We start from the raw sequence: 72,089 nt of genomic DNA on the forward strand, positions 1-72,089 counted from the left end.
ACCTAATCCCCAAAATTATAATTCCAATTCTACCACTAAGTTATTTCCGCAGCAAATATAAGGTCAGATAACCAGAATTTACACACGAATTTAGAGTTTATAACCAATGAACCAAAGGAAAAAAAAAAATCCAACACAGAAGTAAAAATAATTAAGGCAACAGTCCAATCTGACCCAATCTGTTATATGAGAATTGACAATATCCTGTCAAGGCCAGGCATTCAGCAACAAGAAAGTTATAAATAATTTTTCAGTAATCAATCAATTACAAAATGTATTCCTGGGCTTCCCTGGTGGCGCAGTGGTTGAGAATCCGCCTGCCGATGCAGGAGACACGGGTTCGTGCCCTGGTCCGGGAAGATCCCACATGCCGCGGAGCAACTAAGCCCGTGAGCCATGGCCGCTGGGCCTGCGCGTCCGGAGCCTGTGCTCCGCAGCGCGAGAGGCCACAACAGTGAGAGGCCCGCATACCGCAAAAAAAAAAAAAAAAAAAAAAAAAAAACCAAAAAAAAAAACAAAACCAAAATGTATTCCTGAATGCAATTGATATTCTTAATTTTAATATGATACAGCTTGTATAGCATTATGAGGATACATTTTGCTACCTGTCTTTTTTAAGATTGTAGATCAGATAGTAGTTTTTCACCTGTGTGGTAACAATACAATCTATTACAGGGAACACCAGTCATGATATTAATAAGGTTCTGCAATTTTGTTTTTAACATCAAAGCAATTTCTATGCTTTTGCAATTACTGTGTGACCTCTTAATATGTCCCAGGAAGATTTAAATAATATATAATGATATACAAAATATATATATGTGTGTGTGTGTGTGTGTGTGTGTGTGTGTGTGTGTGTGTATATATATAATAGCAGCTCTACCTTCTGTGAGTACGAATTCTGGATTACTAAGGGGAGTATTTGGAATACTGAGAGGAATAACTGACAATATGGCATGCCCACAGTACAGTTTGTTTTCCTTTTTTAATTTTAAGGACTATTAAGACTTGAAATAAAAATGATTTTCTGGATAGAATTATTTTTAACCCTCTGCCATTCTAACGAGTTTAATCACATATTAATAATGATGTACTGAAAACTTACTGTGTTCCGGAGGTAGAGGGTATCACAACATGTAATTCATTCTGAGAGTGGCAGTCGTGGAATGAAGCAAGCAGTTGCCTTTATCTTGTCATGAATTTGTTGTCTATGATTAGTAAAAAGAAAAATCTAAAATGAAAGAAGATTTCTACTTTATTTTTTAAAGTTAAATAGATTATATTGAATTCCATTAATAGTATAAACACATTTTTGTTAGTCACTTTTTTTTGTTAAAAGAGATGATTTGGAAATTTGGGGGAATTTAACTCTTGTTCCTCTTACCTTTCTTTTTTCTTTTCCTTCCTATCTTTCATTCTTCCTCTTTCTTTCTTTCTTTCTTTCTTTCTTTCTTTCTTTCTTTCTTTCTTTCTTTCTTTCTTTCTTTCTTTCTTTCTTTCTTTCTTTCTTTCTTTCTTTCTTTCTTTCTTTCTTTCTTTCTTTCTTTCTTTCTTTCTTTCTTTCTTCCCTCTCCCTCTCCCTCTCCCTCTCCCTCTCCCTCTCCCTCTCCCTCTCCCTCTCCCTCTCCCTCTCCCTCTCCCTCTCCCTCTCCCTCTCCCTCTCCCTCTCCCTCTCCCTCTCCCTCTCCCTCTCCCTCTCCCTCTCCCTCTCCCTCTCCCTCTCCCTCTCCCTCTCCCTCTCCCTCTCCCTCTCCCTCTCCCTCTCCCTCTCCCTCTCCCTCTCCCTCTCCCTCTCCCTCTCCCTCTCCCTCTCCCTCTCCCTCTCCCTCTCCCTCTCCCTCTCCCTCTCCCTCTCCCTCTCCCTCTCCCTCTCCCTCTCCCTCTCCCTCTCCCTCTCCCTCTCCCTCTCCCTCTCCCTCTCCCTCTCCCTCTCCCTCTCCCTCTCCCTCTCCCTCTCCCTCTCCCTCTCCCTCTCCCTCTCCCTCTCCCTCTCCCTCTCCCTCTCCCTCTCCCTCTCCCTCTCCCTCTCCCTCTCCCTCTCCCTCTCCCTCTCCCTCTCCCTCTCCCTCTCCCTCTCCCTCTCCCTCTCCCTCTCCCTCTCCCTCTCCCTCTCCCTCTCCCTCTCCCTCTCCCTCTCCCTCTCCCTCTCCCTCTCCCTCTCCCTCTCCCTCTCCCTCCCTCTCCCCTTCTCCCTCTCTTTCTCTCTCTCTCTCTCTCTCTTTCTTTCTTTCTTTTCCCTTTATTTTTTGTCATTCTGATGTTTTAAATTGTGTCACAAAGTTCATCTTTTGAAGAATTTCCATACTGCCTCTTTGGGGAGTTAAATAATTATCACCTTTGCATCACTACACAAATTAACCACAATACAACATCGTTTTCTGGGTAACCTTTGCAATTGTAAATGGTGAAATTGTTTTAGCGGCTTGCACACGTCATTAGTCAGAGACATTTTAATTAAATTTAAAGTGATAATTGCCCTTCATGAGCAAATTTAGTGTGTGGGACCTAACAGACAAGTTGAAAAATAGAAACATTGGTTTCGTTTATTTGGGTTTAAATGTACTGAGGTCTTAAATGCTCGTTCAAATCTTCAGAGGAGCTAGAAAGTGTAGAAAAAGTTAATACATGTTGTAGCACAGTTTTTTGTTTTTTGTGTTTTTTTAAAAAAACACACACCTAAAGCATGTTAGGAACATGCTTCCCTTCTTAATGTGAGCCTCGTGCTGGTAAAAAGTGAAAATTGACAACTTTGGGGAAAGAAGTCTCCCATCCAGGGAAGGGTCCCAGATTGACAGTGACAGGGCTAAACTTTACTCCCATCTCACCTCCACCAGTTGGTCGCAGCCAAGCAGGAGCTGGCAGCCTCTGAAATGCCTGCTGAGAATCCACATCCAGTGACCTGTTCAGCTCCTGGCCTCTCTGCAGAGACCACCAGCAGGGAAGAGAATTATTAATTAATTATTAATAATTATTTAATAATAATTAATTAATTTATAATTTATTAATAATAAATAATTAATTATTAATTGATTATTGCCAGTCTGTAACGGGAACCCCCCACCCAGGAGTAGCTGAACTGAGGTCACTTCTTTCACAGCTATTCCATGTCCTGGCTGTGAACAGCTATTAACCAGTGAGGACCTGATGCCAGTAGTGATCAGGTGGGGATTTACGTTACGGACCTGGAAATAAAGGCTCCATAATGAATCCCTGGAGTCATCCAAGTCTCTACGAGTCTTGCTACGGTTCTGAAATGAGATCTTACAAAATCCCTGCAAATTCTTTTTCATTTTACCGGTTGTAGATTGTACTCTCTGTCTGGTCTCCATTTCTCTCTGCATAAGCAATTTTAAGTGTTGCATTTCCAAGTGCCCTTGACTCTGTGCAGGGCTCCTCACACATCACTCATGCCTCATTTTACAGGGTGAGTGGGTAATTAGCATCTTTCACAATTAGCCAGGATTTGCTCTGCTAATTTCATTCCCTGATGAAGGTGCTATAACTTGGCGTGAAACTGTAATATGTTGGGTGATTTATTAATCCTCCACTGATGGGTGGAGATCACATGCCTGTGCCTTTACTGCTGAGAAAGTTAACAGCATCCCTTTGTAAGAGATGGTATTTGAAAAGTGATGCTGGTGTGATTGAATGTGTGAATGTATAATGAAGTCAACCCAGATAGCCCCTTTCTGATTAAATTGTATTAAAATTATGTGGCAGTTCCTTGGAAAGAGATTCTTAAGAAGGAAATATGTGTTCATCTTTTAAGAGTAGCTGTCAGTCACAGTGTGTGTCACTGGGGGGCTATAGAGGAAAAAAATCATACCTGTTTTTTAAGCAACAAGTAGAAGAAACCATACTTATATGAAGGCCCTTTGCCTAAACAAGCTGTAACATAAATTTTAACAACACGGGGAGCAAACTTCTTTAAGAAATCCCCCAATAAAGCAATTTGACATGTATATCATTAGATTTACTGTTATGGGTTTCCCTTATCTTATTTCCACTCTAAGAGTAAGCCTTTGATATTTAAGATGAGAATTCACAATCAATCAAGAAATATTGACTATACTGAAAGCTAGGTTTCTGAGAATACTTTTCCTGTCACTTTTCCTCATTTATCCCAAGTTTCCAAAAGAATATTATTTTTTTTTAAAGTTCTTTTATCCAGGAGAAATCTGGAAGACATCGCCTTAACCAAGTGACTAAAGTTAATATTATCAATGATGGGGAAACTGACATTATGTGCCTCTTGATGAGATGATTTATGAAGAATATTTTATGTAGTATTTTGCTACAGATTAAAGAATCAAATATCAGATACTCATCAGGAAGAAATAATAGAAATCAAAGAACATATTATAAAATAACTTTTCCTAAAGGATTTTGACATAGTCATTAAAAGGGTCAATGTCAGGAAAGAAAAAGAATGGCTTAGGAATGGTGTCCCATTAAAGAAACCGAAGAGATATGAAAACTAACATGTGTGATTTCCTATTGGATCCTTGTTGGGACACATTGCTATAAAATATATTATTGAGACAATTTGGTAACACTTGAATATGGATTTTATATTAGACAATAGTACTACATCAATTTTAAGCTTAATTTTATAAGTGTACTGTGACTATGTAAGATAATGTGTTTGTCCTATGAAGATATATGCTGAAAAAATTAAATCTGCAACTTACTCTCAGATGATTTAGCCAATAAATAAATAAATAAATAATAAATAAGATACATGTATATGTATACACTGTGTGTCTATTAAGAGAAAGTGAAAGAGAGGAAAAGCATGCAAAGGGAATTATAGCAATTATCCTGTAATAACTTATAATGGAGTATAATCTGCAAAAATACTGAATCACTATGCTGTACACCTAAAACTAACACAATATTGTAAATCAACTCTACTTCATTAAAAAAATAAAGTTCAATTATAAAAAGCGTGAACGGGAAATAGATTTTTTGAAATTTTACATGTTGGCCAAAGACTTTTATTTTAACATCACTCTTGATTACAGGTTGGGTGGGTATAGAAGTCTTACTAAGAAATTATTTTTAGGAACTTCCCTGGTGGCGCAATGGTTAAGAATCCACCTGCCAACCCAGGGGACATGGGTTCGAGCCCTGGTGCGGGAAGAGACCACATGCCGTGGAGCAACTGAGCCCGTGCGCCACAACTACTGAAGCCCGCACGCATGAGCCCATGTTCCCGAACAAGAGAAGCCACTGCAACGAGAAGCCCGCACACTGCAACGAAAGCTCGCCGCAACTAGAGAAAGCCCATGCGCAGCAACGAAGACCCAACGCAGGCAAATATAAATGAATAAACAAGTTAATTGAAAAAAACAAATTATTTTCAAACTTTTCCAATATCCCTTCAAGTTCTAAGACACGGAACAACCCAAGCGCCCCTCAACAGATGATCAGATTAAAAAGTGGAATATATATCTATATATCTATATCTATGATGGAATATTACTCAGCCATAGAAAATAATAATATTCTGCCATTTGCAGCAACATGGATGAATATTGTGCTTACAGAAATAAGTCAAAGACAAATATTATACTATATCACTTATATGTGGAATCTAAAAAATATATAAATGAATGTACGTGCAAAACAAAAACAGACACACAGATACAGAAAACAAACTTGTGATTACCTAGGGGAAGAGGAAAGCGGGAAGGGACAAATTTGTGGTATGGGATTAACAAACTACTACACACACATTGAAGGGGTGTTCTGTCTGAAATTTTGTAATAGATAAAAAAGAAATTCCTAAACAAATATTGATGGTTGTTATTCCAAATTAAGCGCAAATGATGCAAATATAATCACAGTATTTATTTCTCTGTATGCTGTTACTCATAGTATGCTATTAAATATCTGAGAACATTATTTATCATAATGATGTAAACAATGGAGAGTGACATTTAAAAAATAATGATAAACTTTTCTGAGGGGATAAGAAGAGGTGAAAGTTATGCATTGTGAAATGATTTCTTGAGTGTAAGCCCTCATCCATTACAGAAAGTTAATAAATAACATCTAAAACTAAATCAAAAGTGGTAATATAAATATAGTATACAGAATATAGAGGTAGTAATAGATCAAACAGTGAAAAGCACGAAGGAGTGGAATTTAGAAGTGGGGAATGGTGGAGCAGGACCTGCTAATTTTCAACAAAAATCTAAATTACTATTTGATCTTTTAGGAACATGTACCTCGATCAGTTGCATAATAGCAAAATTAAAATTAAGTCCACTAAACACAAAAAATTAAAACAAAAATAAATATCAAAAACAATTGAGGACTTATTATGTACAAAGCCCAATACAAGGAAATTTGCATGTATTGTCTCATCTAAAACTGAAAGCAACCTATGAATATTTATTATCCTTTCGTATTCTCTACATATTTCCTGTGAGAAAGGAGAAACTTCATAGTTTAATAACTCACCAAGATCATACAATATGACTGAAATAATTCAAAATTACATCTGTCAGATTTTCAAACCAGTTCTTTTAATAAGTACAAAATGCCACTTGATCCATCTCATTCATTCACTTAATAAATATGTACTTGGACACTTACTATGTTCTAGGTACTAAGTTACACACACTTAGCTAATTGAGGAGTGAAATGAATTATTACAACATCATGTAATTACAATTGTGTTATGTTCTAAGAAGAAAGTACCACAATCCCACACCTAGACATTTTTTTGGGTGGAATCGCACCCTTTGCTTCCTATCCCAGAGAATTCTCTGACAAAAGATGCAGGATGCCACAGAACTCTTCTTACTGCCCATGAATGTGTTATTCAGAAACGTGGGAGAATGGACACAATGTAGGCAAGAACTTTGATCAATAAGAAATGAGTATTTATAAATAAATTTATCCCTGTTTCTTTTCTGTGAAGCACAGTCCTGAGACACAGTTAGTATGGCTGTTCAAAAGCTGGTACCACGAGATGCAGCAGTGTCTGTGTAGCAATGTCTTGCTCAGTAATGAATGCTTACATTGCCTCTTAAGGATCTAGAGCAAAAGTTTATAAATGACAATTTTTTAGTAATATGTGGAGGAAGAAAACTCAGTAAAGGAATCAACAGTGTTAGTGCCAGGAAGAGAACCAGGTAACAGTCATACCAAGAAAGGAAGTAAGTGAAAGTTAAGGAAGTGAATTCCTCATCTGGATAAAATGTAAAGATACTCTTATAATGAGAAAGAAAAAGAAGAGCTAGATGAAAACAGGATCAAAGGAGAGTTTTTAGAAAATAAGAGTAATTAAAATGGGTTTATAGGATGAAAGGAAGAAATCAAAGTAGAGAAAAATGATTGTTGAGATGTCAGAAGAAAACGAGCGGATGGACTTTTCCTAGAGGCAATTGATAAGCCTCAGACAGGGGAAGCCCCTTACTGTCTGAAACACTAAGGAAGGCAGTACTAAGAAGGCAGAGATGGACATAAAGAAGTACAGTTAGAATAGCTCATGCTTGGTAGACATTTTATTTTTTTCTTTTGGATAGTGAAGAAAGATGCTGAACATAGATTTGAAGACAGCTGGTGGGTAATCAGGGACCATCCAGTTTCTCCAGCAGCATGCAGCAACAGGGTATGGAAGAGTGAGGATTGAACCTAAGGTTAGAGTTTTTCAGGATGGGCTGGGCACAGGAGTTGAAAATGCTGGTAGGAAAGTGGTTGAAATTTATCACTAAAGGTAATTGCACGGAAATAAATTGGGATAGACTTTTTTTTGATGTAGCTCCCCTTTGTTGAAAGAGGCAATCTAGGTCTATTTTAAATGCAGACATAATTGACATCGTTTGACGTGATGCCTAGAAGTTGTATGTAATCATGGTATATAGACAGTATGGTGAAAATCAAAACTATTGAGCCAAACATGTGTTGGCCATTGCCCTTTTCTATTAAATATGAACTATTTGGAAGCAAGATGTAATAAGAATCATATAGGACTTTTTTCTATTATTACAAATATGTTTTCATATTATTTTAACATATGTAGATAAATAATTTTTTCCTTCCAGTCCTTCTGACTATCGTGAGAGAGTGTGTATGTGTGTGTAAGCTTGTGTGTATACACATCCATGTGCAGATAGCATTAATTGTGATCTGAAGACTAGTTATGACTTACACATGAGTCACAGGTTCCTAGCCTGCTGGATTGGGAAAGGCAATGCTGCCGCTGCCAGCCTTCCCTGTGACACCAGACGGAGCTCTGGTTACATCTCTGCCTGGCCTATAGTGGCTGAGAGGCAAGAGGAGTTTCTCATTCAAAATGCTCCACAGCTGGAATCTTGTCTGCAGTATCAGCCCATGCCTCTGGGCTCTAATCTTTCGGATTGGACTCTAGAAGGTTGCTTATTCAGTTTTGTAGGCTGTTTAATCAGTAGTTGTTTTGGACATCAAAGACAATGTTCTCTCATTGAAAACAGTATGGAATTATTTCTTCTTCGGTAATTTGCTTGAATCCAATATGTTTATATATATATATATATATATATATATATATATATATATATATATATATATAATATAATCAAAAAGGAGAGGACTTATAAATGACTTTTATTATATGCATTATAGAAAAAATACTTGTTTTAATCTTTTTGAAATAATGAAAATAATTTTTAAAAAATCTCTCTAAAACTCACTTGACTAATATGCAGGAGAAAATTATAGGGTTGAGATTTATCGGTTTTTTTAAATATGAAGAATTAGAAAAACCAATTGCTGTTCTCCTAACTTATAGGTTCTTTTTAGTGAAACGTCTTAGGTTTTATGAGATTTTATTTTGAAAGCAATAGTAAAAATAATATTCACAAACTTCAGTAAAAAAAGCAGGTTTTTCTAATTTCTATGGATTTTATCTTCAAAGTAATTTCTGCTTTGCATTTAATGTATCAAAGAAATTATAACAAGTAATTTGATTTCCATATGCATAAAATTTCTATCAGTAATTTAACAGATCAGGAAAAATATTTTAATGCATGTATGGCCTGATTCTCTTGTTCAGAAAAATAAAATCCAGGGTGAGAAGAATCCTTAACTTTGTTTCAGCTCTGATTTCTAGTCTCAATTGTTCCAGAAACCATATATCTTGAAAATATCATTTAATACATTAAGATTTTCGATTTTTAGTTTTCATGTCTAATGCCTTCTTTCACATCTTCATTACCTCTTCATAGATGACTTCGAAGTTTGATTTCCATCCGTTACTTCATGCCTGATATACATATTCTATTACAAAACTACTCAAGGACTTGACTATCTCACAATTTTAATGTGAGAATCTATGAATTTGAATAATTGATCTAAGGATGATGTCATCACATTCACTCCAAAGAAGGTTCTCCTTCCGATTTTGTACAGTGATGTACTTTCTCATCACTTATTCAGTCTTTCGTGCTGGGAAACATGGAGCTAACTTTGATCCTTTCTTTTCTTTCAACTCTTTTATCTAGTCTGATCTCAAGTCATGATGTATTTTTCTTCACAACATCCCAGGGAAAATAGATCTGGAACTTGAGGAAAATGGTTACGAGTCCATAATTTAAGAGCAGAATAAGGAGAAATAACTGGGTGTTTGGCGAGTGGCATTCTAAAGATCACAAACGTCCTTGGAAGAGGTCAAGGGACCATGGGACATAGTGAAAAAGGCAGAAGTAAGGAATTGGGATCATGCAATGCCATGCTAGTTCAGAGAGAGGAAACTAAACAATATCGGGAATTTTCAGAAGATCAATCTACCTACTATGTAGAAAAGATTGAAGAAAGGAGCAGTCACAGTGATCAGATGTGTATTTAGGAAGACAATGAATGGAATGGTTATGCCCCTTTATCTTGTTGGTATAAATTACAGTAATAGGTTTTCTAATGTTACATCATCTTTACATTTCTAGATTTACTGGGTAATTGTGTTTTCTTAACTACCTAGCATCTGAACCTCTTTATAATATTTGGCCCTCTTACGCTTCTCTAAAGTTTGTATAAAACATTTGCTTGAAGTTTTCATAGAATTTAGCTATATTTTACATTAACGTAGATAGAGGCAAGGTGGGTAATTCACTGAGATAAATTTTTTTTTTTTTTTTTTTCGGTACGCGGGCCTCTCACTGTTGTGGCCTCTCCCGTTGTGGAGCACAGGCTCCGGACGCGCAGGCTCAGCGGCCATGGCTCACGGGCCCGGCCGCTCCGCGGTATGCGGGATCCTCCCGGACTGGGTCACGAACCCGTGTCCCCTGCATTGGTAGGAGGACTCTCAACCACTGAGCCACCAGGGAAGTCCCACTGCATAGCTCTGATATTGTTTAATAATTGCTATGATATACTGGGCTAGTGCTCAGTGTCTTAATATGCTTAGACAAGATTTATTTGAGCTCTAAGAAATGCCTATTATAATGACTTCCCAAGGGTACAGTTGGGTACTATTAGTAGTTTGGTGTCCAGCAAAATAATCTGCAATACTCTCCCTTTCCCAAGACATAGGAGGTTACAAGAATGACATACTGCCCCTATAATGTGTGCCAATATTTAACAGAGTACACACATATCCAGAACATGCCAGAGCACTGCTGAAACCTGGGTCTCCCTGCACCTTCCTTCACTGGTCCACTTCTCATGGCTATAGCTGAGATGAGAGAGAAGTCAAAGGCAAGGCAAATTCAATTTACCTTTCATAATATTATTTTTTCTTCTCTGGGAAAAAAATCCCTTACAGCACTTTGCTAGAGGCAAATCCATACTAAGCACGTGGACCAGTATCTAGAGCTGATTCAACCCAAGGATCCATGGAAACACATATGTCAGTATCTCCAGAGATTAAAATGCCGTATGTCAGAGTTATTCCAGACTTATGTTCTGGAATGGCTTTCTTAGAATTATATACACTTCAGAATTGAAAGAACTATCCAAAGTCACTCAGTTTAACTCTTTGTTTCATGGATGGAAAGACTGAGAACCAGAGTAGCTAAATGACATGCCCTTTGCCAATGGCTACCCATACAGTTTAGAGAAAGAAGAATTTCTTAAAGTCCAATTCTGAATTTAACCAAGTTTATTTTTTCTTTCTTTTCTGCTTCATTTTCCTTCTCTGTAGAAAAGTTGAGAGATCACTGAAAATTACTTTAGAGAAACCCTAAAGCTTTTGCCACCTTTTCTTTTACAAATGTGGGAGACCATATAATCAGCACTTGAATGTTTCTGGTTCTCCTATCCTTTCTGTGACTTCTTACACCAGATGCTGTTCTATTTTTCCTGAGATTATACTTCAGTCTGATTAAGTGTCAGTGTGATCTTGAAGTTATGAGAAGTTTGCTTCTTCATAGAGCTAACAAATATAATACTAATAGGTATGGAGAATAATGCATGAGGAAAAAGATAACGATGACTTCTAAAGAGGTTGCATCCCTAAATTATTCTGAAATAGAATTTTTTTAATGTAAAGTCTTTAAAAATTACCACAATTTATAATCTCATGTCTACTGTAGTACAATGTGATATACTAGCACAGTGAAGCCTCTGACGTAGGTTGGGGATGACTCCCCCCAACACACTCATTCTAGTTCTTTACCAAGTCCAACCCAAGGGAGGTGAGATGCCCTCCAGCCTTCCCTGAAGTAGATCAGTTATATATACACAGCCCCTTTGCTCCGTGGCAGCTTCGCTTCTTTCTGTCTTGGGCAATATTGATAGCTATCAATAAGCCAGAAGGAAGAGGTAGGGTGGGAAATGATAAAGGAAGGAAGCTTAAACTAATAGAAGAAAGAAACTCCCACAATGTAACTTGGGCCAAAGCAGCCATTAACAGTAAAGTATTCACGTCAGTGGAAACACTTTGAACTTCTTAAAATGTTGCAACTGCCAGTTAGTGGTAGGCAGCAAGGATCTGAGTTAATATGCTTTACTGAATGTACGGAACAACAGAACATTAGAGAAAATGCAAAGTTCCAAAATATGCCTGACTCTAATACAGTAATACACACAGTATTTATATAAAAATCTATCTATCTGTATTATACATAATACCTATATGTAATTTCAGGGAAATCATTCACAGTAGACAGATGAGCAAAGTTTGTTTCTAAGGTGGGTGTAATTTTGAGAAAGGTACTCTCAGTTTTCCTTAACTCTGCTCTGTATGTCAAATGGTGTCTGGAAGAAAAGTGAGAAGGAAAATATCAGCTTTGCTAACTTAATGAAGGTTAGTTATCCCTAGACAGAGACATACTTTTGATTGTGATCATTACATTAGACTGTATGAGTAGATAAAAAATAAATCCAAACAGGGGAGGTGTTTCATCAGTAGTCAAACACTACCTGGAATCTTGCATTGGATTCTAGAAAAGAAAATGGAATACAATGGAAAGCCCGGAGCAGTTTTCTAGGCAGCGGTGCCTGAATGGTATGAGGACGTGAAACCATATTGTATGAGAAAGAAAATGGAAGGTTTAGCAAAAGAAACGTAAAATACAGAGACTGTGGAGAAGTCTTTAGATATTTAAAAGTTGGACACCGGAAGGTGATTAAACTTGTTCAATAAAATCTCAGAGTATAGAACCAAGATGTGAATATTTCAGGGAAAGTGATTGAGGCTGATCATGGGGAAGACTATTTTTAGATCTCTTAGATCAGCTATCTAAAAGTGGAATCAGTTACTCCTGGAAGTTGCAGATTTACTGTTATTGAGATTATTCAAGAACAAGTTGGGTAACTCCTTGGTGGGAACATCTTAGAAAGAATTCAAGCATCAAAAGGAGGATGGACTAAAAACAGAGAATGATATCTTTTAATCTTAAGTACTGTTTGCAAAATGAATGAGCATGAAATCTGGACTATTACTCCCTACAAAGAACTGTTTGTGCCTGATTAGTCTATTTATATGCCAAAGCCCAAAGAACATGAAAGATGCATTTTGTACAACCATTGAACTAAACATACTGGAACACTTGTATCTCTAAGATGAATTCTATGGCTAGTATTAGAGCCATTAGCTGTGAATAAATTTAAATATTATATACTCTTCTTTCTGAGCTCATGTGTGTGTGTTAAAAACAGCTAATTAACTATTTTTTGAGTGCCTAATCTGTAGCATGCTTTACTGGGTATTATGGGTATACAGAGATGTATAGATACAGTTTGCTAGCTTAAACTGTTTACCTCACTTCTCTTTTTTCCTTTCCTTTCTCTTTTCTATCTTTACATATTTTTATACTTCAAACATCTTGATATTTATTTTTTTTAATTTTTAAATATTTTCTTTTGCGATACGCGGGCCTCTCACTGTTGTGGCCTCTCCTGTTGTGGAGCACAGGCTCCGGACGCGCAGGCTCAGTGGCCATGGCTCGCGGGCCCAGCCGCTCCGCGGCATGTGGGACCTTCCTGGACTGGGGCACGAACCCGTGTCCCCTGCATCGGCAGGCGGACTCTCAACCACTGCGCCGCCAGGGAAGCCCCAAACATCTTGATTTTTAACTTCACATGACATGACACATAGATTTTAGTCCAAGATTTGTCATTTATTAGCTGTATAATCTTGGTAAAATTACTAATCTCTTTAAGTTTCAGTGTCCATATTTGTGAAAGATAAAAAATAATAGAACCAGCTTCATAGTGCAGACTCAGTGAGATATGGGCATATCTTTCAGCATATAGTAAGTGTTCATTCATTCACTACTAGCTATTATAGTATGGTTCAAACTCACTGTCACATCTACCCTTAGCATCTCTCATTAAACCCTTCTTATTCTGGGTTCATTAGAACCTCCAGTGAACCACTACGCTCTACCTCATTGTTACCACCCACTCTGTTTGGTGGTTATCCTACCTTGTTTTGGAAAAGGATGGGCTTCCCACTTCAGTTTAAACCCCTGCACATCTGTACCTTTACTCTCAACTCTTGCCCTTACATGGGGAGATGGGCAAATCTATAATGTCATAGAATCCTAGGTTGGTAAATACTAGAGTTTATCCAATTGACCCTCTCATTTTAGAGATAAGGAACCCGGGATAATGAAGACAGGTCTGACCTTTTTCAGATAACAGAGCAATTAGTTAATAGGAGCAAGTTAATAGCAGAGTAAAGTACTCCTCTGCTATAGAGTATCCCTAGTTCCAAACAGTTGTGAGTGAATTGAGAGTATGGAGAAAAAAAGGAAGAAGGTCAGAGTTTGATCTTTAGCCCTCAGTGGCATGTAGGACAATGTTTTGAGTATTAAAATGAGTAAATTAAAAGAAACTCACATATTTTTAGTGCCTGTTCTGTTCTGAGCACTAAGATAGTTTCTTTATGTATAGCCCATTATTTGATCCTTAATAACAAAGCCCAAACATATAAACAAACTTTCTCTTCATTTCTTACTTGAGACAATGAAGCTCAAAGAAATTGTATTTGACCAAAGTTAAATACACTAATAAATGGTAGTGCCACAATTTTAACCCACGTTTCTATGAATGTAAAATCTATGCTCTTTGACTGCTTTTATGGCAGTGCTCTCTCTTCCCAATCTTGGCTATTACATAATCCCAGTCATCTAAGGCAAATAAGTCCACTTCTCCTAGGGATGTTCAAGAGCTTAGAATGCATTTGTCTTTGGGAGAAGAGGTGGGTATAGAAATTAACTATGTAGACTGTCACCTCTTGTGGTTCCTAGTCAGTAGGAAGCCTAATTTAAACAACTCCTCATCAGGGTGCTTACCCCTGAGCTTATTCTATAAGAAGTTGGATCTCACCAAGAGAGATGTAGTAAAATTCCCCAAACTCCAGGATATAAGAAAAATTTAATGTCAGAGAGGGCCAAGAGAGTGAGCAAAATAATTTTTTTCTACAAATATTAAGAATTGTTTGAACCTCAGCATTTTCACTGGCAACTTTGGATAACAGGAAACACTGGAGCAATATATTCAATATATTCAATCTGTATGTTTAGTGCACCATCCTTTCAAAGAGCAAAAATTTAGAAGTCATCACTCTGCTTTCAGAAAAACAACACCACCAACCCTCTGGTTTGTGGCACTGCCTAATTTCTGTATTATAAACATTCCTACATGGCCAATTTGAAGGTACCAACATGAAATTGCTGACTGCAGAGTTGAAAGATATATGCACGTTGTCTTTGAGGAGACCACTGCAAGTCCTCGTTTGCATCTGACAGGGTTACATGGATATTTAATATAGGTACATGCATATTTTTATGTGTATGCATAGAAAAAGAAGGTCTGCAAGTATATGCCAAAATTATTTTATCAGTTTGCTCTGGAGAGAAGAGTGGGTTTCAGATTTGTCTGATAGAAGAGAACTTTCCTATTTTATTCTGTATATTTTTGTCTCTTTCTAAAACATTTTATTAACATGTATACACAAAATGTACATATATAATAGATTTATACAGTTCAGTTTTCACAAGCTGAACACACCTATATAGCCACTTACCCAGATCCAGAAACAACGTTATCGACACTACTCATATCTCTGCCAAGCATTATTCCTCAGCACCCCAGGAGTAACCATTATTCTGATTTCTAACAGCATAGATCAGCTTTGCCTGCTTTTGAAATTTACATAAATGGTACAGCATATATTATTCTAGTTAACCCAAATACTCAATGATGTAGACATTATACTTATGAGCTTTGTATTTAGGTTTAAGTATGAATACAGCCATGTCACTAGGGAGAAATGGCTTTTGGTGATTTTAATCTGCCAATCAGTATGATGAGCTCTTTTTAAGACCTTATAAGAGGGCAAGAAATACGTAGCTGTGGAAATACGTTGATTACAGACTGGTGTTCAGCTCTGTTACCTGGGGCCTGAATCAGCACTGCTTCAGACCAGTGCGCAAGAAAGGATATAGGGAAGAAAGCACAAGAGTGAGGGAGAGAGGGAGAGATTCCAATTACTTGCCTACAGGACAGATGGCAGATTCAGTCCCCTGAGGGCTCAAGGAGCACTCTTGCAGGAGATGGCTATACCTGATGCTCAGCTTTCTGAGACAGCACAAGCAGAGATGTAAAGAGGAAAAATGACAGCCTGACTTGGAAGAATAGGAGAGTTCTGGTTCCATGGATAAGTCTCATATCTTTCTGAGATTCCTTTTTTTATTTTTTAACATCTTGATTGGAGTATAATTGATTTACAACGGTGTATTAGTTTCTGCTTTACAACAAAGTGAATCAGTTATACATATACATATATCCCCATATCCCCTCCATCTTGCATCTCCCTCCCTCCCACCCTCCCTATCCGACCCCTCTAGGTGGTCACAAAGCACCAAGCTGATCTCCCTGTGCTCCGCGGCTGCTTCCCACTAGCTATTGATTTTATGTTTGGTAGTGTATATATGTCCATGCCACTCTCTCACTTCGTCACAGCTTACCCTTCCCCCTCCCCATATCCTCAAGTCTATTCTCTAGTAGGTCTGTGTCTTTATTCCCGTCTTACCCCTAGGTTCTTCATGACCTTTTTTTTTTTTCTTAGATTCCATAGATATGTGTTAGCATACGGTGTTTGTTTTTCTCTTTCTGACTTACTTCACTCTGTATGACAGACTCTAGGTCCATCCACCTCACTACAAATAACTCAGTTTCATTTCTTTTCATGGCTGAGTAATATTCCATTGTATATATGTGCCACATCTTCTTTATCCATTCATCTGTCGGTGGACACTTCAGTTGCTTCCATGTCCTGGCTATTGTAAATAGAGCTGCAATGAACATATTGGTACATGACTCTTTTTGAATTATGGTTTACATATTTCTGTGTGGTCTTGCTTATATTTCCGTGCAGTCTTGGTTGTGACTATGAGCTAGTGATATGTCCACAAATATACCCATAATCTGGTAAAGTTCTAATTATTTCTATTGAATCCATACTTCACTTATAATGAAAAGTGAGTACATGAAAACGTTGGAAATCTTAAAGAGGAGGTATTGCAATTCTTGGAATCCCAATGAGAATGCACATGATAATATGATAAAATAATTATGTTTTGATTGTGTCATCATGATTTTTCACAATTTTTGTCTAGAGAGGAATTTCTAATGACTCTCTGTAGACTTAGCCACAGTCCATGAGTGATACTGAGGTATGAGAAAGCTGGTAACTACAACTTCTTTCTATTTGACCCATGTTGGTAGTATTGGAACCTAAGGTTGAGTCATAGAATTGCTTTAGAAGAGATTCTGAAATGATAGGTTAAAAATGGTGTCTTTTCTATCAAAATGATGAAATTTGTTGGTTGAAGGAAAAATATATTCTAGAAATGTCACCCTTCCTTCTACAATTCTCCTCCCCAACCCAAATATAGAAAGGGTGATATACTTCACAAATATCTGTACCAGACCATTGCAGAGCCAATTTTTCAAAATTTGGTATAAGTGTATACCTTAACATACTTATTAGGAGTTTCCCAACTAGAGACATTTTATAAAGCAAAGATATATGCGTATACAATACTTTTTTTGGTTAAGATTATAGCTTTATGATGAATATTGCAGGGAGTTTATTAATTTATTCAGTGACCACTTAATAGCTAAATATAGAGGAATAGTAAAATGATTTAGACATGATTTCTATCCCAAAGAAGTGTGCAGTTTTGTGCCAGAGAAAAACACATAAAGAAATAACTCTGAAAGTAATTATTTTTCTGGTCCAAAATGATGTACGGACATGTTGGTAGGGTAGCACATAGGTGGCAGTGTATAGCTATGCTTCAAAATAAATATATATGCTACAGAAATTTACTAAGGTTTTGTACACTGGAGTTTTAGTTACTCAAGATTTTCTGAGGGTCCCATAAATGTAATGAATTTTTAATCATCAAGTATTTAAAAAAATATTTCTCATGTGGGTGTACTATTTTTGATGCTACAATGAGAAAATTTCCATTTTAGGATGCAGGACATAATCAGAAGTATTTTTATATGCTATAATGATAGAGAGTATAATCCACGCATTATTTCATCTAGAAAACTGTAAAAAACTAGCTTAACAGTGTTTTATTGTATATTATGGAATAAACAAATCCAAAGATGAAGAAGTAGAAAAGCCCTCATAAAAGAAATAACAATCATCATGTGGTCTGAAGAATGAGGAATTTTATGGAATAAAAATGAGAAAGAATACTTTAAAAAATATAACTCAACAAGCACAGTTTTGGATCTATGAATGTCACCAGATGTGAGGTGTTGATGTTAATATTAGGAAAACTAGACCACTGTGAAACTGGACAGGATAAGTATTCTCTACAAATGAGCAATCAGCATGCATAAGAATGAGAGCGACTTTGGAAATTTTCTTTTCTAAAGATAAGCCTGGTGAAGTTGTGCAGTGACACTTTTGTAGGAAACTATTGATATTAAGGCAAGAAGCAAACAACAATTACAGTATAGCAAATCAGGGATGACAAATGTCACAAATTCTGTACTGCTGGCCAAATGAAACAAAGCGAAAAGGGGCTCCAGAAAATTCACCTTGGCATTTAGAACATGTGAATATCCATGGTTCAAACTTGAAAACTAAGGAGTATGATAAATCCAGAGTCTGTCTGGATTCTGAAATCAGAAACCAAAATTGTTAGTAAGGGGAGAAAAATTGTTCTAAGGTTCTAGGACATGAAAATTACAGTTCAGTAGTAATTTTAGAAAACGGGTAAGTGTTGATTGTTAATTACCAAAACTCATGCAAGGTAATTTTAGAAATAGCAAAAAAAGAAAGCCCAAACCTGAACTACAGCTCTGGTAGGAACTATGCGAGAGAAGTAGGCTGAGGTTGTGATTTGGGATCATCTTTTGGGTTTGGGTTAAGATTAGTATTCATGGGCTTCCCTGGTGGCGCAGTGGTTGAGATTCTGCCTGCCGATGCAGGGGACATGGGTTCGTGCCCCGGTCCGGGAAGATCCCACGTGCCGCGGAGCGGCCGGGCCCGTGAGCCATGGCCGCTGAGCCTGCGCGTCCGGAGCCTGTGCTCCTGAACGATAGAGGCCACAACAGTGAGAGGCCCGCGTACCGCAAAGATTAGTATTCATCACTTCGTTATGAAGTCACTTTATTATTTTTATTTTTTGAAACATTATTAAATCATTTATTCAGTAACAACAATCAGCAGATAACAGGAACACACTGCAGATACTCTTTTCCCATTTGGCCTGAATAAGCAGTTTTGCTACACAATGCTATCCTAATGTAGGTTTTTCTGTGGCCAGGGAAAACAGTATTTAAAATAGTCCATCTTTCTAAAATTGAAGTGACTATTCTAAACAGGTATTTAGAAAGGAAGTGGGAACAATTAAGGCTTAATTACTATGAAAAACAAAACAGCACAATTACAAAAGAACACTTAAATAGGAAAATAAGGAAACTATACATTAAAAAATTATACATGTACACACTGTATCAAAATACCTTTTCTATTTTAGTAACCAAATTTTGGAGATTAAAAACAAACTAGTTCAAGCATTTCTAAAGAGAAAAACTTCAGCTTTATATTTATTAAAAACAAGATAATATCAGTTTTGTTGAAGTAATCATATATGCACCATGATAAATATTTGGAATTGTGAAAATGGAAATAGTGAATAGCTTTGAATTTCCTGAATATTTTCATGGCTTAAATAATTAAACTTTTTTCAGTTTTTTTTGTTGTTTTCTTAAAAAACAAGCTTACTTAGTTTTAAACTCAGGCCAGTGAGCTTTTCTTAAAAGACAAAATACTTGTTAAAAATGGTAGGTATTAAGGTTTGCACGAGCTAAAAAATAACATTTACATTTGCCTAGATGTAACAACTTAAAAACATACAAATTCAAGATACAGTAGGAAAATATGTAAAAGTACACATAAAGAACCATAGCCCATTAAAAATATAAATGCACCTTCTATATATCAAAAACTAAATATTCTGATTTAAAAGTAGCTTCTGTAAAATGTCAAAGTAGTAGGCATTGTTTGCTTTCCTAATATAATGAATAATAAGAAATATTTCTATCTCAAACAGTACTATCAGTATTTCTTAGCAAAAATGTAGTATATCCATATACAGGGAAAGGCAGGCATTGATTCGGGATGTTCTGCATCCACGTTTTCGAGTTTGAGTTCCATTAAAATGTTTTCTCCAACTTATAAGGACAATGCACACAAAAGTAAAAAGATGAGGTAAACATCTTACACTTTTAAGCATTACTTGAAACTTAATACTTAGATATTCCCAATGCCTAGGCTCTAGAACGATGCTTAAAAAGTCCTCCATAATGATGATGATATGACACGTATCTGAACCACATAATGAGCAGAAGGTTTCTTGGTCTTCTGAGTAGGCGATGATGTTCTTCCCTGTTATTACAAAGCAATCATGACTAAGTTTTGTCAAGAATATTGCTTCAGTGTGGGTTTACATGAGACACCAAGCTACAGTAAGAGCAGCTACAATGCCATTCAAAATTGCCATACTATAGGCCATCTGGAAAGAATGTCCAGTTTCTTGAACCTGACAGGTGAAAGAGGAGTAGGAGGAAACATTCTTGGTTCAAAAGAATCAAAATAAGTCACTGTCCAAGAAAAGCTGCAACAGGAGAACCCGGCAGCTAGGGATATTATAAGTAGAGTCCAGAATCCTAACAGTCCAGTGTGTACATCATCTTCGTTCTTCCAATTTTCAGCATGTAACTCTTTTACGATCAGGTAGATGATGGTGAGGAGGATGGCAAACAGCAGCGAACAGAGCACTGAGAGGACCTAGACTGGCCAGCGCCGGGCTTGGGCTCTGCCGCCCGCGTCCGCCGAGAAAATGCCATTGCGTTTATTGGGCGGGGCGGGAGACCCGTCCCCATCTGGCCGGAGTAGCGAGTCCTTTCTAGGTTCCCACGATGCCCCGGCCGAGATCTCGGCCCGCAGGTCACGGGCCACTCGGTTGCATCCCTCCTCCTCGTCGACTTCACCCTCACCCCAGCTGTCTCCGTGACCTGGGCGGGGGGGTGAAGGTGGCAGGCCCCAACTGCCCCACCCCCTACGGACACAGTGGTCTTCCCTTCCCCGGGGGAAGTTGGTGGAGTTTTCTGAAGTCACTTTAAATGAACTTTCCACACAAAGTTGAGTTTGACAGTCAACCTCCAATATGATATTTGAATAGCTTTCTAGAATCTTAAATAGATCACTGAGGAACATTAGAAACCTAGTGTGAGCAAGCTAGGCTTTTACCTGGTGGAGAGAAGGAGGGACTATTGCACTATCCATTGGTACTTCTGCACTATTTTCTCTTAATTTTCCCATAACATCACCCCCACCTCCTGTAGATTCTTCCACCCATAGTGCAGCTAACATCCATCCAGTTCCTCTCATATCTGCCGCCAGCCGCGGCGGGTCCTCAAAGTGCAGCAACAATCGACGAGAGGGGGTAGGGAACTGAACGCACCAAGATATGGGATCAGAAGGGCACAGACAACTGATGGTTGCAAGGCAAGTTTAATAACAAAGCATAGCCGTACATATACCCCTAAAGCAGGGAATTTGCTTAGTCACCATCTTATCGGCATCAGCTGGTTAATTGGCTTCTCGGCTTAGTCACGCCTTATCAGCATCAGCTGGTTGATTGGCTTCTCGGCTTAGTCACGCCTTATCGGCATCAGCTGGTTGATTGGCTTCTCGGCTTCTCCCTCAAAGGCACCAATTTCCCCTCCAGGGTTGCTTTTCCTAGCTTTAGGGAACAACCAGGGACTCCCAGTAACTGAGCAGGTCCCTGGAGCGATTTGGCCAAAGGCCATCTCCTTTTTTACGTTCATACCATAAAGTCCAGGATGCATACCAAGGAGAGTACAATCGGGCCCTGAGGCTTATGAGGGTCTTAATGGCGCCTTCCTCAGAGGGCAATGCTCGCCACATTTCCCGCTCTTTTATTTTTTAAAGCTTGATAATGCAATTTCAACCCATACACCTCCTGACGAAGAGCAGCGAGACGGCCAACAACAAAGCGTAATAAACAAGGTAAGGCAATTAACATCAACAATACACATGACCCCACGGTAATCAATCCTGTGAGTCCATTTTGAAACCAATGCATTGGGTTTAACCATTGAAGCTGATCCAAGAGTCCTTGAATTAATTGTTGGGGCCCGTCTTCTTGTAGATGAACTTCTTGAATTGCTTGTATTTCCGCATTGTTTTTGTATGTCCAAACTAATGTGTCCATCAGTCCATACACTTAAAAAGTGCATTTTTACTTTGTTCCAATCCCAGTCAGTTTCATTATAAGCGTGTTGAGTCACACAAATCCAAGTATATTTAGCATGGCAAATCAAACCCATTTTCAATTTTAAAGCCATAATTTGGTCTCCTAAACCTATGAGAGCATTTCTTAACTCATCAACCTCAGTTTTTAGTTGAGTATCAATATGACTTTGTCATGCTAATGCAATACTGGTATTTTTAGACAATTGATTAACAATGTGCTTGTTGTACAGTTTTACTTAATGCTAAACCGGCGGTAGCGGCTGTGGCTGTTAAAGCGGCTAAGGCTAATATGCTACATATTAATATTCCAATGAATCATTTAGGTCTTTTTAAAGCTTCAGATAATTCTAGCCAAGCTTGCATGCTAGTACTATGATACCATGGTTCAGAAATATTTACAGGCAGCATTACATACGAAGGTTGTTTTAACATCATAACAGAAAAAGTTCCTTTCATAGGCAGAATGAAAGTACTAAAAATACAATTCTGACAAGTTATATTATATCCTAAGGAACCAGAAATAAACTCAATCTGTAAATCTCCTATTAGCAAGGCATATGAGGGTGTAACACAAGTAATAACCGGTTGATAAGAATAAGACAATGCAAACTTCCCAAAATCCCAATGCTTATAAAAAACCAAACTATTATCAGTAACAGAAACTGAAGAAATTAGAATGGTACCATTATTATAATTTAAGTGCACCAGATTTGAGAATTCAAAATCAGATTGGGGAAAATCAGAAGGAAAAAAGGAGGGAAACTTCAAACTTGTAACAGCTTTAACTACCCTTAAACTATGGCCGGCCAGTAAAGTCCCTTGTCCTCCTACATATACTTCAACACAAAAATAGTATCTTTGACTTTGCAGCTTCTATTAGAGCTCCACTTTCAGCTTTATGATTAGACCCATCTTTGTTGCTGTAATTACCAGTCTCATTCTTTCCATTTTTGTTATTGTTGCCCTGTGAAATCATTTTTTCTAGAACAGCAAGAAGATGTAAAGCTTTCTCAGCTTGGTAGGTTAATATATACAGGTCTACGAGCAAAAAACACACTGCTTGGGCCAATTTTTCTTCAAAAGGTTCTATGAGCTGATAAAGTTTTTCACCAACGGATATGGCTTCTGTATACTGTCGGACATGATACAGGATGACTGCTTGATTGTAATACAACATACTGTTTTCAACATCATCTAATCCATCCATTTCTTCCTGATTCTTCAACTGGTTAAGTGTCTGTCTTAAACTATCTGTTGTTGTCTGGTTACTTTTGAAAAACTCGGCTACTGCCGTATTCAAAATTATATTATAATCGTATTTGTTTATATCTTGTAGGCAGGCAAGATGTTGAAGACAGACATCATAATTTCCAGCTGTAAAAGCCTGGAAAGCACTGGTGGACAACTCCTTCTCTTGATCAGTGATTTCAGGTCGCTTCTTGGATACTTCTTGTCCCATATTTTTTTACTTCTGACTATTGCCCCGAGTTACTATCAACTTTACTATGTGGCCACACTTTCACTCTTCACTCCGGGGATTCACCTACCGAGATTCAGATGTCCCTCTCGTCAGGTCCCTGTTCAGGCGCCACTTGCCGCCAGCCGCGGCGGGTCCTCAAAGTGCAGCAACAATCGACGAGAGGGGCTAGGGAACTGAACGCACCAAGGTATGGGATCAGAAGGGCACAAGCAACTGATGGTTGCAAGGCAAGTTTAATAACAAAGCATAGCCGTACCCCTAAAGCAGGGAATTTGCTTAGTCACCATCTTATCGGCATCAGCTGGTTGATTGGCTTCTCGGCTTCTCCCTCAAAGGCACCAATTTCCCCTCCAGGGTTGCTTTTCCTAGCTTTAGGGAACAACCATGGACTCCCAGTAACTGAGCAGGTCCCTGGAGCGCTTTGGCCATCTCCTTTTTTACGTTCATACCATAAAGTCCAGGATGCATACCAAGGAGAGTACAATCGGGCCCTGAGGCTTATGAGGGTCTTAATGGCGCCTTCCTCAGAGGGCAATGCTCGCCACACATATCCATTGATCTGCTCTAGGTAACATCATCTCTCAGTTGTAATTCTCCAACAGCCTCTGGATTTATCTAGAAGTACACACCCTTGATCTTCCGTTCCCCACACAGTGGTCACAAAGATCCCTTTTGCTTAGATTCCTGTACTTTTTTCTCTTAGAGTAAATTCTCATACTTTTCCCTTAACCATTCATGGCCTTGGCTCACCCAGGCTTCCACCTTCATATTTTTTCTATACTACTCTTCCTTTCCTCGGCAACCACATCGAATTTTTTCTGTTTCTTGTACTGTGTCTTTGCTCTTTTCCACCTCAGGACTTTACACATTTATCTACTACACTTACCAGAAACATCCAAAATAATTTTCCTCCTCAACCTGCCCCCCTTTTCAACTATACGGTAACATCCTACTTATCTTTTCCTCATTCCTCGGATCCTAGTATAAATGCCATTTTCTTAATGCAGTCTTTCCAGAATCCCTTACTTCAAGGTAAATTTAGAAGCGAGATTTCTTCTATTTTAGCACATGTCATACTAATAAATATGTATTCAATAGTTGCAACATTTATAGAAACTATATTCCTCTCCACTCAGCATCACACCCTTAGTGCTTAGCCCATAGTGACTGACTTGACTCCTATTGATACTTTCTGTAACTTGAGTAGGGACTTGCCTGAAAGGCAAATGTCACTGTGGGTACGTGCCATGGACATGGGACAGGCAAGGGCTAACCATGAGAGCTTGAGCAAGTCTGTGTTGGCAAGAATTGAAAGAGCAATTTCAAGTAGTATGGGTTTTTTTGAACTTTTAATTTTATATTGGAGTATAGTTGATTAACAATGTCGTGTTAGTTTCAGGTGTACAGCAAAGTGTTTTAGCTATACATATACATGTCACTATTCTTTTTCAAATTCTTTTCCCAATTAGGTGGCTACAAAATATTGAGCAGAGTTCCCTATGTTTTATAGCAGCTCCTTGTCGGTTATTCGTGTTTAAATATAGCAGTGTGTACATGTCAATCTCAAGTATTTATGAACTGGAATAAATGTACTTATAGATGGAGATGATAAGGAAGTAGTCCTGTCCTTTAGGTGATGATAACAATAATCACATAAACAAAATAGGAGAAGTCAGTCTATGGGGGTGAGAACGAGAGAAGAAGGAATTATGCTGATGGTGTTGAGTTTAAGGAATCTACAGAATTTTCATAAGAGATATCCAATAGGCATAGTTGCATCTTGAGCTGAAGAAATAAGTAAAGATTAGAGAGTTGGGATTCATTTTGTGTGATTGGAATAGTGCTTGTAAAATATGTTTACTCAGGAAAGTATTTGTGTGTGTGTGTGTGTGTGTGTGTGTGTGTGTGTGTGTGTGTGTGTGTGTGTGGTACGCGGGCCTCTCACTGTTGTGGCCTCTCCCGTTGCGGAAACCCGTGTCCCCTGCGTCGGCAGGCAGATTCTCAACCACTGCGCCACCAGGGAAGCCCAGGAAAGTATTTTTAAAAAGTAGACTGAAGATGTGCTCCTGGGGACCTTGGAAGTGTTTATTCTTCTATTGTGACACATGAGACCCACAGAATTTAATTATGTGTGGGAGTAAAATGTATAGAAAATTAAAAGGACTTAGTTTTGAAACTTTTAAATGACTTCCATCATTATTACTCTATGTCCCTAAAGCTTTAGCTTTGCAAAAGCATTTTGAATTTAGAAATTTGAAAATACAAACACAGCTACTATAGTCGTTCATCTTTTTGGCTTGCTATTCTTTATTCTCCAAGAGACGCATGACTTGGGAAATACCTGGTACCTTATAGTAAACCTTTCAGTTGTTTGTCTTTGACTTTTATCACTAAGTTATCCTAGTCTTGCTATAGAACCCATAAATTTTTTTTACCACGTCAAGTTTTCTAACATTTCTTGGTCATATGAATAGCTTGTACTAGTTCTAGCTTTCCTCTTCACCCAGGGCAGAGACAAGAAACAAAGCAGAAACCAAAATGTTGAAATATCCCAGGGCTGTCTCTTTGCCTCAGGAATTCTCTCTTGAGACTTCTCAAACCCACCCACATTTAAAGATATTTTACGCTCTTTCATCTTTTTACGTGTGAGATAGGCTTCTGATGATTACAATGTGATCTCTGTACACATATACACCATTTATGCAAGAGCAAGTTTGGAACATCAAACAATTATAGTAGTATTGATATGATTACAGTGATAATGATAATGTTACTTTTAACATTATCAATTATGTGTTTATTATGCACCAGATATTGCATGAGTTTTACTTGGATTATCTTATTTAATTTTCATGTCAAACTCATTCAGTGAGTGCTATTATTATTCTTATTTTATAGATAAGGACACTGAAGTCTAGAGAGCTGGTAATGATTTTTGTTCAAATCACACGGCTCAGAACATAGTTAAGCTGGGATTCAAACTCAAGCAATCTAACTTCAAAACATGAGTACTTCATCCCTATGGTAATACTCCCCCCACCTTCCTGACTCAATTAGATTTCTGACCCCTAGAGAAACCTCTAGCTTCTTAGTCACAATTTTCCACCATTTTGGAAACAAAATAAAATTATTGGTTCCTCAATCAATGCTTAAGACATTAGCAGATATGCACAGTGACAGTGAATTTCACTCATCGTTTAATTTTATTAATTAAGATGCTAGAATGTGCATGACCTAGGAACAGAAGAATACCAAGAGGAACCATGCCTTATTAACAGACTAAAAAATAAATTTCACTTTCATAAACGGTGTGTTCATTTCCAGACATGGTTGCATTTTGGGCGTAAAGTGGATATGCCAGTGTATAGGACAATATTATTCAGATCTTTATTAGACACCTCAATCTGTCCATATCCTGGCTAAGAAAGCAACCATATTCTTTGCAGGTTCCAACTGGCTGTAAAACAAGAGTTGAATCATTGTTAGTGAATTTGGCCCTGGAGATTTATCTGGCTTTTGGGGTCTGGAGTAAATATTTTGTTTATATTTTCTTCCATATTTTCCCCTCTCCTTATGTTCCCCTCTCTCTTTCTTTCATTTATTTTTCCCATATATTTTTACCAAGCAATCATGTATAGAAGAGATCCCATCTTGGATCTTGAGAAGCAATAGTAAATAAAAAGAATTGAGTCTTCAGCTTCATGGAGCTTATAGTCTAATGAGAAACACAGACGTATAGACACCTAAAGGGGCAACTACAATTCTGAGTGATAAAATGCTATTACAGAATAAATAGGTGGGTCACTTAGGGAGGGGGAGGAGATTCATAAATTCATATTATAATGGGATAGTTTCCAAGATTAGACTTGAAAGGTTATTTATCAGGTGAAGAAAGAAGTAGAAAATTCTAGGGAGAGAGAACGGCAAGTGCAAAGAGTAGGAAGCAAGTTGGAACGTGATGCTTTGATAGAAGTTGAGTGTTACTGAATTATATAGAGTGAAAGGTGAGGAGTTAAGCATTTTAAACCTGGCTAAGAGGTCTGGACTTTATCTTGAGGGTGATGGAGAACTTGTGGAAGGTTTGAAGTAAGATTTTAGGGTGTGTCTTATATCCTGTTACTTCTCAAATTGGCCAAGTCCATGTTAAAAAATATTAAGAAAATAGGCTGTGGCTGTACCCTTGTAAGCTAGAAAGGATTGACAAATAGAAGCAGAGCAATAAACTCTTTTCTGTCTCTTACTACATACTTCTAAGTTAACACGGACAAGTACAAACACAATCTAATAATATAACATGTGAGTTTCTCTTGAAATCTTACTAGTATTTGTTTTATTCAATATGTGGAGCATAATTTGGGAATGCAACATTTGCTAGAATGTCTCAAATCTGGTCTGCTATCCCCCTAGGTCATGTCTTTATCTCTGTATACCTGGATTATTTCAATAGTCTCCCATCAGATCTCCCTGTGTCCATGCGTTCTAGGTATGCTCCCCTACACTGGGGTGCTTTACTGATTTCCTGTATGCTACTCTTCCTTGTTATCCTGTGGGCAATAGGAAACCAATGAACTCTCCTTTCTCAATTTCTTTTACTAGCTGAGAGGCTCATGTATTCACTATTTGACAAAAAATGATTCTCAGATTTAATAACAGCTAAGATTGGGCTGCTGAAATTAATCCGAGGAATTACCAAGAAGGATGTCCCAGTTGACAGTGTGTATTTCAAGTTCAAGTTCTGAGAGCTGGATTCCACCTTGCCCAAGGGCAGTCTTTAATGCTTGACAGGATTCCTTTTCCAACTCCATCTTTTCTGCCTCCCGTGTACAAGGCAGCCAAGAAGGAAAACATTCAAAATAGGCTCTTTATGACTAAAGGTATTGTCAGTTAGAGAATCCAGCTCGGGGAGAGGAGTCAAGAACACCTGAATGGGACTCAAAGTCTAACCTTGTTCTCTGTCTCCATAGCCTGTGGAATGAGGCCTGAAAAAGTCCCTGATTATCATTGCACCCAACTCTCAAACTGAGAATTTTATAAGATACTGTTTCATGCAGTAGTAGTTACCCAACATTTCAACATTTCAACTTTATAAAATTGAATGTAAGGTTGAGTAGTCAGAATTTTTTTTTTTTTTAGTCAGAAATTTTTAAAATTCATTTTTTAAAGTTGGAACATGGGAGCTATACAATCATTAGTTCTTTTTAACTTGGCTAGCCAAAAGTTTAATATTACATTTTGATGCTCAATTGCAGTTTTATATTTTTGGTGAAAGTTGGAATGTGATTAAGTGGACATTTTTAAAAAGTGAAAAAAGAATTAGGGCTTATATGCTTACTCTCTAGAAATCACTAAAACTAAGTAATTTATTGAGTCAGTATTCATATCAAAAAGCCTCAGGTAATTTTTGGCTCCTTCTCCCTCTAAATGTGGTGAATAATATTAATTTATTTTGATCCTCTCAAGTGCTAAGAAAAGTAGTTGTTTTTCGATAAGATTCCTACTTCTTGCCAGCTCAGTCATTTAATAATTTAATAAGTGGCCAAATTGGAGGTTTGGCAAAGCCAATGTATCTTGCCTTTTTCCCTTTATTTATCTTATGTCCACAATTATTGCCCATAGATGAGTTTCTGGGTGAAATAACAGTAATTTTGTCATTTTGTTTTTCTTCTTTTTGAGAAGAATAATTGACATTGAATGTTGCCTAAGACAGTATAGTCAAAAGTAGAAAAAGGATCATTGGGACCTCCTGAGAAAGAAGAGAATAATATCGCAATACCTTCTCCTTTGAGATTCAAATTTATTGAAACCTGTTGGGGTTTCCACTAACAAGGTACGAAACGCAGACTCCCAGAAAATAAAATTTTATTGGGAATAGAGAGAGATGGGACCACCAGACTGAAGGAGAAGACCCATTACCACTTTTGCTACAATTGTCACTGATAATGTTTTTCAGCAGCTATTTTAGGGTTAGGTCAATGATCTCCTTATCAGACATCAGTAATAATCAGTATTACAACAGGTTTCTGGCTTCACAGCAAGCTGGCTAGTTCTCCAGTTCCCACCATTTCCTGTGGTGTCCATGGCTTTCTCTAGCCTTACAATAATGTGATTGAGTTCTGACTTCAGATCTGGACTAGAGCGAGCTTGGCTGACTACTTGGACAGGACTGATAGTGTTGATGGACCTTAGGGGCTATGCCTTATTTTCAGATATGGCGTCTTTTAAAAGTTCCTTGTTTAAGAGAACAAATACATAAAACTGAAGGGTTGAACTGACTCTTGGACTTCCTGCTTGAAGTGACTCAAGTCCCTTGATCTATGACCTGATGAAGATGCTATTTGTTCCATTTCTTTGGTCTCTTTCAATTTCTTGCTCATTTGGAGAAGTGCTCCTGTCAGTTTGGACACCTTTGAATTGATGGGTCCTGATAATAATAAAATTTTTGGTGTCATTTAGCATTATCCTGCCAGTTAATAGAGAATTGATATCCAAAATAATGAAATGTTTTCACAGAACCACCCAATATATTGGATATCTCCCACTATTGTCAGACTCTTTGAAGAGAAACTAGTTCCCCAAATGATGCCACATGACCAAAAAAGCAACACGTACTATGCAGAAGTGGTTAGTAATTCAGGCTCATTTATTACTAATTCTGATACTCACTGCAGTTACTTTTCAGGGATGTTGATTTTTATTGCAGACTTCTACATACAACCATTGGCATTTAATTTTGTGCAGAAACCAAGTGGTGTTTCAAAATCATGGCACACATGTCTACATTTGCCTCTCTTGATGAAGCAACTATAAGTGTCTTTCATGGCACATTTCACTGTTAAAAAGGAAAAAAAAGCACATAAGCCATTTAGTCATTATATGTGACATAGGGTCCTGAACTTGGAATAAATCAGTTGTTGACATGAAAATTATTATAGCATCTGCACATGCTAAGATTCCCCCCACTCCTGCCACGATGGGGATTTAAGAAGTCATTTATTTTACTATTTTTCTGGCAATGAGGATTTTGTGATTCGTTGTCAGGTCTCTCTTCAACTTTTGGCTGGACCCAGTAGTGGCCACAGCTTAGTTTTCCATGAAAATTTATAAATGGTTATTGTTTGATCCAGAGTAGTTTTGGAACAGACATCATATATTCCTAAGGGTACCTACTGACCTGATTACTTTTTCCTCTAATTCAAAAGAAATTAAACAGTTAAATTTTCTGACTTTAGGATTCAAAAATGGGAAAATCAGTTTATTTTAATTTTTTTTAAGCTTTATAATTTTTTTTTATTTTTAACATCTTTATTTGAGTATAACTGTTTTACAATAGTGTGTTAGTTTCTCCTTTACAACAAAGTGAATCAGTTATACATATACATATGTTCCCATATCTCTTCCGTCTTGCGTCACCCTCCCTCCCACCCTAGTTTATGTTGTTTAAATTACTCTCTTGCTTTTATCTATGGACTCTCTTTCATGGGAAGAATGAATAGAACCCTAGCAGGCACTGGGTTAAGAGGGATTCTTTGAACACACACACAGATCTGAGGCTCTCAGGGAAGAAGAGGTTGCTGCACTAGTGATGCTATCATGACCAGCCTTAGACACACTTTGAAGAAGGGTGAAATTGCTTAGCATTTCTTTGTGGTTTCTTAGGGTCCCCTCCTTTACACAGCACTCAAGTCTCCATTATCACAACATGTACCAACTAACAAAATCATCCATATCATATATAGAAGACTTGCTGTTTCACCTCTTCAGGAAATGTTTGCAGTTTTAAATGGGTCACTAAAGGAGGGAGACTCACAAAGTAAAAGCATTAGATGTAATGGTGAATTACCAAGCATTCACAAAGAAGGTATGTGAACAGTGTTCTTCTCTCTTCTCCGAGAATCTTACTATATAGGACCCAACTGTGATGGAGTTGATGGCACTGGTAACCCAATATACACTGATGCCCTCTGATTTCAGTAAACTTATGTTAGCATAAAATCTCTGTTACTTTGGATAACTAGGCTCTATAGGAAAAAAGTCAAACCCATGTTACATTGATTTTTTTTGCCATATATTTTAGGCCATGTGATATCATTGTTCCAATGTATAAATTAATGATGTCTCCTTATTTGTAATATTTAGAGAGATGTTATTTATTGCTTTCGATGCCAGAGGGAAAAGACATTATCTCACCAACTTAAAAATGCATCCTCAAATTACACCATCCTACATGAGGGGTGTGAAGCACGTATGTCGACTTAATTGGAATTTACAAATAACAGAAGATGACAGCTGTCAAACACCAGTAGGAGGAAAAGAAGAGCATTGTTCAAGTGTCAATTCTAAATTAGCATATTTCCACTAGTAACAAAAACAACAAATATCTTTTCTCTAGATAACAGCTATTGCATCATATAAAAATTCCTATTTATGTGCAAGAAGGAATTGCAAATTTTTCAACTTTTAGATGAAACCATGCACATATACAAGTCTCTTAGGTTTCTGAAGATACTGAAAATGTCATGAAGGTTTTCACATATGTTTTTCAAAAGCAGGTGACATGAGGGACACATATAAATCATGATAACATGACTGAAGGTAATATTATATTCCCAAATGTGGCTGTCCTATATATATACCAGCCTTCTCTATTTTAAGGAAACCTTTGTTTGGGGTTAGTAAAAAACAAAACCTGGTTTTAATTTGATTTGTTCTGAGTTTAGAAAGATGTCATATAATAATAATCCTCATAATTTTCATCTGAGAAAATTTATTTTAATTCTAAGATAATTCAGATCACTTAAATATTTTACCCCCAATACTTAGGTGTTTGAGTTTTTAAATTTACTCAAAGATAGACTTAACTGTTAGAGCACTTGGTTTCACCTATGCTATTAAGGAATGGAGTTTGAGTTCAATTAGTAAACTATTGAAGTTCTAAACTACTTCTAAATCAAAAGTCCCTAGAGCTTTATTTGTTTGCTTGTTTGTCTTATTTGTTTCTAAGGTGGTTGGAATTATTTTCTTGGGTGTGTGTTTTTACAGTGTTCTTGCATATATAGGAAAAATACTTTTTCTATCTCAAGTAGCCTGAAATATGTCAAAAGAGCACATCCAATGATCTCCATCAAGACACATCCCTTGGCTGCTAATGCAACCTAAGAGTGATAAGTACAATGGTTTACAAAGGAGGGTACACAACCCAAGCACATGAAATCCAACAGGGTAAATATTGCATCCATTGTCTGCTACAGTAGTTGTCAAAGAAGAGTTTCTTCCTCCAAAACGAGACACCAAGAAGTTACTTTCTTTCTAAGATGTTTCAGTACAATGTAAAAGTAATTACAATATTTAAGAAGGGCATAATATATATTGTAGTCTATATTAGGCATTTTGCATATTTATATATCAGTAATCCTCATGATAATATTATGAAATAGACTTACTACACTTAATTCACAGATGCAGAAATTGATGCTGAAGGAATGTAAATAACTGATCCATTTATATAGCCAATAGGTGGCAGATACCAAATCTGAACCCAGGTATCAGTAACTCCAAAAGCCATATTCATCAGGGACATATATACACTATCAAATGTAAATTAGATAGCTAGTGGGAAGCTGCCGCATAGCACAGGGAGATCACCTCTGTGCTTTGTGACCACCTAGAGGGGTGGGATAGGGAGGGTGGGAGAGAGGGTGATGCAAGAGGGAAGGGATATGGGGACATATGTATATGTATAACTGATTCACTTTGTTGTAAAGGAAAAACTAACACACTATTGTAAAACAGTTATACTCCAATAAAGATGTTTTTTTAAAAAAAAAAACAAAAAACCCACAAACAAACAAAAAACAAAAGCCATGTTCATTTCATTATCTGATTAATATTAATTGCTATGTAATTGGACCTGCAGTAATAGAACTGTTAAAATGCTTTTAGGCTCTAAATCAGTTGAAAACATCAATTTTTTAAAAAATGAGAATTCTCAAAGTAAATCATGCAACATATTATAGCCAAATCTATCATTCAGTGTAAGTTAGTGGAAAATCCACTGTTACTACACAACACACACAGTACCTCATTGTTTCTCAAGGATCCAGATGATTATACTTTAATATCCTATCTACCTTGTCTTTCTGGATAGCCAGCCTAGACTGAGAACAAAGAATTTGACCAAGTCCTTAAACTGTCTCCCGTAATGATATAACTCACCAGGAACCTTATTTTTTAGTAAGATCACAGGTCCTTTCTTTATGATTTACTCCTGGGACCATCACAAACCTCTCTCTTGGCAACTCAGTCACTATTTACAGTTGACATCAATCAAGACTCCATAAAGATTTCAACCACTCAATTAACTTTTCCATTTTTCCTGGTGGCAATGTGGCCAGAAAGAAAAACACAACAAAGAGAAGGACAGGAATCTTCATGATTAAAGAAAGTCAGTCGAATCAGCAGCTGTGGAGTCTTTCAGTGAGAAGAAGGTGGAGAGTGTATCTTTTTATATTTCCCTGCAGTGATATGAATTTAGTCATTCATGTTTATCAAAAGTTAACACTCCTATTTAGCAGTGCCTGGGGCAAAAGTGCTGGACGTTGTTTTTCTTTTATCTTGGTAATCGAAAGGGCTCATGACATCGCCAGCAGATTATTATGATTTTTAATAGCTAGTTGACTAAGTAATTCCATATCACTGGAATTTCTTACAGGAGGTCTGAGGAGTATAAATATGAGAATTTAATCTTTGCTTTTCTTTTTCTATTTCTTAAGAAGTTATGCAAAAATTAACTACTGAATTTTAAAAGTAGCAGAAATTTCTTGTCTACTAATTTATTACTTTTGCCACTAGAACCACCTTTTCCCCTGTGATCTATAGTTATTATTAAAACCCTATTCATCATTACAGAAATCAGTAATTCTTTGCTGTCTCTCACATGCAATGTAGGTCTTAGAGACACAATAGGCATAAGAAAATTTCACAATGAATACATGCTCTCACACACATAAACACAGCCAAATAATAATATGTGTAATGTCATATTTGCAAGATGCCAAATGATGACACCATCAACAAATACTGTCATTTTAATAAAAGAATGAATTATTTAAATGGTGTCTGTAAGGTGTTTGTAAGGAGTTATGATCATATAAAGGGGATGTTTAGCTAAAGATCCAAGTCAAATTTTGCTTTGCTTTGCTTTGCTTTGGATTTTTAAGATCTAGAAGTAACAGGATTATTGGAAAATGTGGTTACCATGGTCCATTAAAGAGAAGTATTAATGAAATTCCCAATTTAAAGACATTCCATTCCTCTGTTCTTAGAAAGCAAGGAAAGTTTCTCTATAAAGATTTAAAAATTCAATAAACCTCCTTATGCTTAACTGCTGAACCAAGAAACCTAGAACATTGCCAGATTATTCAGTGGCTGTTGTATATAAACTGCCGAATTCCTACGACCAGTCTCTGCAACAAATTTGTACAGGGTCTTCTGAAGGATCCTTAGTCATAGGGTTAAGTTCAAAGGCTTGGTAATTATTCAAAGTGAAGTTGGATAGTTTTAGATTCGATATGACCCTCAGTCCAAAGAGTGCTATCAAAGCTCTGGTGCTTATCCAAGACTGATGTTTTTAGGACATATTTCTTATTCGCAGCACACTAGTCATTGCAAAGGCTACCTTTGCGGCTACAGAGATTACAAAAACAGATACAAGGAAAAATTAGCAAAAGCTCATCTTCTCCACTTACTGTGGGCTTCTTTCATGGACCTCTTTTGTATCTGGGAAGAATGTTTGTCTAGGAGTTATGGTACCTGAGTTCTTTTCCTTATGTTACTAACTTGATAAGAAACATTTTGGTCATTTCATCTAACTGGGCTTCACATCCCTTATCGTTGAACAATAAAAGCTAACATATGTCCATCATTTACTGTGTAGACACTATTTTGAGCAATTTATATATATATATATATATATATATATATATATATATATATATATATATATATATATATACTCATTTAATCCTTACAACATCCTACAAGGTAGGTAAAATGATTATTTCCTGCTTATAGATGTGAAAACTGAGACTTAAGAAGATTAAATAATTTGCCCAGTTTGGTACAGTTAATAAATTGTAGTGATGAGAATTGAACCCAGGATGTTGGATACCAGAGTCACATCTCTTGACCACCTTATACACTGTCTAGTGAAGGGTGTGATTAAATTATCTAAATCTTGACAGTGAAAACATGATTTTGCTCTGATTTCTTTCATCGCTTACGACATGACATAGATAAAAATGTTTGTAAATGTAAAATACTAGAAAATTATGTGGTATTATTATTATGAAATCATTGAGATACCTAATCCTGCTAGTATGGTTTTCAAAAAATAATTTTGTAATTTCTGGAATAACTTGGTTCAACTTGTTGAATATTTTAAGTAATATTGCACATCATTTAAGCTGGTATTCATAAGGCAAAGCACTGCATTCATCTAATCATTTAATTACCAGCCTGTCAAATGTACTGAATAAAAGTACAATAGCAAAGTCTCTTTGTTCTTCAAAAGAAGAAACTTTGAGAATCCAAGAGAGTGAGACTCTGTGTGATATCAGAGTTTTAACATTGATTTCTGTTGGTTGAGCAGGTAGGATCAAGGGCATCTTCTAAAGGCAAAGTAACCTAAAAACAGCACAAAGAAGGATGTACCTTACTATGTATTATACTACAAAGTTATAGCAATAAAAATAAGATGGTATTTCTCAGAAATAGAGGTCAATTGATCAACAGGTCCACATATATATTCGTAAATTTAGCTTCTCATGAATATAGCCTGTCAAATCTGTGTGGAAAACATGGCATAAATATGGCACAAATGATATTGGGATTAGCAAACTATCAGAAAAAAAATGTCCAGAAACCCATGTCTCCTAACATATGCTAAGTAAATTATATTCTTTAAAATTAAACTAACAAAATGTGAAATACATGTGTGCCTGTATGTGTGTTTGTGTATGTATGTATATAAAATATATCAAAAATATATATGGAAATATTTTATAATCTTGTCATAGGGAGTGGCTTTCTAAGCAAGAAAAAAACGCCTTAAAAGTTATACAAAAGATAATACGATTTAATGATACACACATTTATAATTTATTTATGAATGAAAATCAAGCAAAGCTTGGATAAAATATTTGCAACATGTAATAGCTAAAGGGTTATTGTACATAAAGAATGAGTGCAAAAGTATTTTAAAAGTACAAATCATTCTAAAGAAAATCAAGAGTTGGCTATGAAAAAACAATTAATAGGAAACGAAATACAAAAGTCCAATAAACTTGCCCCAAATATTGAACTCACTGGGAATTAGGAAAATATACATGAATGCAATTATGATATTTTCCATAATCATATGTTGCATTTTTTTTTATTCTTTAAAGAACAATTATGAGTTGTGGGCTTATTGTGGGAAAACAGACAGGACATCCTGGCTGTGTATAAATGTTAAAAATGTACTTTGACCCAGGAATTCCAAAAATTCATGTTCCTTTTACAGATAGTGTGCAAATACCTCATGAAGTCACCTATATGCAGACTCCCCAAAACAAAACAATTAAACAAAACAAAATGAAAACAGATTTATAGATACAGAGAACAAATGGGTGGTTGCCAGAGGAAGGGGGTTGGGGGACTGGGTGAAACAGGTGAAAGGGATAAATAGGTACAACCTCGAGTTAGTCACATAATAAATAAGGCATAGGGATGTAATGCACAGCATAGGGAATATGGTTAATAATGAAACAGCTAAGTGGTATTTTGGGGGGTTCTGAGGAGCTCCGGTTCTTTATGTCTCAGCACAGAAAAAATTCAGTGAGAGGTGAAGTGATAGATAAGAAGTGATTTATTAGAATAGGACGCTTGTGAGGCTTAAAATCAGGCAGGTGAGGTACCACCCTGAGAACTTAGTGGGCTATAGTTTCATAATCAGAGGAAAAGTGGGGAGGATGAGAAGACCACCTTCTTCTGCATTCTTGAGTAGATGTCAAGCTTCTATAATCATTTCCTCCTCCGGTTGGGCAGGGGAGTTTTCTTGTCCCTACATGGTCAAGCCAGGACTCTCATGGCACTGTGGTAAAACTATTTCAGGTCTCGGTACAATGAGGGTCTTTCACTTTGAAACGTCACCTTTCCATAAATTATAGTTTTTTATGTGTGCAGAGAGCATGTCCTAGGGGTCATTAATTTACTGAGCTCACTGGGCAGGATGTGGGTCTCATGCCACCATTGTTTTATTGTTTTGGAGCATGTCTCATGCTTCTGCTGCATGGGTTTTGTTGCTAAGCAAGCCTGCTTTCTTGAGTAATCATTAACTTACAGGGGTCTCCCATACCTTTTTTCTTTACTTACAATCCTCTAGTGGGATTAACTATTTAATCACCTACTCTGTCCCTTTATGCTGTCCCTATCAATAATACTGTAATAACTTTGCATGGGGACATAAGGTTACTAGACATCGTGGTGACCACTTCATAATGTATGCCAATGTCATCATTTTGTATCAATAGTACACCTGAAACTAACATAATATTGTATACATCAACTATACTTCAATAAAATGGGCACCTAATAAATAAGTTTTGAAATGAAAAAAAGAACAGATGGGAAATTGGAATGTCTAGGATAAATGTAAACCATTTACTATGGTTACAAGCTTGTTAAGTTTGAGGAGAGATGAAGGAATAGGATATAAACCCTTTCTAAACCCTCATAATTGACTTGAAATCTAGCTGAGGCTCCAAAAGAGAAGCATCTCTAGGAGCCAGAGCACAGTGAAATATACTACAATAAGCCCCCTACATATGAATGAGTTCTGTTCCAAGAGTGCATTCGTAAGTCCAGTTTGTTCGTAAGTCCAACAAAGTTAGCCTAGGTACCCAATAAACACAATCAGCTATATGGTACTGTACTATAATAGGTTTATAATACTTTTCACACAAATAATACATAAAAAACAAATGCAAAAAATAAAGAAAACATTTTAAATCTTACTGTACAGTACCTTGAAAAGTACAGTAGTACAGTACAACAGCTGGCATACAGAGGCTGGCATTGAGAGAACAGGCAAGAAGAGTTACTGACTGGAGGAGGGCGAGCAGGTGGGAGATGGTAGACCTGAGGGAGCGTCAGCAACAGGAGACAGAGGGCAAGCTGCAATTTCACTCATGCCTGACATTGATGGCACAGGTTCTGGTTCCTTGCTGAATTCAGTTCTATCTACCCTCTTGAAAAAATGATCCAGTGATGTCTGGGTAGTAGCTCTTTTTTCCTTATCATAAATGACACGGTAGCACTGAATTGCATTCTGAACAGCTGCTGCAACCTTCGTGTACCATTCTACGTTTGGGTCCTGTGCTTCAAAAACTAACAGTCCCTTCTCATATTAAGAAAATCCACTTGCCATTTCCTGCATCATGAATCTCCTTGGTTCTTCAGTTACTTCTTCTTCCTCTTGTCTCTCTTCATCCTGTCTCTGGGCCTCCAGTTCCATCAGGTCTTCATTAGTAAGGTCCTTGTGTTGCACAGCAAGGAGTTCAATGAAGTTGTCCTCTTGCAGGTCTAGCTTGAAATAAAAATACTGTACCACTGTATTCTATATAGTACTGTACAGTAAAGTACACAAAAGTATAACCACTTGTAGAGGATGCACGCACGTGACAATGTATGCCAGATGTGTGAACTAACTTACATGACTGAACATGTGAACGCACGTTCGCGTCTTTGAAAATTTGAAACTTGAAGGTTCGTATGTAGGGGACTTACTGTACATTACTGTATATTAAGCAAGTATATGGTGCTGCCAATACCTTGGTTGGAGCTCTAGAACTGGGTATAATGTACATTGATCTTTGTTCCTAATTAAAATACAGAATTGGGCTATTGAGAAATGGGAATTCTGGATATGGATCTGCCACTGACTGTAGGCATGAGCAAAAACTCAGTTTCCCTTTTCTCATTTTCCAAGTCCTGGCCAATTTTCCTTCCCAGTCCCAGCAGTTTTTTTTCTTAATATTGAGAAATATTTGAGCCCAGTCTGGTCGGTTTCAGGATTTCATAGGAGTGGATTTTCTTGGCCCCTTCAGATATTGCTAATTATCACTTCATTTACCCACTATTAAATTGGAAAATCCCTCCCAGTTATAGCTGATGTAACGAAATTGGCATGCTATTCCTCCTCCAGCAGCATTCATTGTATGGGACTGTTCTATTGTCACAGCCATAAAAAGGCTGCATACAGATATCACAAAGGCCTTTAGGCCATTGGTGTTTTGTCTTTTGTGGATTTTTTCTCCACCCATTTGTATGATAAGGTATGTGGGGATATCTTGTCACCTAGTTTGTTGTAAATTTTTTCATGAGTTTTGGTTTTACTCTTATTTTCTCTATTTCAAACAACCGTGTTGTTGCACCATCCTCCAAAATCCCTCTCCTCAAAGTTTTAATGTAAATCTTGAATTATTTTGCCTTATTTCACGTTGCATTCAACATTTTCAACTTGTTCCTTATCCCTAGAGCTCTTTATATATTTCTTTCTTCTGTTCTCAAATCCTTGAATTTGATCCTCATATCTGATTCTTGAGCCTACAGAAGTACAGACTCTGGCTAACCTTCTTGTCTCTAATGGGTCCATTCTACTCGAATTAAACATTTTTCTTTTGAGGTACACATCACTTAAACCCCCGGTGGCTATATGATGCCTATCTTGGTAAAATCTGTTTAAGGTAAGACATTCCCACTAAGTTCACCAGATTTTCAATTAAAAATAAAAAAGCAATAATCTTGGGCCAGTAGTTAAGTTAGTTAAAGAATATGCTGATTAAAAATATGTTTGGGACCTAGTAGAATATTGATAAAGTGTTGATTTATCTCTTGCTTTTAGCTGAAAAACAAATTCTAGTCTTCATGTTTCTTCCTCAACTTTTAACATTACGGAGACTACTTGTGCCATCTAGTACTTATATGGAGGTTAAAATAACAGATCTTTATGCATTTTCCCAACCTATCCACACCTAAGTAAGGAAACACAGAGCTAATATTTTATGAGTGTAAGCTCTAGCCAAAGTTCGGATTGTATTTAAACCCAGTTTAACAGTACAGTTGACCCTTGAACAAGGAGAGGGTTAGGGGTTCCCACCCTCCACACAGCCGAAAATCTATGTGTAATGTATTGTCAGCCCTTTGTGTACACAGTTCCTTTGTGTCTTGGTTTCTTGGTATTGGTGGTTCTGCACCCCCAAATCCAACCAACTGGGATGGCGTAGTACCTCGCAGTTCAAATCTGTGTTGTTCAAGTGTCAAGTGTATTAGCATTAGATAGTATTAAAATAATATGCCTTTTTGAATGAGAAAAACCTTGGGAGAAGAGAAGGAAGGGCAATGAGCATTTCCGTGCTCTACTATAGTTCATGCCTTCATCTCGTACTTAGGTTTCCTGTCTCTTAATGTCAGTAATGTGATGATGATATTTAGATAATTGATGAGCCTATGGGTATTAATTTTCATGAAACAACTTTCTAGTGAGGTCATGGTTAAGTTGGGAAATGTTCAATTGTGTAAGTGTAGGTGAACCTCCAACACATCAAAAGTGGTCTGACATTGACACAAGCATAGTATCCATGATAAGAAATTAGCACCAGACATGCCTCCATCAAAACTTTAGCTTAGAGAAAATAAGAAAGATCCTACCTCATTCTATTGGATATATAATTAATATCTATGAAAGAAGATATTGATATCAGCTTATGTATTTATTTATTACAGAGACACCTCTCTGCACTGGTGCACACGACTTCTTTGGTCACATGTAAATCTTCCGTTTCAAGATAAATCGTCTTCAAACGCCCTCTCAATGCAGCAAATTTTACTTGGTGACAAACATATTTCAATTTGCTTTTCATGTTTAGAACAGCGTTTCTTACATTGACCATACAATTTTGAGCATCGATTAGGATCCACCAAGGCTATAGTAAAAGAAGAGTAATTGAAATCACTGATCTCTTATTTAAGAACATATTATTTATGATTATAAAAATACTATGTGTACATTGTAACAAATTAGTAAAATGCCAAAAAATAAGAAGACACAAATATTACATATCCCCATTATCTGTATAAAATGGAAATGTGTTTTTAGTTAATATATGATTCGATTTTATGACATGTTACTCTTCTCAACAAGATTCAAGATTTTAGAGCTACATCATATTCCTTGAAATTATATATGATAATTTATCAATTTCTCAACTACATCATATTTAAAATTTTACCAGGTTATTATAAACACATTTGTATTACATATTTTAATATTTACATGATATATGTTTAGGATAGTTGTGAAAGAGTTTTTGATTCTAGAGTTTTTTTCATTATATTCTTAATGTTGTTACATTCTAAATTCTCACAAACTCTAGACCTATATTGAGTTATCTATTCTATTTTGTGATTATATCTATGGGTTTTTGAAACAAAACCAACGAGCTAGATTATCAAAATATATAATAGAAAAATCATTTATTATATTTAATTTTATATAAGTAAATTTGAAAAATGAAACAAAACTTGCAGGAGAATGCCCAAGTATAAATGCTCCACAAGGAGAATTATTAAAAATTAAGCTCTGGTGTAAATACCACCTGGGTCAAGAAATAAAACATTGCTGGCATCACATTTGTGCTGCTTTGAAATTGTATCCCATTCCACTCTTTCATTTTCAAAATAATCTGTTATCTTGACTTGCAATATTTTATTTGCTTATTTTAAAGCTGATGTGAAAGCAACTGCACAATATATATATATTTTTTCACTTATATTTATGACAGTTATTAATATATGTTGGTTGAAACAATGCTTTTTTTCTCTCTCTCTCCTTTCTTTAAAATATATATTAGTTATTTTTTTATGATTCTATCATCTTACTATTGTATAGTTATATTATCTTTTATTATTCTTTTACTAGTTTATTATACAGGTTTCAGCTTCCCAAAATCTTATCAAAAGTCACTGCTTTTTTTTTCTGTCTCTGAGCTTCCATATGAGAAGATAACTTTCTTTCTGTCTAGACAATACTTTTGAGAATTTCCATTGATACAGGAATGCCGATGTTGAATTCTGTTCTAGATTGTAGTTATTTTCTTTCAGAACCCTGAAGACATCATTGCATTGTCTTCTCACTTCCTTCTTTGTTTTTGTTGGTGAGAAGTCAGCTCCCAATTAAATAGTTGATCCTTTGAAAGTGATCTGTTGTTTTCCTCAGCTTTTTAAAAAAATATATTTATTTATTTTTGGCTGTGTTGGGTCTTCCTTTCTGGGTGAGGGCTTTCTCTAGTTGTGGCAAGAGGGGGCCACTATTCATCGCGGTGCGCGGGCCTCTCACTATCGCGGCCTCTCGTTGCGGAGCACAGGCTCCAGACGCGCAGGCTCAGTAATTGTGGCTCACGGGCCCAGTTGCTCCGCGGCATGTGGGATCGTCCCAGACCAGGGCTCGAACCCGTGTCCCCTGCATTGGCAGGCAGATTCTTAACCACTGCGCCACCAGGGAAGCCCTATTTTCCTCAACTTTTGCTCCCTACTTTCCTTTCTTCTTTCCTTCATCTTTCCCTCTCTTCCTACCCCCCCACATTTTTTTCTATTTTTCAATCATTAATTTTCCCTTGTTTCATTCCAGATAATTTCTTCTGATTTATATTTCATCTTTATCAAATATCTCAGCAATTATGCATTACCTCCTGCTTAACACACTCATTATGTTTTTAATCTTGCTTTGTTTATTTTTCAGTTCTGGAGTTTTACTTTTGTTCTTCGTTATAGTTTTTATTTCTATGCCACGTTTTAAATCTTGTTTTTATTTATTTATTGAAACAAATTACACATAGTTATTTTAAAATCTTGGTCTGATAACTCCATTATCTGGATCCCTTGTTAATTTGTTCATTTATGTGTTGGTTTTTGATTTTTGATAGGACAGTCTTGTTTTTTCACTTGTTCCTGATTATTTTTGTTACATACTTTGTCAAAGAAAAATGAGGAAATAACTTGAGGCCTAGAGATTATTATCTTTCTCCAGAAATGATTTATTAGTGTTTTTTTTTTTGCTGGTGGCTTGAACAGCCAACCAACCTTCTTGGATGATCTTAAACCATTTATAGAATTTAAGGTAATGTGAAAATGAGCGCTAGTCCCTGGGACAACTAGAGTAATGTCATTTTAACTTAGGCCTAGTTTGTAGCTTTCTGGCATCTGAAATGAAAACTTGCCAGTTTTTCCATAGTTCTCCTTCCTTCTCGGGCTCTGAATTGCAATTTTTGGCCCAGAAGTAGCATAAGGCTATCAAATTTCTGTTTTTCAACTTCTCTCCTGCCTCTTCAAGAATGGTTGAAAGATTGATCTCAACCAGATGTTTTATCTATAACTTTTAATTGACCTGTTAACTCCACAATGCTTTTAAACAGAGTTTTTTCTCTTATTTTTGTTCATCTATCACTCTTAATAGGGAAGCTGTAGTTAAAAACTGTTATAATTTTATAGTGTGTTTTAACATTTTAACACTGCTATGTGAAACAGACTACTGTAATTTTATAGTGTGTTTTAACATTTGATAGAGCAAACAAATCACTACTTTTATTTTTCAAAATCTTTGTATGGTACAGATTGAGAGTTCTTTCTAACTGCAGAGTGAATATGGGTTTATAGCCATAGACTTTGAGCTTGAATTTTAATTCTGTCATCTGTTAGCTACATGCAGCTTTGGGTAAGCTACTTCAGTTCTAGGAGCCTTAATTGCCTCGCTTGTAAAATGGAGACAATGGCATGTAATTCACAGTCTTTTTGAGACATGATAAGTTAATATGTATGTTTACAACAGTGGAATATAGTAGCTTCTCACAGATTAAGAACTATTATTAAATGGTAAACAAAAGACTATAGATGAAATTAAATTCTTACTGAGTATGACTTTTAGACCACACAGCAGGCTTTGTTCTGAAGATAAAACAAAACGTGGAGGCAAAGAGATAAATCCACAGATAGGCTAATTAAGTACAATGATAAAAGAAATATATTGGGTCAAACGTGTGAACAGATGAGTGCTTATTATCTTGACATGGTGTCATGGGAAAGTGATAGGAAAATGTAAACCTTAAAAAATGAGTAAGCGTTATCCAGATGGATAGGACTGTAAAAAGAACGTGAACCAGCAGACAAAGTAGTATGATTCTTATTCCAGAGTTGAAAGAGGACATGATGTGTTTAGTTCCAAAAGCGAATAATAATGAAAATAGTTTTTAGTCATTAAAAACCTATGTGTCAAGTATTGTTTTAAATATCTTGGACACATTATCTCATTTAAGTGTTCTAAAGCTTTGAAGTAGTTGCTGTTCAGATGAAAACTTGAGGCTTTGGGTGACCAAATAATTTGCCCAAGGATGCAAAACCCGTGCTTAACCCAGGATTTAATCTTAAATTTCTCCAAATCCAGAATTCACACTTTAAATATTTAATCCATGGCTTCTACATTGAAAAAGTTGGAAACTGACACATGAAAAGCATTCAACAGCTATCTGAATATTGTATCAAATTAGATACTACTTGTGATAGATTTGGCTGTCTCTAGGAGCCTTAATTATTTTATGACTACAGAGAAATATGATGATGAAAAAAATTGGAAGTTGAGTGGTTAATGACAAATAAATGGGATTCTATTAAAATGAATATTTACATGTGTAAAGAATCATTAGTAATAAATTCTTGATAATGTACTCTCTCTATATGCTTAATAAGTGGTTTTCCAGGCTGCAACCTGAATGTAGAAAAAAATTTTACCTTAGGCAAATTTAAATAAAATAATTCTGGCCCTTCTACTTGGAATTCTTTATCAGTTCTCCTTACTTTAATATGTCTTAACTCAAAGTTGGATGATCATTAGGAATTTTATATCACTGTCTGTTCCCCATCTCTTACCCAGCTCTTATTTAGATCTTAGAATTACATTTTTGATTTCTTTTCTATTCCTGAGACATTGTCATTTTGGCAAGGGTTAGACTTACTCATCTTATGGCTTGTACTTGGATCTTTACAACTGAAGAGATTTAATATCAATTAATAGTACCATCATGTAAAAGTCATAAAGGATTCTAAAGTAGGTATTAATTTATTTGTTCCTTAGTTTATTCAAGAATATTTAAACAATTTACACATTGAGGAAGGTCTAATAAGGAATTAAGACTAATTTGTAAATTACCTCAACTAATGCAAATTAATTAATCTAAACTAATCATTGCCACATGAGAGGCACGTGTGGAGTTCATTTGTGATAGAGCAGCTTTCTGGATTGGTTGGGAAGTTATTTAGCTAATCAACAAAATCCTGGCCCCTTTGAAAAGGCTATTTATTATTATGGGTTTTACTTTGTTCTCTACATTTTATCCTGTTTCTCAAGTAACCAAATTGCCTTGGTGACTGACTCAGCTTACTTGTAAATTGAATAAAACCTAAAGCACCAAGACCGATACTGTCTTCTCACCAAAATTTCAACACAGATGTATGTCTCTCCTTCACTACTTTAGACTCGGCCTCTGGTTCACCACGCACTAGATCATAAATCTGCCAAGACCACCGTATTTCTGCTGTTTGGGATCCATGGCCTCTTCTGAGACATCTTCAGAGCTGGCAACACCTGAACACAACCTTGTGTTGCTTCTCCTCTTCTACTTCCTCTCCTCTCCTTTTTTTGTTCTGCTTCTATTCCTCTTCTTTCATTTCTTGAAATATTGCAGTACAGTCTTCAGTGTGATAAACACTTTGCTTACACTGTTGTTTTTCATCTTTTCAAAACCTTATAAAATTAATATTACCATCCATTTTATAGGTAAGAGAACTAAAGATATTGCCACAGCTACAAAGGAGCCCCAGGTCCTTACTATAAACCCTGACCCATTTAATGGCAAGCTCACTCTATAAACTATGGTAGTATGTTACGTTCACTCTCTCTATGGATTATTTTAGGCTTGCACTTCCCCTAAAATACTGTCCATTCCTTCATATTTTAATCAAAATCGGTATTGATCTCTTATCATTTTACAGCTGGTCTCTCCAGCATGGTATCACTCTGGAATGAACACTCATCTGACATCTTCACAAAGTATTCACTTAGATTAGACACTTTTCCTCGCTTCTTTTGTGACTTTAAGGTTTTACCAATAGTCAAACCACACCATTGTGCGATGGATATGCACCACTCTATGAACTCCTTCAAAGCCACCCACTCTGACATCTTGAATTACCTTTCCTGTTTTTTTTTTTAATCTATCAAAGACCACATATAGTGCATTCTATCCATTTCAGCTGGCATTATAACTTAGTATCTGTTAGAATGATCAAAATGTAAAGGAAAGATTGTGGTCATAGACATAGACAAACCGTCTTCATAGGCTTCTTTAACGTTTTCTGCAAGGCTCAGTAAGTGTAGAATTTGATGGTATAGACCGTATACATCTAAAGTGCAGCTATCCTCCTGTGTGACCTCACTGCTTTTGACCAAATTGTCTATTCAGTCTTTTATTTAACCTCAGTGCCTTCTACTATAGGAAGCATGATGAGGTATAGAGAGCAATATGCTGGGATCTGAAAAGTCTGTATTCGGATTCCACTTATCACTGATATTTGTATAAGTGTGAACTTGAAATATGATCTTTTATGTCATTTTCCTCTTCTATTAGAAGAGGCAATGACAGTCATCTCATAATGTTATCGGGAAGGTCAGATTAGATATCGACATGGAAAGTTATGGAATGGGATTGGCATATACTAGACCCTCATACTTACTCATCGTCTTTCTTTCTTTCTCTCACCTTTCAAAGTCTAAACACAAGTGTCTCACCCCCAATTTCAAAACTCTTCATCAGGGAATTCAGGATATTCTCCCAAACCTCCCTAATGCCATAATTGCACCATTCTTACTCTTTGAAGCATAATTACATAAACTTTCTAAATCGAGCAAATCCTCTGATTTATCTGAGTTTACTCAACTAGCTTGTAAGGATGCCTAGAGAATTACTGTATCTTTCATTTTTGTTTCCTCAGAGTCTAGCATTTTGTTCAGTAGTTTACTAGGCACTCAGTGTTAGATGGTTATTGATTGACACGCTAGTACCATATGCCTCAACACATTCCTTAATCACATTTGAAGTCCTCACTTACTCAGGCCCCTTTCATTATTCATAATAACTGTAATAACTGAAACATCTATGATAATAATAATAATAGTACCTAAATTGGTAAACGAATTTTCAGTTTGTAGAGCCACTTTCCAATACATTATTTCACTAAATTTTAACTGAGGTGCACGTAATTAACAGGCACAAACTTTCATATCAGATATTTCATTTTTTTTTTTACAATTGTTATTGATTCTTCTGTATTTTCTTTGTTTTTTGTTAAGGACATTGACAAATCACTTAAATTCTCTGAGTGGCAAGGTTGACAAGCAGTTGAGCAGGGAGCTAGTAATAAAATCTAGATTTTCTAAATTTGAATTCAGTTCTATTTCTAATACATGTTGCACCTTTTGAACTTCTAACTCTCTAGGGCCAAATTAGCACACTTTGGGTCATAAATTTGTATCTCTCTTGTTAGAGATCTGGATTGCTTCAGGGACAACACGTATTAAGAATAGCATTTAATCACTACCAGGGGCTACACTGTACTACATATTTTGATCGTTTATTTTTAATTGATTCATGAAACCATTACTGTATTCCTTTACTAATGCATTAACTAATTAAACAAAGATTTTTGAAGTACTGTTTCTTTACTTGCCTTTTTATTAGCACTGTACCTCATTGCCCAGCATATTCTGAGACTATATCCTGGATCATTTTATAGATTCTGTTATTGTTATCCCAAGAGATATATGCTGTTTTCTTAGTCCATTCATCTTCCCTGGGATCCAATTTATTATGAAATCTTCACTGATATAAGAATAAATAAATGTAATAAATTATGATTTTCTTAATAACTTGAATAACAAAACAAATCAAGACCCACAAAAGAAAAAGAAGCTCATCTGAATCAACTTATTTTATCTGCATTTTAATTTTCAAAATGAGATAAAGTATATTAGTATAACACTATTCTGAATGAGGAAACTGAGATTCAACATAATCAAGAGACTTTGTAATTGAAAAGAGTGTATTTAGAACCTGCATTCTCTAATTCATAATTTAATATTTCTACTTTTAGCTAGGAGCTATATGATACATACAAACACACGAGAAGCATCTATTACCTGGTAGAATGAAGGTCACATAACACAGAAAATGAAGAAGATAAATAAAGATCTTCATTCTGTAGAAAGAAGCTGCTGAAAGATTTGTAAACAACTAGAACACTTTCCAAAAAGCCAAGAGACATTTACTATTTATAGTTTTCTAATGGAAGAAAGACTCTCTTTTTCCGGAAACTGTTTTAATTTTGTGTTCTTATCTCTGCTCCATTGACTAGGGTTGTGGGCAGAATTGAAAACACTTGATATTAATTGGCCTTTAGGGAGGAATCTATGTAGAAGATAGTTGTAAACATGACATTCTTAGATCAATGGTGATCAATTAAATACCAACATAGAGGAGCATGCATGGAGTAGGCTTGAGATAAATATTTACCATTTTAGATGTAAAACATCTGAACATTACTTTGTCAGTTAAACTCCTGATTATTTTTCAAATATATTCCAGTCACTAACCTGGTACACAGATTCATCAATACGTTCCTATATCCAAAATCCTACCTTATAGCCAGTTATCCCATTAGTTTCCCCAAATTATTCATTTACCATTTTCACATTAGTTTCCCCAAATTATTCATTTACCGAAGTCCGGATATTATGCCTCACTTCTGTCCCTGATTTTTATTACCTTTTTTTAAAGATGTGACTTGAATATTTATGAAGCTCTATTTCTTGCTAGAAAAGCCTAACTAGTGTCCACTTATTTTAAAGTTTTTATCACAGTAAAAAAAAAAAAAAAAAAAAGAGGATTTAGACCACTTCCACTTTCTCCTGTGATGTCCTTCTCCTCAAATATTTGAAAGTTATATTAATTTTTGAAAATCTCTGTAGGTATCTTTAAACATTTAAATACTTTATCTTTTCCCCACCAACTTTAGTCACAACATTAACTCTTCTCTATTTAAAATAAAGGTATTAGTCCCCTCTCCATTCACACCAACATTTCTCCCCACTTTCCACACACCCATTCAGTTGTTGTTACACACTTCCCCTTATGTGGTCTAGAATAATATTTGAACTGTGTGTATAACCAGAATTGAAGCAGAAAATTCATGCTTTAGATTTAAAGTTTGTAATACAGTAAGCATCATATTGCCTTTTTTTGTTTGTTTGTTATGCGGGCCTCTCACTGTTGTGGCCTCTCCCGTTGAGGAGCGCAGGCTCCGGACGCGCAGGCTCAGCGGCCGTGACTCACGGGCCCAGCCGCTCTGTGGCACGTGGGATCTTCCCAGATCGGGGCACAAACCCGCGTCCCCTGCATCGGCAGGCGGACTCTCAACCACTGCGCCACCAGGGAAACCCTGTTCCTGCTTTTTTATGTTGTTGTTCATTTGTTTTGTTTTTTAAATTCCACAGACAAGTAAAATCATGTGTATTTGTCTTACTTTGTCTGACTTATTTTGCTTAGTATAATACCCTCTAGATCCATCCATGCTTTTGCAGATGAAAGGATTTCATTCTTTTAATGGCTGAGTGATATTCCATATATATATAATATTCCATTATATATAATATCCCATTATATATATAATATCCCATTATATATATAATGGACACTTAGGTTTCGTCCATATCTTGGCTATTGTATATAATTCTGGGATGAACAAGAGGTGCATATATCTTTTTGAATTACTGTTTTCATTTTCTTCGGATAGATACCAAGGAGTGGAATTGCTGGATTGTGTGGTAATTCTGTTTTTAATTTTTTGAGGAAACTCCATACTTATTACTATAGTAACTGCACCAACTTACCTTCCCAACAACAGTGTACAAGGGCTCCTTTTACTCCACAACCTTGCCAACACTTGTTATTTATTATCTTTTTGAAAACAGTCATTCTAACAGGTATGAGGTGATGTCTCATTGTGTTTTTAGTTTGCATTTCCCCAATAATTAGTGGTATTGAACATCTTTTTGTGACTCTGTTGACCTTATATATGTGTTCTTTGGAACAATTGTCTCTTCAGGTTCTCTATCCATTTTTAATTTATATTGCTTGTTTTTTGGATATTAAGTTGTATGGGTTCTTGGCATATTTTGGATATTAACCTCTTATAAGATATATCATTTGCAACATCTTTTCCCATTAAGTAGGTTGCCTTTTTGCTATATATATATATATATATATATATTTTTTTTTTTTTTTTTTTTTTTTTTTTTTTTTGAGTTAGGCGGGCCTCTCACTGCTGTGGTCTCTCCCGTTGCGGAGCACAGGCTCCGGACGCGCAGGCTCAGCGGCCATGGCTCACAGGCCCAGCCTTGCCACGGCACGTGGGATCTTCCCAGGCCGGGGCCCGAACCCGCATCCCCTGAATTGGCAGGCAGATTCTCAACCACTGCGCCACCAGGGAAGCCCTTGCTTTATATTTTTGATGGTTTCCTTCACTATGTAAATGATTTTTAGTTCGATGTAGTCCATTTATTTATTTATCTACTTATTTATTTTATTGTCCTTGCCTGAGGAGACACATGTACAAAAATATTGCTAAGACTGAAGTCAGAGTTTATTGCCTTGTTTTTTTTCTAGGAGTTTTATTGTTTTAGGTCTTAATATAAGTCTTAAATCCATTTTGAGTTTATTTTTTATATATGGTATAGAGAATATTCTAATTCTATTCTTTTGCATGTAGTTGTCCTGTTTTCCCAGCACCAATTATTGAAGAGACTGTCTTTTCTTCATTATATATTCTTGTCTCCTTTGTCATAGATTAATTGACCATAAGTGCATGGGTTTATTTCTGGGTGTTCTTTCCTGTTCCATTGATCTATGTGTCTGTTTCTGAGGCAGTACCATACTGTTTTGATGATTAACTTTGTAGTACAGTCTGAAGTCAGGAAGTGTGATTCCTCCAGCTCTGTTCTTCTTTCTCAAGATTATTTTGGTTTTTGTGTCTCCATACAAATTAAATTTTTTTGTTCAAGTTCTGTGAAACTTGTATTTTGATAGGGATGGCATTGAATCTGTAGGTTGCCTTGTGTAGTATGGTCATTTTCAACAATATTGATTCTTCCAGTCCAAGAACATAGTATATCCTTCCATCTGTTTGTGTCTTCTTCAATTTTTTTGATTAGCATCTCATAGTTTTCAGACATTTCTTAGTTTTTAATATAACCATTTATATTGGAGTAGCCCAAATTATGTCATTTGAATCTGTGATCCTCTATTTAACAACATGTAAAGAACTGAAGCCCTAAGTCCAGTAGCTCTCAAGAATGAAGCCTGCCAACAACCACATGAGTGAGTTTAGAAGATCCTTCAACCCTATTGAGCATTAAGATTTCTGTAGCTCTGACCACTATTTCAGTGCAAACTCATCAGAGATCTTGAGACAAAAGCACCAAGCCAAGCTATTTCTGGAATCCTACTTATAGAATCTATGAGATAATAAAGGTTTTAAGCTGTTACTTGTTGGGATAATTTGTTATGCAGAAATAGATAACTAATATAACATCTTGTCTCACAGTCTTTACCTTTTAATTGCTATATTCACAATTTATTTACATTTAAGAAAATAACAATATAGTTGTTTTTAAACCTGCCTTCCAGTATTTGTTTTCTATTTGTTCTCCCTCCGTTTGTTCACTTTTCTTTCCTTCCCTTTCTTGTCTGTGTATTTTTTATGATTACATTTTATCTACCCCATTCACTATATATTTTTTTGTCCTTTCCTTAGGATTTATAATATAGGTCTTTAGCTATCACGTATAATATAAGGGCCTTAAAATCCTCTACTTCTATTTTCCTTTCCCATGATTTGGGCTATTATTGTCATTCATTGCTTTCTGAAGTGCTATAAACAGCACAATATATTATTTGTTTTGCTTTAAGCAATAAATTATCTTTTATAGAGAATTAAAATTGAGGGAAAGGATATTTACATTTACCTGCAAATTTACAAATTCCAATTCAGTTTATTCCTGTGTGCAAATCCAAATTTTTATCTTGTATACTTTTCCTTCTACTGGAAGAATTGTGTTTATTTGTTCAAGAAAGATCTGCTGGAAATGCATTATTTCAGATTTTGCTTGCTTGAAAGTGTCTTTATTTCACTTCCATTTTTGACACTATTTTTTTTTTTTTTTTACTGAGTAGAATTTTAGACTGACAGATTATTTTTCAGTATTTAAAAATGTTGATACATTGTCCTTTGGCTTGTATAGTTTCTGACAGACAGTTGGCCTGTATTCTTGTTTTTCATAACAATATTATTGAGATTTAAATTCATGTACCAGACAACTTACCCATTTAATTTGTACCATTCAGTGGTGCTCAGCACGTTCATGGAGTTGTGTAACCATCATAACAATCAATATTTGAATACTTTCTATACCCCCAAAGAAACTCTGTACTCTTTAGCTATCACCCTCCCACCCCTCGATAAGGTCCCCTCCCTCTAAGCCATAGACAGCCATTCATCTACCTCTTGAATCTATAGGTCTGCCCAGTCTGAACTTTTCATGTAAATAGAAGATAATACAATATGTGACAATTGTGACTCGCTACTTTCATTTAGCATAACATTTTCAAAGTTTCTCCATGTTGTAGCATGAGTCAATACTTAATTTTATTGTCAAATAATATTCCATTGTATAAATATGCCACATACTGTTTATTCATCCATCAGTTTATGGAGATTAGGGTTATGTCCATTCTTTGGCTATTATGAATAAAGCTGCTATGAACATTTGTGTACAAGTTTTTGTGTTGACAAATGGCTTTTATTTTTCTTGTAGATATACCTATGAATAGGATTGCAGGATCAAATGAAGACTCCATGCTTAAACTTTTTGGGAAATGTCAGACTGTTTTCCAAAGTGTTTGCACCAATTTACCCAATAGCAGTGTATAAGAGTTCTAATCTGTTCATATCCTCACCAGTATTTGTTAAGGTCTGTTATTTTGGTTATAGCCTGTTTAGAGGGTGGAAAGTGGTAACTCATTGTGGTATTGATTTGCATGCCTGCTTGTTGGACATTTGTGTATCTTCTTTGGAGAACTGTCTATCCAACCCCTTAGTCCATTTTATAATTGCATTTTGTGTTTTTTTAAATTCTTTAGTTGTAGATATTCTTTATATGTTCTCAGCTACCATGGTTGGGAGATTGCTGGTTTTCAAGGCTACTGTAGAGCTGGGGAGAGTTGGAAGGAAATAGGGCAGTTAAAATGCCACAAAGGTAGCTGTTCTTACTGAGATATAGCATTTTTTCTTGAATATATGCTTCTTGGATTTTTGCAAGTCTGTGGTTAATTTTCAGAGCTCTTAAAAAGTTGATGTTGACAATTTTTTTGCCAGTGTTTTGTTACTTTTATCAAGGGGCACGTTTTTGGAGTTCTTTACCTCATCATTTCAGAAGTCTTGCCTATGATTCATTTTGTACTGTTTCTTTTTTGTTTTTTACACTTGTGTTGTTTGAAAGTTATACACTGGTTAATAACGCTGTGCAACAAACTACTCTGAAATTTGACGGCTTAAAACGAAAACTATTTTACTATGCTCATCAATTCTGTGGATCAGAAATTAACACAGAGCATAGTAGTAATGCATTGCCTCTTTTCTTCTACATCTGAGACCTTACTGGGAAGACATGAAGCCTGGGAGTGAGTTCTCATTGGCTAGCTTCTCCTTCTTATTCTCCTTTGCAGTGTCCAATTTTTTCTTTACATGATGTAAATGTTATTCCTTGAAATTTCAGACTTTTTTTCTTCTCAATCTGTAATCTTCCCTTGGGCGATTTTATCTCATTGCTGCAATAAGTGGTTCCTCAAATCTATATTTGAAGCATTTTTTTCTTTCCTGAGCTTCACGCATGTTTACAGTAGGAAAATCTAAACTCAGAATGTCATAAATGTTTCCTTTAAATCTACACCTCTTACTGTATGTCCTAATGAATGTTTGTGTTGTTCATCAATTTCTTTAAGAAAGCTGAGACTTACCTTTTCCTCTTAAATCTCAAATTGACTGAACTTTTTTCATTTCCTCTAATCAGAATTCTGTCCTAAATTTTTATATTTTCCAGATATGTGCTATAGTTATATGTAAAAAATACACTCAGTGGAGACTTTAGGTTCTAAATGTCAAGTATTTACTGATGGAAAGCTTTATAATTCATAAAATAGTTTATGTTAACAATTTAATATTGTGATAAAATTAATGTGGAATGTGGAAAACTGGAAACACAATGAGTTTATTGAAGACAGGGATGAGGACAGAAACACTAAATACAGAATTATAAGGTGACGTAGTTAAATAAATTCTTAAGGTCCAGGAGAAAAGACTCTTGGATTGGCTGCCTATGTTCAAAATTGATTATGATAAATAGTTAGCACCGGATGACAGAATTAGAAATGATATTTCTTTTCATCTTTAAAGATTTCTGTAATCTTCCAAATATTCTTATTATCAGAAGAAAAAATATACCTTCAAAAAATTTTAAGTTACTTTTATTTTCATCACATTTTACTCCTTTTGAGGTTTGTTTGATAGCTCTTTCTCACAATTATATTATCATACTGTCTTATTATGTGAATAAAATGTATATGACTTTGTGTCCAAGGCCCAAGTGCATTTTTGCTGAAACTATGGAAAGGTAGCATAAACTATGACTGATGGCTGATACTTAAAAGATCATATGAAAATAACTAGGCTACTGCACAGGGCAAATAAATAGGCCAGAGGTAAAGGGAAGTATTAAGGATGGAGGGTTTTTGCCATGTGGGTGGAGGAGAACTTCTGCCAGTTTAATGAAGAGGCTGCCATTCTTCTTTATTTCTCTTGTAATAACCTCATTGAACTCACCAGCTGTCATTTTATAGTTGCATAATCCAGAAGGCTAGAGAACAACACGTGAAAATAGATGTATAGAAAGTAGAAAGTTCATTTTAATTTATAACATAGTTACAATGTAGTGTTATATGGTGGAATTATAATTTACATCTGTAGTATTAGACAGTGTAGTAGAATTATAATTTGCGTAGTTAGTATTACGTAGTGTACTAGAAATATAACTTGCATCTGTAGTATTATGTAGTGTGGCAGGAGTATAATTTACAGTTATAGAAGCTTTAGTGGTGGTGCTGGGTTTGACTGGCATTATGTATTCCCGTACAACACAGCAGGGCTCCGAACCACAGTCAGTAAATACGTATTCCCAGGAGTTGCATGAAGTCTTGCAAGCACCACGAACAAAGTAACATTGTCTTTTTCTTTCTTCAATTCCTCTTGTTCTTTCTCTTGTTTTCATCTGCAAAGCTAGGAAAAAGTGGCTATGATCATGATCCAGGTTTAATCCCCTTGGACAGGTAGATGGATAAATAGATAGGTAGATAGATAGATAAGTAAATAAAGTTGTTTAAAGTATAGAGTTAAACCATTTTGCTTCTGAAATCATGCCCAGGCAACTATATTAAAGAGTTTGTATTTTATTGCCTATAAATTGGTACAGTATAAGTACTTATTTATCCAACAATATTTCCTTTGCCATTAGCTTTTTTGTTTTTGTAAATATCTAATCTGTGCATGCTTTCTCAAGAGTAAAGACAAAAGGATGTGGATAAAAGAGTCTACATATTTTGTGTTCTAAATAGCCATCCACTTCAACACCTCTCTTCCTTACCACAAATTACTGGGCCAGTGGTAGAAAGACTAATTTTGACAACAGCTATAGCATCAGTTCATTAAATTGCATTTAAAAAGAGAAGGTATTAGGAAGCATGTAAGGAGTCATAGTCTCATCAGAAACAACAAACAGGTTTAACTGCACCACGTTGGTAACTGTTTTCCTATTATGTTCTCAACTATCAGTTCTACTCATTGCCTCTTCCATTAGTGAATTACATTATGAGTTCATATGGGGTCTCCTAACAATAATTTGTTTTATTTTCCAGAATAAAGCATTCACACACACACACACACACACACACACACACACACACACACACACACAATTGCCTTTACCTCTTTTTCCATATTAACAAAAATTACCTGATGGACCACAAGATATGGTGAAGATAAAGGTCAGGAAAATACAAAGTATCTTCATTGCTGATATAGTTCCTTGAGTAAAGTTGAGGCAGAGCTCAAAATGACAGAGATGTGCTATTCTTTGAAAAAAGATAGATGAACTCTTGTTTTTATAGATTTCTCAGGGTGATTACTATGCTGATTAATGCTGCCTTTCAAGATTGAGCAGATAGTCATGTAAGTATTGTGAAACAACAAGCAGAAGAGAGGACTTAGTTCTATTATGACCTCAAAGAGCCAAAAGTGAACTCATTTTCAGTTATACAAGCCACTAATGGAGTTAAATCCTTCCTCATTCTTTAACTGAAAGCTCATTTTCAGCCACATGCTTTTTCAAGTATTTATTATGTGCTAAGCAGTGTTCTAAGCACTGTATCGGGATTCATTAGTTGAATCCTCATGACAATTTCTATGACATACAAACTTGTTATTTTCCAGCTGAGGAAAGTGTGGTACAGAGGGATTATGTAATTGCCTCAAATCAGACACGTAGTGATTGGTAGAGTGGAAATGGACTCTTAATTAATGAGGTGCCAGAGACTGTAGTCTTAGTTCCCACCTTCTTCACTCTCATAACTGAATAATGGGTGTCCATCATGTGAAGTCATATGGCCTGAGATAGATACTATTTCTGGAATTCAGTTTTTCTAGGGACTTCCCTGGCAGTCCAGTGGTTGGGACTTCACTTTCCAATGCGTGGGGTGAGGGCTCGATCCCTGGTCGCAGAGCTGGGATCCCACATGCCTTGTGGCCAAAAAACCAAAACATCAAAAACAGAAGCAGTGTTGCAACAAATTCAGTAGAGACTTCGAACATTTTTTTTTCTACAAACAGAAAATATTTCTAGTTCTAATACTGTTACATTAAAACTTATCATAGTTATACTATAAGAATAATCAGTATAATTCTTTATAAACCATGTAATGACTCATCCATAGGAGTACCTCACTCATAGGGGAAAGCAGTGTATTAAAAATTGAAAGATGGGCTTCCCTGGTGGCGCAGTGGTTGAGAGTCCGCCTGCCGATGCAGGGGACGTGGGTTCGTGCCCCAGTCCGGGAGGATCCCACGTGCCGCGGAGCGGCTGGGCCCGTGAGCCGTGGCCACTGAGCCTGCGTGTCCGGAGTCTGTGCTCTGCTGCGGGAGAGGCCACAACAGTGAGAGGCCCGCGTACAGCAAAAAAAAAAAAAAAAAAAAAAAAAAAAATTGAAAGAGCACTCAATTTAGATACAGAGAACTAATCTTGAGATCTGGCTTTTCTGTTTACTACCTGTATATTTGGGATAAATATTTACTAGATGAGCCTCAAGATTCTCTCTTTGAAGGCTGGATTGGTAGGACCAGACATACCTAGAGGTTTATGGTAAGGATTAAATAGGTAACATATGTGAAAAATATTATTTATTATATTTAAATATAAGCCATTTAGCTGGGTGTGAAAATCCCCAAAAATGTATAAGGATACATTTTAGAAATAAGAAGCTTAAAATAACATCATGATCTCCTTGCACTACTAAGCCATGGTGTCATTTTCATTCTTTGCTCTTCACTATTAGACATCATGCATTATTTCAACCCCCCTTAAAAACATTGTATATTTAAATTCACCGGTGCAAAGCTTTGAAATTAAAGATTAAGAATTTATTACGGGATTAATTTTATATACCAGTACAGATTGATGGGCACTTTTGGAAAGTTTCAAATTGGAAAGGATCATAAAACTTTTTACACATGAGGATATTGAAGATTAAATTATTAAGAAAATAAAAAATTGCATAAATATCGGTAGCTGGATTTCTGCTACAATTTCTACTTCTTTCCACTACAAAAATATCTTATGCAAACTCTGGTAATTATTGATGGTTCATATCTTTAGAATACATGAGTCCAAGAGGCTCAGCCGCTCTGTAATGCATAATTTTGTTGCACTTTAAAAAACACCTATTAAATATGGATTATGTACAAGGCACTCTTCTGTGTAACTTACATATACTAATATTAAGCCTCATGAAAGTCCTCTGAGGTAGGTATAATGCTTAGCTCCAGTTTCATATACAAGGAAACTAACACATAGAGATTGAAGTAACTCACCCAAAGTCAACCAGCTAGCTGGTTAGTAGTGAAACTGGAATTGAACATGGTCTATTGTCAGAGTTCATATTTTTAACCATTATTATTACTGCATACCCAAATCACCTGAAATGGTTGTTTTAGAGTTCAAGGGAAATTACATAATAAAGGAAACTTGTGGTTTCCAAGGTAAAAGAAATATTACAATTCATTTGTTCTCACCCTTTATTTTTACAGCTGAAGAACCCTTCTGGAAGCAGGAACTCTGGAAAAAAACCACTCCTGGGAAATTCTCTTTTTAGAAGAATCTAGAGACACCTTGGTAAGTAGTGCAAATTGTTATTTCCTTTCATCCCAGCAAATATTTTTCCCAGTCCAGCATGAATTCTCCTTGGCATTCTAAGGAGTAGAGGAAACTATTGTATATTATATATTGTCACTGAGATGAGTCAAAAACAACTTCTCATGCAGAACTCTGTTGCAGCTAGTTGCTCTTATTCTATATTAAGCCATAATTGGGTGTTAAAGGAAATAATATTAACCTTGAATTTTAAACTAACCTTAAAGATAACTATTAGAATGTATAGTCTGGTGGGAGAATGTTGCTCAGTGTCTGTTGGCTTGTGTGTTTTGTCTTGATTTTTGTGACAAATGTTACAGTCTAACAAATGTATATTTTGTGCTATCTTAGTACTTGTGAATCATTTTTTAAAAATTTACACATGAAACAATTGATCTCGAGAATTTGCTTACAGTCATACCAAACTGTTATTGCAGTGTGAAACTCTCTGCCTAATCACTACTACTACTACTACTACTACTACTACTACTACTACTACTACTACTGGTAAATCTTAGTACAGTGCGTATGTTTAACTTCATTATTCAGTTCCAACAATGACCTCTTCCGATGTGTGGGCAGATGTCTACTCCCATACTTTCAAAGTATCCTTAAGCTCAGAGCTACAGTTTGGGGTTATAAGTGAAGGGTGGGTGATAGGAAAGAGTATAGAAAGGTAAAGGAGAGACATTTAAATCTATAGATTTATGAATAGTGAGGGAAATATAAAAGCAAGCCACAGCTAAGTAGGCAGAGCCCATTATTAGTTTTACCTTTTTATATAGTGATATAGAAATATTGATCTGCAACTATCTCCAGTAACTATTGTTTAGTAGAGGCTTAAGTAATACTTTAGTGAAAATATATGTTGACATTGACACCTCCTCCTAATATCTTTGTTTGTAAGAGCATCACTTAAGTTGGTGGTTTGAGGAAAGATGCAAGTCTATAACTATCAAAATACATTTATTACTCTTGGTATTATGCATCGGTGAGCTATCTTAAGCTAAGGAAATTAATGTGGTGATCAAAACCTCATATTTTAATTTTGAAAACAGAGTATTGATTATCCATTGTGTTACATGTTTTTATTTGCCTCCTCTTCTTATGTCAAGGGAATTTAAAGTTATGGAATTTAAATTCACAGTAGTCATTAATCATTCATACATATTTTGCATATGATCCATTTCTGTGTGTCAATCCAAATTTTACTCAAATGAAGACTCATTTCTTCACTGAACGCATTACTTTAACCCTCACCCAACTGCAATCTTCTCTCTGCTTCAGGATTTTGACTCTGTGTGTGTGTGTGTGTGTGTGTGTGTGTGTGTGTGTGTGTGTGTGTGTGTGTGAGAGAGAGAGAGAGAGAGAGAGAGAGAGAGAGAGAGAGAGAGATGTGATATTTAGGCCTTATTATCAAGCATTCTTTCAAGTTGTAGTCCCCTCACTCTTTTACCCAGAATCACAATTGATTTTTTTTTTTTTAATTTGGTCTCTGCTACTCTTATGTCATCTTATCAGAGGAGATTTTAAAGGCTTTTTTGGTACCCCCTCTAATGATTATAGTGAGCCTCGCTTCATTGAACTTTATTTTCCATGTTCTTTATTTGTCTTTATCTGAAATTGGCTGTATCCCTTGTCCGCTTTTGTTTTTTGAAAATTATTTATTCACACAGTTTGTTATAACTGTTACCACTATTTTTATTACTAACTGCCACATGTCATTAGAATATAAACTCCATGAGGGAGCGATCTTGACAATTTTACAGTGGAGCCTAGGACAGAATAGGTTTTAAATATAGACCTACTGAATGGGGATTGAAATAAAGTTATAGTAGCAATTGTAGTATCTATCATTTATTTACCCAGAAAATTTTAGAAAATGGCACTTCTGAGAAAGTGAATGTCAGAATCCTAATCTTTTTTTTTTTTTTTTGCGGTACGCGGGCCTCTCACCGTTGTGGCCTCTCCCGTTGCGGAGCACAGGCTCAGGGCGCGCAGGCTCAGCGGCTATGGCTCACGGGCCCAGCCGCTCCACGGCATGTGGGATCTTCCCGGACCGGGGCGCGAACCCGTGTCCCCTGCATCGGCAGGCGGACGCTCAACCACTGCGCCACCAGGGAAGCCCCAGAAAATTGCACTTTTAAATACCCCTAAATCTTCTGGATGCTTATCCAGGTCTGATACAACTGATCTAGTCATACTCTGTTTTTGTCAGGCGTGAACTCATCTACACCATGTGTTCCATTCATATGATGAGTCTCATCACTTCTTTTCCTCTGATTAAGTGATGCCTGAAATGTGGATGAAGCACATTTCTCTCCCCACCCAGCCCAGGAGAACATCAGTACCCCTGGGTGTGTATACTCAAGTCCTCTATTAAGGCAGCGTATGGAATAGTGTGGACAGACTGAATGAGTCTGAGAGCCACTTTACTACTTTCTGACTGTGTGAACCTTGGGCAAAGAGTGTTTCCATTCCGGTCTCAGCTTTCCTAGGGGTGGTGGCAATAAAATTAGTCACCTTGAATAGATGATGTGAAGATTAAATGGTGCAAAATGAGTACTTAATCTGACCCAGACAATGATTTTTTTCCCTGTTCTCTACATTTTACTGTGCTCTGGGACGCATAAGCCAGTGCTCTACTGGGAATGTCATCCTTTGATATTTCACATGCACCATGAGTTAGGAGACCACCTGTGGAGGAAAAAATATTTTACAAATATATATATATATTTGTGTGCGAATATGTATGTGTATTTGTAGACACACAGAGTGTACTTAGAGATGGAAAGAAGCAAGAGTAGGAATAAAACAACTAAAAAAATTAAATAATAAAATCTGAGAATAGTTATATCTCCCATAGTTCTCATAGAAATATATCCCTCAGGGATGTCACAGGTGAAGCCCAATGTTTCCCCACTTCACCACTATGCAAAGACCTTACTTCAAAGTCCCTATTTTGTTAAAAAAAATTAACAAGGGCTTCCCTGGTGGCGCAGTGGTTGGGAGTCCGCCTGCCAATGCAGGGGACACGGGTTTGTCCCCCGGTCCGGGAGGATCCCACGTGCCGCGGAGCGGCTGGGCCCGTGAGCTATGGCCGCTGAGCCTGCGCGTCCGGAGCCTGTGCTCCGCAGCGGGAGAGGCCACAACAGTGAGAGGCCCGCGTACCGCAAAAAAAAAAAAAAAAAAAAAAAAAAAAAAAAAAATTAACAAAAATCATAATACATCTGAGAAAACAGCTTCTAATTGAAGATAAGTAAGAATTTATTTTAGGAAATGAAACCAAACTAGAGAATGTAGATAACTGTCAAGTGCATGCTTCTATCCCTTTGAAAGTTGTCTGCAGACTCTCGGAAATGAAGAAGAAGAGTTATAAAGTATTTCCAAAGTTCATTTAATGCAGTTTCCTTCTTCTGAGCATTCATACCCTTGACAGATTACCTCCATCTGGGGCCCCTTGATCAGGCTGACTGATTTTAGGATATAGAAAGAGCCAATTCTTTGACATTAGAAAGCCCTGGAGTTGAATGTTAGGCTTGCTTTTACTAAGTGATCTTTTGGAGGTTCAATTTCCTTATCTCTAAAATGGTGATTTTAATATCAAAACTTATTGAGTCGTACTGCATATTAAATGAGATAATGCGTGAATCTAACAAGGAAAGCACTCATTAATAACTTAACAAATTACTGAGTTCTCACTATGAGTTGGTGTCACTCAAGACTCTAGGATTGTGCAGCAGGCCAGAAGAGCATGGTGACAGCCACGCTTGGAGTTTAATTTTCAGATATGAATTGCTCTTCATAAAATTCCATAGAGTGTTAGGAAAGAGAGTGGTTACCAAGAAAGACATTGTATTAAATGGTCCAAAGATGACTTCCACCATCCTGAGAAAGAGGAGGCCACCAAAGGGTGTCTCATGCAGAGGGCCAATGTTGAATATTCCAGAGAGCATAATGTGTATGAGGAGAAAAGAGCAGGTGAGACACTGACACTTACTGAGAAATGGACAAGTCAGGGGCGGAGGTCAGAGAGCAGTAGGGGATCCATCTCTACTGGGCTTTTCAGCTCATGGGGAAGTGGTGGATCTTATGCCATGTTGGATGGAAGGTGGCTAAGTGTTTAGGAGTTCACTCTAGTTCCCACTCTGTTTGGAAGGGGGTAAAAGCAGAGTGAGGGAGGGAGGTGACTTTGGCGATTACTGCAGTGGTCTATGAGGGAGAAGTGGTAGCTCAGATAAAGCGTCTCTCTGAGCTGCTTATTAATTGTTTCCCTTGTTTTTGACTCTCCCTATCATTTCATTCAGTTCTCCTCCCTTTGAATCTGCAGAAACTCCTACCTCTCAGGTCCAACCACAAATAAGGAGAGCCTGTCCTTGATAATCTGACCATTGTCAGAACATTGATCATTGATATGTATCTGTCCTCTCCTCCCCGCTTCCGGTTGGCCTTGGATTCTATTTTGTACTTTCTTAAGGAACAATCCAGTAATATGACACAGTGAGCCATGTGGGAGTTTATGGCATGGGGTTTCGTTAATGATTCCTGGGTAGTGGATTTGAGTTTTTGATCTCTGAACCTCCAGTTTTCATTTAGAAAACTTTATAACCCTTGCTTTTAAACTAACCCCCCAGCTTCCATAGTTATCTGTGGAAATATAATAAAAACTATGTGGGTGAAAGTTCTTGAACAGTTTGTCTCTGAGCCACATTCTACTTTCAGCCTTGCAACCTACAGGTCTCTCTTGTTCCCTGCAGGGTCCTGCTGTGGGTTCTGTGTTCTGCTTGATGGCTAATATGTTCTCCTTTGAAGTGGCTAGTCCGGAAATTCATTACTTGCCCTGATTAAATGGAATCATAAGATGTATCGACATACGTGTAAACCATAGAACTTAAATATTTCAGATAGAGCAGCCTAAACAATTTTAAGCACACAGATGTATGTGACATTAATAATCTCTTGTTAAACTAAATGCCATCTCCTCATTCCTGGTCGCCAATAGGACAACTTCTGAAAATGCAAAAGCCACTCTTTTAATGTGTTCATCCATCCGAAATACAAGAAAGTGTGCAAAGAATAGACAGATTAGAGACTGTAAATTATTTTTATTTATGTAAACAGTGATATTTAAGATTTGAAAGTATATATTTCCATTAAACACTGCAAACATTTTCTTTTTACCTACTCTTGAGTCATTAAGATGTATCTCTTTTAAAGACTTAGTGCAGGGCTTCCCTGGTGGCGCAGTGGTTGAGAGTCCGCCTGCCGATGCAGGGGACACGGGTTCGTGCCCCGGTCCAGGAAGATCCCACATGCCGCGGAGCGGCTGGGCCCGTGAGCCATGGCCACTGAGCCTGCGCGTCCGGAGCCTGTGCTCCGCAACGGGAGAGGCCACAACAGTGAGAGGTCCGCGTAACACACACACACACACACACACACACACAAAGACTTAGTGCAGATGTTCAATTGTACTTCTGGTTTCTAGAGTTTATATGCAGCACTGAATTCTCCATTTAATGCAGTATCCGTAATCACACTCAACGTCATCACAAAATGTTTTACATATTCCTTTCACTTCTTGGCATCTCTCAAATCTATACTTTGGTTCCAGTTCACTTCTGGCTGCAATCAAGAAAGACATCTAAAGTCAGCAATCTAATTTTTTTACTAAAGGGAAAAAACAACATGTTCTAGTCATGAGATCATTTGTGTAGGAGATGGAGTGTTTGAGATGTCAGGTTGTTTTACAGGACGATTTACCAGTTGTTTCAAAAGGTGACAAAGAAAAGATACAAACGTTTCACTTGCACAAAAAGTGTACATCCTTATCTTACAGCTCACATCAGTATTAAATTTCAGGTGGCTTCTAGGGGCTCTTACCCCCTATCTTTTTTTCTTACTTTATTTTTTCATTTCATGTTTTCTCAATTTTTGAAACCGATTCTTATTTCCTGCTCACAGTATCATTTGTTCAATACTTTCTTCTCCATTCCAGATCTTACTCTTAATTGAAATTTTTTTCATTATACTAGAGCAAATGGATATGTTCCTTTCAACAGTCTACATAACATAATTTAGTACTTAATTGTATGTATTTTTTTAAACATTTGTTTATTCTTGCAGCCAAAATATATAAACCCTTATGTGATAGTTATGGTTTCTTCTGATTCTTTGTTATCTCCTACCCCGTATATCCCCGATAATTGGAACACAGTAGGCATGAAAATACTTATTCATAGAATAATTTATTAAAAAGTAAGCTACCTTAGATATGCACATAGAAACACAGTTTTGTTGTATATTAAGTATTTAGTAGAAAGTGGAGCCCCCTGTTAGCTTCTAGTTTGCCGTGAGTCATCTAGGACAATGCAAAGAAAGATGTTCTGAGATTCCAAAGTCACAATTTCCCGTTCGTACACTAAATGAGGGATCCCCAACCCCTGGCCCGCGGCGGTAAAGAACTGGGCCTCAGAGCAGGAGGTGAGCGGCGGGTGAGGGAGTGAAGCCTCATCTGCGGTTCCCCATCGCTCCCATTACTGTCTGAACGATCCCCCCACAGCCCCCTACCCCGTCTGTGGAAAAGTCGTCTTCCACGAAACTGGTCCCTGGTACCAAAATGGATGGGGGCCGCTGCACTAAATTATAGTACACAGAAGCTAAGGTTTTCTTTTTCTTAAAGATTCAATTGTACTGCACCCAAAGCTTTAGCATAGAAGACACTTTGAAGTCAGGCTTATTTCTTTCCCCTAAATTTTATCATAGTATTTATTTATCTTGGATAAGTCATTTCACCCATCTGCCCTACAGACTATAATCAATATAGCTACCATACATACATTTTGAATATCAAATTTTGCATATGTGTGGGTGTCAGGAAAAATACCACAGAATAATTTCATTAAAATTTGGAGAATTAATTGAATTGAATTTCGATTAAAGTTATATAATGTCAACTCATAGAACCTAATTGTCTGCCTAGAATCTAACTGAAGTTCAGAATGGTGTTTCCTTTCATTCCGTGTGGCAGGTGTTGGAGTACCTAGGATTCTCCAAGCATTAGGGTGAGAACTGGCCAGTAACTTCAAATGTAGAGAACATAGAGAAGACTTCAAATATACTAACTCTATCATTAATAGAGTCAGTAGAGAAGAGAAAGAAGTTAAGCTTAAAGTGCAAGAGATTGTCAGGAAGGTTTTGACATGTGAATATATGTATCTTCTTTGGGAATGGGAAGATAATTCATGATGAGACAAACTCTGGCCATTGATGAATTTTGGTGAAATCTAAAGTTATATTTAATATAATTTAAAGGAGGAAAGGGTGTGCTGCATGATTGCATTTTTAAAAGTCTTTTGCCAGGGTAGTACTTTTTTTTTTTTTTTTGTGGTACGCGGGCCTCTCACTGTTGTGGCCTCTTCCCGTTGTGGAGCACAGGCTCAGTGGCCATGGCTCACGGGCCCAGCCGCTCTGCGGCACATGGGATCCTCCCGGACCCAGGCATGAACCCGTGTCTCCTGCATTGACAGGCGGATTCTCAACCAGTGCGCCACCAGGGAAGCCCTTGCCAGGGTGGTACTTTTTAAACTAATCAACACGCCTGAGACCATAACATCTTGTCAGCCCATCAGATCTATGTTAGGTTAAATTCAGAAAAGAGAAGTGTGGATTTATAGAGATCATGAGTAACATTAAAATATTCTAATGTTGCTTTTACTTTCTCATTTTTTCAAAGAGTAGAAACGTTTTAAATAATAAAGAAATGTATAGAACTATATGATCTGGAAACAAAGAGGGTGCCTTGAAAAATTGGTTCTATCACACTTCTTAGTTATTTGAAAATAAGATATCTGTTTAGAATCACAGCTATGTCATGTGAAAACTGTGAGTGAGAATAACACATCCTCAGAGCATTGTTGTGAAAATTGGTTATGTGACGTGTTATAAACTGTTCAGTGCTATACAAATGTCACCCATGAGCACATAAACATTCATGTGAGTTGATTGAAACTAGCTGATATATACTACATATAAGCAAAAATAAGTAACTGGAGGAAGGACACATAGCATCTCTTTCGCCTTCTCATATGTCTGCACTTTTTAAACATAACTGGAGAAACGAAGTTGATGATAACAAATTTTCATGATAAGAAAAATATCAACACTAGTTTGGAGGCCCCATAAGGAGTATATGTTCTTGAAAGATTTCTGGGAGTCTGGGCAAGAGTGAAGAGCTACAATTATATGGTGGAGAGCAACGCGACACGTCCTGCTTGCCCACGCGTACGGACAGCTCTTAGCAAACCGACGGTTCAAAGCTCAGTGGTTCCCATAGAGTTGATGAAATGTTAGTTTTCCCAAGTTCTGTGTGGGCTTCTTCATGCTCCCAGGAGAAGTGTCTGGCCTGTATCTCCCCATCTCCGAGGAGATGACTGCTCTGCCCACCTCATGATACTCTGGGCAAGTAGAAAGGAAGAGTTGAAAGTAAGAAGAGGTGGGTTTGGAGGATGTCTGCTCTCACTGGGTCCAAGTTTAAACCAATGTAGAAACAAGGCCATAGGTTGTTTGGAAGTTTGGACAATACTGTATTTTGAAAGGGTATGGTCTTTCAGAGCCAGATAGTACTATGTTTCAAGCCTGTGTGCTCTACTTACCAGCTGTGATATATTGGACAAGTGATTTAGTCCACTGGATTCAATTTCCTTATGAAATTGAGGGTTTCGTGAAATTTGAAAAGTTATAATGAGATGAAGCACGTAAACTCCTTTTATAGTATTAAAAAAGGAATAAGGTTTCAAAATCAGGTTATTCTCATACCCATTGTTTTTACTTCCCTTTTGCATTCACCCTTAAAACTGACCCCAGATGAAACAGTGCTTGTGCCCTGCTATAGTGCAAGCTGCCTTCCATCAAGCAGTCTGTCTGCCTTGTTTACTGATTTATTTCAGCGTGTAACAAAGTGAGTGCCTGAAACAACATACTCAATAAATGTGTAAATAACTGAAAAAATGGGTGAGTGAACAAATATGTCATCATAGAAAGAAATCTAACTGGTGTTACATACTGAAAACCTCTCTGGACTTTATTACAATCTCCATCAGTTATTTCCTATATCAACTGAGCAAATGACTTAACTCCTATGCTAGTTTCTTCAACTGTAAAATGTGTTTAATAATAACTGTGTACTTCAGAAGCTTGTGTGACAATCGAATAAGATAACACAAATGGAACTAGTTTGTAGCCCCCAAATCAGTAAAGTAAGTTTTTATAGTCAGTATGAATGATTTATAGGTTTGTGGCGAGTTAAAGAAAAACCCTTTATTAACTCACCGGTTTTTCTTCGTTTTCACTATTAAATGAAGAGAATACCTTCTCTCCTGATTCACACAACACACATTTTTTTTTTTTTTTTTTTTTTTTTTTTTGCAGTACGCAGGCCTCTCACTGTTGTGGCCTCTCCCGTTGCGGGGCACAGGCTCCAGACGCACAGGCTCAGCGGCCATAGCTCATGGGCCCAGCCGCTCCGCGGCATGTGGGATCTTCCCGGACCGGGGCACGAACCCGTGTCCCCTGCATCGGCAGGCGGGTTCTCAACTACTGCGCCACCAGGGAAGCCCCCACAACACACATTTAGTAGGCAACTATGTTGTACTTGATACCGTGCTGGATGCAGATGAAAAAAATAAATAAAATAATTAAGCTCCAGAAGACAGCCAGTGTCTTTAGTTGGGAGATGATGACATAGAAATGAAAAAAATACAATATCACTTGTAAAGGCAATTCTGATATATAAATAAAATGTCTTCACAGCATAAAATAAAGAGCTCTTCCTAGAAAGGTCTAATTTTTTAACTAATACTACTATAGCTACTACTACCATAACTGTTATTAACAGCTATGCTTGACTAAGTGTTCTTTAGATTTCAGGTTCTTTACTAAGCAAGTTATTAATATATTCACCATCTGATTTAATACTATAATAACCTTATGAGATAAGGATAACCATTCCCATTTCACCCATAGGACCAAATGATAGATAGATAGATAGATAGAGATATAGATTAGATATAGGCATATCTCCTAAACACAGATATGGTGTTTTGAAAGAATTTATGATACATGCAGAATGGTATCACTTTAGCATAACTGAAGTGATGTGGACACAGACTTCATAAAATACAGAGTCAAACTGGGTACAGGTGGCAAAAGACCTGCAAAACTGAGGAACTGAATATTGTCATGAATGGAGAGGTGAAACTAGAGAGATTTAAAACACCATTTTCTCTTTAAGGGAGTAGAGTTTTGTAGCAGAGAAGCTAGTTAGACGGTTTTTAGAACATTCTAAATACAAAATAATGAGAAATATAATTGAGTTAATGGGATTTAAAATAAAGAGGAGAAAGCGAAGTTAGGAGATATTTATGAATTCGAAGCAGCCCAACTTGGTAACTTTTGGATTTGGGAGAAGAGTACTGCTGGAAAGCAGAGCAACAATGATATCAAGTGTTTTAGCTTTTAATACTGTGTAGTTGATAATAGCAGTTAATGAAACAGAGAATAATAAGAAGAGGAAAGACTTTACGCTTTGTAAGAAGCTCTATTTTTGACATATCGGGATTAAAAAATTTGGAAGCTGGCCGAATACATAAGTTCCACAAGTAGTAATAAATATAGCTTTGTGGTTTGGGAAATATATTGAGAAAAATGCTTGCTGATAGAAGAAGTCATTGTAGTAAACAAGATTATCTTGGGAAAGCATATCAAACAAGAAGAAAGGAGATTCAGGGACAAAACACTAGAGGCCATGGCATTCAAGAGACTATCAAAATGGAGAAGTCAGTTAATAATTGTCAAAATAGTGACCAACTCTAGCCATGTGCAGAATTCCAGCAAGATGAAGAATTAAAATAAGTCTTTGGGTTTGCTTTTTGGAAAACTTTTATAATATTAGCAAGAAGATTTTCAGTTAATTGAAATGGATAAATGTATTGGGGAGAAGAGTATAATATTTGATAGAGTGGAGACTATGAGTCTAGGCTACTTTTTAAGAAGGTTTGGTAAAGAATAGAATAAGGCAGATTAGAAAATAGCTTAAAGGAAAAAACTCTCATAAAATCTGACTAATATCCCCCTCTGTGATGAAGTGAGAGAGTGGCATTGACATATACACACTACCAAATGTAAAACAGATAGCTAGTGGGAAGCAGCCACATAGCACAGGGAGATCAGCTTAGTGCTTTGTGACCACCTAGAGGGGTGGGATAGGGAGGAGGGGAGGGAGGGAGACACAGAGGGAGGGGATATGGGGATATATGTATACGTATAGCTAATTCACTTTGTTATACAGCAGAAACTAATGCAACATTGTAAAGCAATTATACTTCAAAAAAGATGTTAAAAAAATATATATATAAATCTGACTAACTCTACTTTACATATCCACAATCCTACCATTCCTCACTGCTTTTATTGTTACCACCCTGCTACCATCATGTATTACCCATATTATTTCAATACCACCTAATCATGAAAGCACTTCAGGGATGTTTTTTTAAAACGAAATTCAAATCATGTTTTTCCTGTGGCTGAAACTCACTGGATTTCTCTCAGAATAGAAGGCAAGAGCCTTTCTAGTTCCTAAAGGCTCTGGGTAATCTGTATGTACATTTCCCTTCCGACCAGCTTGCCCATGACTCTCCTCCTAAGTCACTCTTTTCCAGCTACCCTTGCTTCCCTGGCATTCTTCACAAATCTCAAGTATGTTCCCATGATCAATTCTTTGCCTTTCTCATTATTTTGCTCAAAGGTCACTTTCTCAATAAGGGACCCCTGAAAAAGCCTATTTTTAATTATTACAGCCCAACAGCGTTTTGGGGTTCCTTAGCTCTGTTTGATTTATCAACAGAGAAATTTGCTTATTTATTTGCTTATTATTATGTTTACTGTTTGTATTTGTCTCTACCTCTAAAATATGGCTCCGGAAATATAGAGATTATTGTTTGTGCTGTTTATTGATGCGTCCCAATCTTATTACATTATGGCTGACACATAATAGGTTCTCGATGAGTATTTATTGAACTAGTAAATAAATGAGGGGGTGAGGAATTCACAATCTAACTCACATATTGTTAGTATTATGAATTGACGTTGATCTTGGGAGCAGATCCCATGTTTTATTCATTTTTTAACTCTATCAGTTGAATAGTACGTAAAACTCAGTTTGTAATCAGTTAATAACAGTGCCTTAAGACAGAAGGTGTAATTTTTTAATCTTCAGATCTAAAACCCATGACATCATACCTGGGAAGAAGCAAGCCCTTAATCAAATGCTGTCTGAATAAATAAATTATTAATTGGAATCAGATTTTGTTCTTGCCCAAGGACATTGAGGTGAAATAAATTCTGAAATAGATTGGGTTTGAATGCATGATATCATGCTGGATGTTAATTCTTCTCTTCCTGGTCCTGTTCTGGAATTTGATGGTTTCAACATAATGCTTTTAATTGATTCAGGTGTATATTGAGCTACTAAATAACAACAAAAATATGTGACACATTGTGGTGTCTATTTAATCAAGGTCTCTGCCAATCAAAACTTA

At 36.6% G+C, this 72,089-nt stretch overlaps 1 protein-coding gene and 1 pseudogene across 1 annotated transcript; both read right to left on the minus strand.

Annotated features, from left to right (window-relative positions):
- Positions 1-20,411: 20,411 nt before the first annotated feature.
- On the minus strand, positions 20,412-21,358 carry LOC131764196 (ADP-ribosylation factor-like protein 6-interacting protein 6; annotated as a pseudogene).
- A 20,245-nt stretch (positions 21,359-41,603) lies between these two features.
- DEFB114 (defensin beta 114) lies at positions 41,604-49,123 on the minus strand. Its single transcript, XM_059076593.1, has 3 exons — positions 49,066-49,123; positions 44,518-44,526; positions 41,604-41,746 (listed from the first exon to the last, which is right to left on the minus strand). The coding sequence occupies exons 1-3, from the start codon at positions 49,121-49,123 to the stop codon at positions 41,604-41,606; spliced, it is 210 nt and encodes a 69-aa protein (XP_058932576.1).
- Between the last annotated feature and the right edge of the window lie 22,966 nt (positions 49,124-72,089).

Source organism: Kogia breviceps, chromosome 10 (assembly GCF_026419965.1).
Source record: "Kogia breviceps isolate mKogBre1 chromosome 10, mKogBre1 haplotype 1, whole genome shotgun sequence".
NCBI classification, from domain to species: domain Eukaryota; kingdom Metazoa; phylum Chordata; class Mammalia; order Artiodactyla; family Physeteridae; genus Kogia; species Kogia breviceps.

What these genes read in the sequence shown, in the direction of transcription:
- DEFB114 (XM_059076593.1), bottom strand. Translation starts at nt 49,123, where the DNA reads ATGAAGATCTTTATTTATCTTCTTCATTTTCTGTGTTATGTGACCTTC.